The sequence below is a fragment of the Micropterus dolomieu genome, linkage group LG13, assembly GCF_021292245.1.
Source record: "Micropterus dolomieu isolate WLL.071019.BEF.003 ecotype Adirondacks linkage group LG13, ASM2129224v1, whole genome shotgun sequence".
NCBI lineage: Eukaryota > Metazoa > Chordata > Actinopteri > Centrarchiformes > Centrarchidae > Micropterus > Micropterus dolomieu.
In genome coordinates, this window is record NC_060162.1 from 9,690,400 (window position 1) to 9,762,488 (window position 72,089).

General features: G+C 41.4%; 1 protein-coding gene across 1 annotated transcript; it reads left to right on the forward strand.

The window, feature by feature from the left end:
- The first annotated feature begins 5,638 nt into the window (after window positions 1–5,638).
- LOC123982204 (protein INSYN2B) lies at window positions 5,639–29,695 on the forward strand. Its single transcript, XM_046067621.1, has 4 exons — window positions 5,639–6,427; window positions 7,844–8,598; window positions 11,239–11,313; window positions 29,506–29,695. The coding sequence occupies exons 1-4, from the start codon at window positions 5,639–5,641 to the stop codon at window positions 29,693–29,695; spliced, it is 1,809 nt and encodes a 602-aa protein (XP_045923577.1).
- Window positions 29,696–72,089: the final 42,394 nt, after the last annotated feature.

Below are 72,089 nucleotides of genomic sequence, written 5' to 3' on the forward strand. Positions count from 1 at the left end.
ATCATTTCTGGCACTCCACCCCTAAAAGTTAGAAGTAATCCAGCCATCCTTCAAGGAAACTGAAACACGTAGGGTGGCCGCACTGTCCTCTTTAGTAATGAGCTGGCCAGTGACAGGACATTTGTGTCTTCGTGTTTGTGTGACAGTGAAAGTGATGTTTAACCTTGAAATATTGGCATGCTGTGCTGTTAAATTAATAAGAGCATTTAGCGAGCTGTGAATTCTAGAAGTCTGTCTCGCTATGGAACAGTCCTAAATTTCATCTTGTGTCGGGCTCAGACCTGGCACGTCGCACATATTTGTTGTTGATTGTTGATCTTTGTTGTTGTATATTTTTATGTTGTCAGTATATATATTTATATGTACACAATATTCTCTTCCGTTACGTTACTTCTGCACGGCACAGACCCAGAATAATGCACATGTATATATATCTGCAACGTTGTTCTTCAATTCCATATTTCCACATTAATTTATGTTGACTGTATGTTTGTCTAAGTGTAGTACCTTATCACCACAGCAAATTCCTTGTATGTGTAAAACACTACTTGGCAATAAAGCTCCTTCTGATTCTGATTCTGAGATACCGAGCATCATAGTTTTCACATTGCAAATGTAAAAGTTAAATATCATCGGACGTTTTATTTTTTGTATTAATTCTGAAGATATTTTTAGATGTCTGACTGAAAATCAGAGGTTCTAGTAATTCACGAAGAGATAGGATAAATGGTGTATGAGGTGAAAAGGAAATTGGAGAACCATCAGGCAAGAAACCCCTTAGATAAAAACAGACACACTAAACTAACTAGTAATCTCTTAAACCTGCAATAACTGCTCTTTATTGTCACTTAGGGCCAGTGAAAACAAGCTGTAAACACAACACTGACATATCACACTGTGAAGCACATAGTGGGCTTTTTTCTTCCAGCAGTTACAGAGCAACATTATCTTTCATTTGGAGTTTCTGGCCACCTGATGAATGTAAGCCCAATATTCACTCTCTTATCTCTGTTTTGGTCTCTACCAACTACTGAGGGTTATATCTGGCTCTTTAGCTGTTTATTGCTTCACCGTGTTCACAAGCTATTCACTAACTGTGTCAGTCTTTTCTATTGATGGTGACTACAGCTGCAAAACTAAAATCCCACTGCGCATGAAAGAGAGAAGCTAGCGGCTACTGTAGCTCACTAAAAGCCAGTGGTGACTACTAGATTGTTTTTCCTCATAGAAAATGAAATGTTATTATTTCTGTGTACAGTCTTTTGTAACAAGGTTGGCATCTTGAGGCCAAGTGCACCTTATGAAACTTCCAGTCTTTCTGTTTGTATATGCTGATCATTTAATACTTCCATGGAGCGAGTGCCTGGTGAAATATGACTTGCTGTGATGGCTGACTGTAACTGGCCAAATTGGATGCCAGTACACAGTCATAAACAAACAAACCAGCACTTACATCTTGCTGCTATTACACAAGTGTCTGACAGGAATACAATGGCTGATTTCACTGTGTTGCCTCAGATATATAATGAATTAAGAACATTACATTTGGTTTGTGTAATTTAATTTGCTGTTAAGTATGATCAGGCTTAAGATTTCAATAGTCAGAGGCAGCTAACTCAGTAACACTGTTTCCAGCTCTGCTCTTTAAGTGCTTTACTTCATTTTTTTCTTCCTCTTCCTTCCCTCTTTCCTTTACTTATTTCTATTAACAATTTGCTAAAGCCTGGTTGTGGTTGATTTCTGCTTCAGCATTGCTTATGTATGCATGAGGATCTGTGTACATACAAGTCTTTGTTCCCATAAAGTCCTTTATGGGTTTACATCTACATTTTTATAATATGCTTGCAGGTTTTATTGTATCAAATAAAAGGAAACAACCCCCTGTTTGAGACATTGCCGTGCTGCGCTGTGCTGCACGCAATGCTTATCTAACAAAATATTCATCTACAGGCAACTCTAAAGGAGTTGTTCCCTGAATTTGAGATCTCTTTGGACAAGAATGCAAACACCAGAAAGGCTCCTGCACTTCTGCATCTGTTCTGTAAGCTGACTGTGTTGTAAATTCCTCTGACAGAGTACAGGTATAACTCTTATCCTTCCTTTTGCTCACAGGACCAATAACTGATCATAGCTTTTCTTAGTTCCTCTCCAGTTCCCCCTTAAATGCCCTGACACGCTGATGCTCCTGATTTACCACTTCACTGAACCCTAACCATGACATTTCCTCTGCTGCCAGGGGTTGTTCCCTCCTGCTTGGCTCCCTGTCCCCCTACCTCTGCCTGTCTGTCTCCCTCCGCCTCTTCTCCCTCCTACTTATTCAGATTCCTACTCCTCTCAGTTTGCTATGTGTCTCATAACATCTCTAAATATAACCAAGCATGTCTACCTCCTCACCTTCCTCTTCCTCTCTCTGACTCCTCTTCATCTCAGTCCTGTCTGACAAATTTAAGCGTGCCTAGACAATCCGATCTGACATGCCTTTACATAACAATTCAATCCACAGCACCTTCCACCTCCTCAGCACGGTGAGACCCAAAGGTGTGTTATTGGCACAGATGCAATTCTCATCATCCCTGAAAGACTCAGAATATTATTAGATCTGTGCAACCGTAGTCTTGGCTTCGTGTATTTTTAATGCATCAGATATGTTTCTCAGTGTCAGCACAGCTTAGCACAGGGAGATCAGATGTGACCTTAGCATTATCATCACGCACACACACACACACACACACACACACACACACACACACACACACACAGCCATAAAGCCACATGCACAGGAAAGAGGATGGAAGCCTATATTCACAGTAAAGTAGGTAGGCAGCTAGCAAGAAGGATGTAAATCTCAAATAATAACCGCAAAGAGTTACGGCCCTTGCTGGCATTATGCCGTTGCACACCTTCCTCCTCCTGCCTGGTGATTTATCACTTGTCTGCCAATAAAGCTCAACATGAAAATGCCACATGTGGGAAAGAGCTGGCCTCAGCCACAGCAATGAGCCCATACAGCATTAAGAGGGTCTGGATTCATTAAACTGTCAGCGTAAATTTTGATCTGAGGGTAGTTTGCAGACAGAAAGGGAGGGGGACAACAACCGGCAGCAGGAGAGATTGCGCTGGTGCAAATGTTGGTGGAGGAAGCAAGGCAGATATGAGTGACAGGGGGGGAAAGAAAAAATGAGAGGGGCCAGATGGAAGAAAGATAGAAAGAAGGTAGGATCAGGATGACGCCCCATACAATGAGTAAATGTAAAGGCCCTGCGACGTCAGGCATCTCTGTCAGGGTGAATGTTGTAGTAGAGCGCATTTTACAGAGATGGGAAAGAACACTAACGACCGGAGTGAAATCGGATATTAATGAAAAAATAGTGGAAGTAGAGTGGAAACATGATTTTATCCAGGGAGATTTCAGATAGAAAATCATCAAGGTCAAATGGACAGTTTAGATCAAAGCAGGGTAGTAGTATGCTACATTGTGAATCAGCTCATCTGTATACACTGCATTAATGAGAAAGTAACATGAGAAGGAATCCAATGGTTTGTTTCTAAAGCCATTAATATATCATACTGTGTATGGTTGATATTTCCCCTGAAGTCTCACGTCTGCTTTGACTTTAATCATAATTTATCCTAATAACCATGTTTTTAAAGGGGTGGACGGTGGGGGGCGGGGTTGTGACAAAGATCCTCCTCTTCAGAGCTGGAGGAAGAATGGGAGGAAAACAGTGGACGTAAATAAAAGTGGCAGTCCCTCGGGTATCTCTCTCCCTAAATAACCTGGGAGCTGTGAAGAAGTCACTAATTACCCCTCCCACAGAAGAGAGGGGAACAGAGTAACGGCCAGTCACACTCGCACACAAAATTAGCCCAGGCCTGTCAGTGTCAGAGGCAATCACAAGGAGATAACAAGGCGTAGATCCTTAGATCGTGTAAGACAAACGACAGCATCACGCCTGACTGCCAGTGGCACAGACTGGAAATGGAAGTGATATATATATATATATGTATCAAGGCCATAGATCATCAAAAACAGGCCACAGAATCAGAGTGACGAGAACGTACTACTAAATACAGTGAGGCAGACAGACTGTCACACAGTGACCAGATGAATCAGAAAGGATGTCACCATGGCAGACCATCAAGCACTGATAACAGGGCCACAGACTGTTAAACATGAAGGAAAAGAAAAATCTGTAAGACACATGCATATGAGGAATACGATAACAGTCACACTGTGCGCCCATAAGCAGGAATAATACTACTGAATACTACCACAATACTGCTGCTGCGGCTACCACCACTACCACAATAGAGCTGCTTTTAACAATAATGTTAGTATGCCTAATAGCTACATGCAATCATACAAAAGACAGTCATTAAATATTAAAACGAGAACCACAGAGAGAAGACTATTACATACAAATAAACCATAAGTATCCCCTTCAGATAATGTGAATAGGCCTTAATTACAATCTCTTTTCACTTGTTTTAGGCACAGACTGTATGGTGGATATTCTTCTATTGCTGGTGATATACCTAGTGTTTCTCCTATACCCTGTTTTTCTTTCGTAGCCTATATCCTTTGATTACTTTTTCTGAATTGATGTCTTCTCTATCCATTCTGTGGTGACCCTAGCTCTCATGCATTTTTAAAATAGCTGCCTATCTTATATCTACCTCATTATCCTGAGGAACAAGTACATTGTGTTTCAATGGAAATGCAATAATATGGAAACAATTACAATCTCTTTTCTTTCTCTCTTTGTCATTCTGCTCTCTTTAGGAGCTCACGCTGTCTTCAGCCATGAGAGAATGAGTCACTGAGAGAAGAGCTGAGAAAAGAAAGAGAGAGTGATAAAAGCAAAAGGAAGGGAGCAAGGACAAAAACAGCGGAAACAGATTGGCCATTATGGGAAAGTATGCCAGTCTATCCCATACGTTGGTCATCCAATCTCCTGAGGGCCCAGGACAAAAAGCAGGTGAAAAAGGAGGGCCTGCCAAGTAGACAAGCCAATGTGATGGACACAGAAAGCATGGACAGGCTGCATTCCCTTCCTCCCTGCTTGTTTACCGGTAACCTCTCTGGCCTCATCAAGAGTTCATCTCCCTGGAAAGTTAAAGAGAAATGCGAATAAGTGAGCAAAATTGAGCAATGAGCAAAGTGCACAACCATAGAAGACATGGAACAGTATGGAAACTTATCACATACTCATTTTAAAGAATACCTGATGCTGCATATATTTATTTTTGTACAAAGGTAAGAGTTGAGACCCATAAGGATTTTTGGGTTACCAATTATCAGTGATCGATACTTAATTTTTACTTGCTGTGCTTAATATTACTACACCTTGACCTGTGAATATGGTAATCCATCCTTTCTAGAGGACAGTTTTAGCTGTAAATGAAGAACTTGGTGTGTAGATTTGAGATAACCTGAGCAGCTGCACATAATCTTATTGTGTTCTGTGATAAAACTGGAACTCAGTCAATCAATTGTACAGCTCTCCCACTGTTATATTGAATATATAGTAAAGGGGAGATCACTTTCCTTGTTGACGCACTAACACAACTAGGCCTTGACAACATCAAACTGCCTGCAGAGCCTGTGGATGTTGGGGGAGCAAAAGAGACAAGAGAAATGGTGAGCAAAGAGCCCAACCACTTACTCACAGGCCGAACCAACGGCAAGAGCACCTTGGCGGACAAGTTGCCTGGGACAATGACTGTGCGCTCTGTGCTGCTCAATCGAGACTCCCCAGATATTGAGAGCCGCCTCAAGCGGCGCCGTAACCGCACACACCAGGTCCGCTTTAAAGACTTGGAGGATGGCAGCAGCAGCAGTGGCAACAGTGGAACAGGAGAAAACAATAGCCATCAGAGGCCTGCCACAGATTGTGGCAGCCCACATCCTCTTCGCAAACACAACAGCAGGTCCCCCCAGCCATGGACTGAAAAGGATGGGGCACGGACTGAGGGTCTACCTGGCCAAACGTCTGTGGTGGGGGCTGTGCGTGGGGACATGGCAAGTACTATAGAGGTGGTGGCCGCTTTCTTAGCCAGGGCCCCTCCTCATCCATTGACGCCGGGTCCTACACGTAGATGCTGGGCACCACCACAGACTAACTCCCTAACCTTGCCAATGACACGCAAGCCCAGTACGAGCACCAGCACAGCCATCCAGACCTCCCCATGCCTGAAAAAGCCCCAGTCCCTCTCTTCCACACACACACGTAGCCACAGCCTGGGGGACTCAGTGGGCATGGATGGGGATGACGAACACGACTCTCAAGATGAGTACCTTACGCACAACCATGTGTTGTTGCCGGGGTCCAAAGACCAGAATGGTCCTCCTGTACCTGGGGATCGAACTGTGGTAGAAAGGAGGTCTAAAGCCTCCAGGACAGACATTAAATCAGCTGTTAGTGTGGTAAAAAACTCAAGGCACAGCTGTCCTCCTTCAGTCCTTCTTACCACTGAGCCATGTCACTGTTCCTCTGTATCCTGTCGAGATGGCCCCAAGCGTCAAGGAAGCAGTACTCCCTCAGTGGTCAGGAGGAGAAAACGGCTGAACAGGACAACAAGTGATCCTGGAAAGGAAGTGCACTACTGCAATACTCTCACTCAGACTGAAAGCCCTAGGCCATCCCTGCAACCCTCAAATGCCAGACTCTGTACTACCCAAGTTCAAACTGAGAGCCCTTCCACACCTCTAAATTCAAAATATTGCACGGCCCAAAGTCAAACTGAGAGTCAACATCAGCCTCCACCTTTGAGTGACAAACAATGCACAACTCAAATTCAAATCATGAACTCTCGTCCAACCCTACCTCCAAATGCTGAGCAGTGCACCACTCAAATACAAACAGACTCGCCCTGTCACTCTCCTCCAAATCATCAACTTTGCACTACCCAGACACAAAATTGCAGCCCCTGTGCTTCCCCACCTCTGACAGAATCATCAATGCAAATTCAATCTGAGAGTCCTGTATCCCCAACTACAACTCAAGACCCTCCCACCACCCAAATAACTACTGTGCCTTACTGTTCCTCTCCCCCACCTACAAGTGCACCAACACAGACCCCTGAACACTGCGCTAAGCCACCTTGCTCCTCTCCAGCAGAGCCAGCTTGCACCGCTTCACCTCCACCCATAGCACTGTCCATTCCTTGCTGCACTTCTGCACCTACTATCGTCCAACACCCTATCCCCTATTATACTGTTGTGTCGCCACCAACAACCCCCAGCACAGCTGTTGTCTGCTCCAGTCCTCTCTCAACTGTCCACACCCAAAACTGCACCTCCCCAATCTCAAACATAGTATCATCAGCTCCCCTGACCTGTTCCACCCCGACCCCAACTATAACTCCCACTGTAACTCTCTCTGACCCCACCAGTTATCCAACCACTGCCCCTAATGTAACACATCAACCCCCAACCAATACATCAATCGCGACACCTCCTACAAATCCAACACCCTGTACATTTGTAACTCAAACTGCCTTGTCTTGCACCTCCATATCGTATTACTCTACTACACATCCGATTGGTCCCAATGCCCCTCACCCAAATTCTGCTTCACCTTCTTATGCCACTCTCATACAAACTGTATCTCATTGCAACATCCCATGTCAAGCTCGGCAAAATACCTCTTCTGCCAACACAGGCACAACCCCCTACTCCTCCCCAGTCCCCAAACTAAAATCATGCACTTCTCCACCTCCACTTGTGAAAACATATGTGTCCACTCTTCCAAATGCACAACTATGTGCAACACCAACTAAAGCTGTTCCTCTGTACTCTTCCACATTTCGTGCTGCGCCACCATACACCCCTCCCTCTCAGGCCCCTTACAATGCTCAGGATAAGAGGGGCATTCGACTTCCACCTCCTCCCCCACCACCTCCACCTTACACACCACGCAAAAATGGAAGTGATCCACCAGGTCCTGCAAGCCGAACACCCATGCTCAGGGCAGACAGTAAAAGCAGCAAGAAAGATAAAGACAGGGACAATGAGAAAAAGGAAGATATAAAATGTACAGACTCGCCCAACCTCTGTAAGAGAGCCAGCTCTCTGAAGCACAGAGCTCATACTCCGCCAGTTGCTGGGATGAAGGAAGAGAAGCAGTCCTCCTCCTCCTCTCCTGCCAAGGCCTGTTTTAAGTCCAGCTGTCTCAGCTCAGCCCAGGCTCAGCTTGGGGCACTGCACAAAATGCTCTGCTCAGGCGCCAACGCTAGGCCTAACACCCCTAACAGCCAAAACCCTTTCCCTCCAAACCAGCAGGGTTGCTCTGGAGCCAGGGGCTGCACTGCTTCTGGGGAGCGGCCTACTGCTGGGCCCTTGACTGCCACCCAGGCTGACACACTAAGACAGGTCCAGGAAATTCTGGGAGGGTTGGTGTCTGGGGCCAGGTGTAAACTGGATCCATCCAGGGTAACAGAAAAGCTCCTGAGCCCCAACGGACCCCTGCACGATATTCGTAGCCTGCAGAACCAGCTCCACAGCCTGGAGGGAGTTCTGGAGACCAGCCAGAACACCATTAAGGTCCTGTTGGATGTCATTCAAGACCTTGAGAAGAAGGAAGCCGAGAGAGACGGGTGAGGCAATTTTTGATTATGGGCGTCAGTTTACATTGTAATATTGAAAACGTAATGCCTGCATACTCACTCCAACAACACAAACCTATTTTAATCTAAATGTTTTGAGCTCAATCAGACCTTTGTCAGGTCATAATACATACTGCATTACATAATAGTAAGCTTACCTTATTACTGTAACATTATCAACATCCAATTGCTGACATAAGTTGCTCTGATGATTTTTCACACTTGCATTTAATTTGTCCTTGGCTGATCTAAGTCCACATTTAATGTGATTTCACCCTTCAAAGTGCTGCGGTATTCTAATAAGTATTTTCAAGACATGGATCTGTTGCTCAAACTGGACTTCATGGATCGTGTTTCATGTCTCACCGGTACCTGAATCAACAGGCCCCCACCAACTCAGCCTTTTGCATTGGATTATTTTCAAAGTACATTGTGTCTCACACAATTCACAAATGTGTTTTTGGAGATAGTATTTGTTATATAAATCCCCAAAACATTTGCGAATCCTTCTGTGTGCATTCATTAATACTGAGACTGATCTGAGTCCATACTGATAAGCCTTCCATCTCCTGGATCTACTCAAACCAGTCTCACCAGTACCTGAAACAACACACCCACACCAATGCAGCCCCTTATGATCTTATCCTTTTGTTTGGTGCTAATCTTGAGTCGGGGATAACCCTGCTATGGAGTGGGGTTTAGTATGAGGCTTCAGGCTTGCATTTGTTAGCCTAAGTGTTTAACTTCAGTCAGACTACTTTCGAAGACAACTACATTTTACATTTGAAAGGCTACAAATGTACCCCAGGTGTATAATTTAAGAATTTCACATCGCAGGGTAGATGACCTAGGATCACAGTATTATTCTTTGCACCACATGTCCAAGGTGGTGTTCAAAGGTAGCGTTAACAGTAGTGCGAAATGTTGCATAGCCCAAGGTTAAATCAAGGGTTTTGAAAGGGGTTTAAATGCAGTGTGAAAGCCCTGGGCCAAAAGAGGACCTATCCACCATTTGAAGTTGTAAATGTGAAATGACTGGAAGCCGCAGGATAATGGAGCTGTAAACCCAGGGCTAACAGGGGTTCTCAGCCCAGGGCCAAGTGTAGTGTGAAACGCTATCTGGTAATCTGTAGCCAACTTTAATATTCAGTCTGTTTACACTTATTGAATATATAAAAATGTTTTGATAGATAGATACATAAATAGTTAGGAATAAGACAGGGAGAGAAGACCAAACAATAAACACATAAATTACAAGTGCCTGGTATTTTGGAGACCTGGAAAGTAAATGTCAGCATGTAGCCTAAGTGCCTGCTATTTTATTCCCAGACAGTTAATTTCTCAAGTGAGGATCTGGTTCTATCCATGCAAAAACAAATAAGGGACAGACATGATGTGATCATAGCTTTGCACTAAAAGAGAGTCTCCTCTCTCCTGGAATGGAGTAGACAAGTGGGTTGTTGTAGGCAGATTATTCTTCAAAAAGGGAATATCCACAACCCAGCGGTAACAACCTCACTGCATCATGTGCTGTGAATATTACAGATAGATAGTTGTTGTGCCTAAGCTTTGCTGTGATGCAGCTCATCTATTTATAGCCAATCCCGGCATTGTCAGCATTGTAAATACTTTGGCAACAAAGCTGTGTGGACAGAAAACTATGTAAATTTGGTGAGAATGAGAAGGCCAAAGAGACAGAAGTGGTTAAAACAGCAGGGTGAGCAAAAGACAGAGAAAAAGAAATACCAGACTGAATGCAAGACAGAAGGCAGCAGAGCATCTGTTGTTATTTTTATGAAGTCTCATGTCAGTCATGCAACTCTCAATCTCAACCTCAACTCTGAAGAAAGAGTTTATGTCATGTCAGACCACAGGGAGCGGTTGTGGAGCTTGTTTTTTACCCATTTCGCAGCAGCCCATTCCTCATGCATGTATGCAGCAGACAGGGATTGATAGAAATCTGCATTTGGCTGTCATCATGTTGGTGGTTTCAGATGCGCCATGCCTCTTAGTGTAAACCCTTTACTATTATCATCAAGTCTTTAATTAATCTGCTTCCTACATTGTAAGCTTCTTAGTAATTTCTCCTGCCTTATCACACCAAAATAGTAAATGATGTGGGGATGAGAGAACTCTTGAAACGATAGACGTGGATGGATGTGTGTCTATGAATCCATGGAAAGGCTTGACTGATATCTGAGCAGCGTAATCCAAATCACACTGTTAACACTAATGCCAGCACTATACTTTGCAGACATTTGAACATGTGACTGCACGGCCCTCTGTCTCATAAACTGACTTGCGTGTTCTAGTATAAGAATTCAGTGATGGGGCTAAGTCTAATGCACGCAGACTTGACTTTTACCTCATAAGCATTATTTTATGCCTGGAGTGATATAGTGACTCATAGTTTACGTAACAGCCTGAGCCTGTTGGAAGGGGTATCGTTCATTAAATAATTATCAGGGGTGATTTCAGAGAGGAGATTGGTGTATTTGCCGGGGTGTGTGTGCCAGATATCCGGTTCAACAAGGGAAACGATAACCTGAATTTGTCTTTGTGGGCTCACACAAACGCACACACAACATCACTCTTTTACCCCTGATATGTCATCTCTGTGCTTCTCAACAGAAGACATTCCTACAGGACCGGACAGGACATTGAGAACTGTGGGACCTGCAGGGACTGTGCCTGCATCATCTACAGGTATGTGGATGGATGTGTCCTCCTGTGAGAGTGAATTTCTACATATTTATCGCTTCTTTTACATGCGAGCACTGCGAGCACAGTGCGTGTCTCGGTGCACAGTTATGTGCATCACGCTGTCATTTCCAATCACATCAGTTTTGAGACTTCAGTTTCATGGCATGGTAGGATTGTCATTCTGCTCTGTGTGACAGCACAGCCAGATGCAGCACTTTGAGTATGGCCACTCATAGCGCAAATACCACTTCAGGTTTGATCACTGAACACAGTTATAAGAGATTTATTAAGACTTATCACACACGTACTCTCATGCCCTAGCTCTCAGATTTAATGAGGTGAACAACAACACAGACTTAAGTTGTGCACCCGTGTGCCCACTTGGTTTCATCCCTTCTCCTCTACGCTTTTCATTTTCTACTCTCCTTATCTCTCTTTTACACACACAGATGCACATGGTATCAAATTCACAAACACACACACACGTACACACATGCATAGTTACTGCATAATCATTCCACTCCAAGATTTGAATTGAAATCAATCAATTACCAAACGGGATTTCACACTTTACAGGAGGGTGAAGAAAGGCAAACAGAAAAGTGTGGATTGCTATGAAATTAAAATCCCTGTTTCTTAGTTGTAAATGTCAAAATTGCAAAAGAAAATAAGGGTTATTAGTAGAAGAAGCAAATCTTGCAAAGGAGAATAAATAGTGGCGAGAGAGGAGGGATGACATTCAGAGAGTTTATATACACATATATTATCTGATTATCACTGGATTAACCCTAACACATGAAATATTTATCCAATTTTTTAAAACATTTTTCTTTTCGATTTTCTTTTCTTTTTTCCTTCTCTTTTTTTTTTTTTTTTTTTTACTTATATAAGATACTATGTCCGTTTATATACTATATTCATATTACATTTATATAATACAAAATTTCTATACGGTAACATTTTTATGTATTTAATCATTGTATTTAAATTTATCGTATTACAGCATACTTCACTCCAGTAGATTGCTTTATATTGTATTGTTACAAATATTACACCAATGCTCATAAGAAAACATTTATGTACACTAAATTTTTAGCATCTAATTTTGATTTATTGTTTATTCTACTTATTCTTTTATGGTATCTGCAAATAAGGGACACTTGTGCATGCATTCCTGCTCTATACTATTAAAGATTGTACGATTCTCCTCTCCTCCACCTTTAGTTTTTCCAACCGGTTGAGGCAGATGGCTGCCCACCTTGGTCTAGGTTCTGCTCAAGGGTCCTGCCTGTTCTGTCACTGTTGGCAAGTGCTTGCTCTTTGTGGGAATTGTTGGATTTCTGTTAATAATGTTATAAAGTAATGTACAGTCTAGACCCGCTCTATATGTGAAGTGCCCTGAGATAACTTCTGCTCTGATTTGGGGCTATATCAATAAAATAAAATTTTGAAGACAATCTGGTTTCCCCAATTACCACTGAACATTTCTTATATGGATACAATTGTTAAACCAATCTTTAATTGGTTTGATTAAATAATTTAACGATGGTATGGCAGTTGAAACCATAAAAGCATTATGAACTGCAAAACAATGGTGATTTGGGGATTTTCAAAAGAATACCTATAAATAGGTACCTACTGATTTTCAACATTATAGTACAACAAAATAAAGGTAGATATTGGTAATTATAATTTTATTATTAATGATTATTATATTCAATCAAGCAAATGTTTACCTTAAAATTTTGGTAACAATACAAATCTTACCACAACTTTCTTAGCAAAATGAGGAGCTTGGTAAGGCAGCCATCTTGAATTTGGTAAATAAGGGCCCTGTACTTCCTGCATTACACTGAGAATCCACTAGAGGGCAGTTTACACGTGCCAGATTGAATGCAATATGTTTGTCAGGTAATTATTGATCTTGCTGATATGTGTATCAAATAGTATAAAAATTGTGTTACGGGTTATGGCAGTTCTCTGATTATTACTTTTATAACTTTCATTTAAACACCTTAGAGGCGTTACGTTAGTCAAATTATATCCTAAAACTGAGAAAGCATAACCCAATTAACAGGCTAGCTTTCACCATCAATCTTTCTAATTGTGGACTGGAGCAGTGAAATATTGTGTGCATACACTTTAGACTTTAGATTGCATTCAGTAATTTGATTGTGCATAGTCACCTACGCACTCCTTTATTATTTATTATTCTGTAGTGCTAATAAGGTGTTTCCTGTAGCTACAAAACCATCCTTGACATTAACCTGATTATCAAACAAATTATGCTATTCCTGAAGTTTAAATTATTGTAAAGCACATAAATGATTCAATCAAACCAGCATCCTAATATGGTTATTTATAGTGTGTATGCAAACCTCCTCAATCAAGAAACATGGAGAAGAAAAAGAAAGACAGTGGGGGAGGACAAGAAGAAAGACAGTTGAGGATAAGAGAGCAGAAAGCAAAAAGATCTGTGAGAAAAGATCTGAGTTTTAGAAATGGAACAAGATAGAAAGAGCACAGGGAGAAGAAGCCCATGAAGAAAATGATTCATTCAGAAACTCAATACAGCTTCATCTTGAAAGATTAGAATATTACAGTGAGGGTGGCAGCTCAAGAATTTCAGTATGAAGCAATGATAGTTCTTTATCTTGAAGAAAGGGAATAAGATATACAGACGAGGACTATAATGAGAGATTGTTGATTGGAGAGTGACGTGAGAGAGTAAGTTATCGTTCTGGTATGTTGTACTTATATTACACTCCTCAGTCGACATCCAAAGCCACTGTTTTTACGGTCAGATGGGAACTTATCACTCAATCAACCTGTCAAGTCGACATGCTTCTTTCATGTGCGACAAGAGGATTTCCCTGCTTTGAAAAGGGAGGAGATTTTCTTTTCTTTGAGGCTCAAGCTGAGCTGAGTCTAAAAAAGGGAATCTGGCCACGATAGAGAAAAAGGTGTTGGAGGAGAGAGAGAAGATAAAGTGAAGCCTGAAAAGGAGTGAGTGATGGAAAAGCCATAAAATCTGACAGGACAGATTCTATCAATTTAAATGCCTCTTGAAGAAGTCAGCCCTCAAAGAAAAGCCCAACTCAGCACCACACAGTATCAATCTAGCTGGAAAGCTCAGACAGGAACTTATTTGGAAAACTGAGAATAAGTTGCATGAAGGAATATTTGTCCTCGCCCAATAAACCACAAAAAAATTGATCTGCAGTAAAGCAAATGTCACAGAACTGTAAACAATCAAAATTGTTACACAAACAGTAGATCAAAAGAGTATGTGTTATGTGAAAGAGGTTCCTGAGTGTTGAACCCACAGATATTATCGCTTGACTCTGCAGTTCACCTCAGCGCTACAGAGCGTTTTGGTTAAATCTCACAGCTCTCATTTTCATTGTTTTCGGCCGCACCCAGCAGCTGTATAGACATATACACATATAGACACAGATTAGTTTTTAAATCATGCACTATGGTCAATGCAATTCTGAATAATTTCCCACTATTAAAACCTCCTGTTTGCACTATTAAGCAACAGTTACACAGCTTTTATTTAGACTTGGTTTAAACTTTTGTTTTTTTAGTTATGTTTCACTAATTGATTAATTCAGTTACATAGTTAGAATATTGTATTATTTCCTATATTTTGTTTGCAGAAATTTTACATAGATGTATGAGGGCTATGAATGGCAGCAGAAAACAATTTAAGCCCCAAAATGATAAACCAACTGTACACTACATGCCCATCGGCATGTACAGTGGAATGTGTAGCAGATAAAGAGACAGATATGTCCCTCAGGAGTTGGTGGAGAGCTAAAAGAGAGTAAATATTGGACTTGTGGCCAAAAACCCAAAACCAAATAAATCTTACTGTTCCTTGTGTCGATAGAGGTGTCAATAGGAAACTGTTTGCTAACAAGTTCCATATATATATATATATATATATATATATATAGTTCTTCATCAGGTGACGTTAATTTTGTGGGGTTTTTCTGCTTGTTGTGCTGCCAAGTGGCCAAAACATTTATTAATGTGGCTTTAAATTCCAGTGGAAATCATATTTTTAGCAGAACTGCAAATATGTCATGATAGAGTTTACAAATCCTGTGTATTTAGTTTGAACGTGTGTGAGTATTATAACTTGAATTTAGTCCTGGAATAAGCACGGTAGGTTATACAATGTATGATAGAATATTTTGAGATAGTTATTTGTTTTGTTCATTTAAAAACCTAAAGGAGACAATCAAAGGTTTTTGCTTTAAAATAGGTAAATGGCAGGAAATGACAAATAGTTCAGTAAAATATAGACAAATAAAAGTCAAACAAAAACAATAGCAATATGTTAAGTACAAACTATTATGATACACTGTGCGTTTAAGTGTGCCTTTGTGTGTTTGCACACAGAGCTTTGTTCTGCAGTCGCTCAGGATGTCTTTCGGGCCAAAGCTTATATAAAAATGCTAATGACACTTAAAGCATACAAATGATACTAGTGGCTACAGAGTGTAACATTTTGAACATTTTGTCCTCAACCAAGACAAAAGTAAGCCCTTCATTTGTTCTGGCTTTTAAGGGTCTCACATTACAGGAGGAATAATTTATGATGTATCTGATGTTATTTATCCAACACCAGTGGCACATTAACTGCATGTCAATATGTGAATCTGATTGTGTGGCCGAGTAGGACTGTTAATTAGTGAGTGGAGTTTTGATAATGGCAAACGGGCTGCATGATACAAAGTAGGGAGGTCTAGGAAGGAATTGTTGTGCTTAATCCCTGTGGAGTGTGCGGAGACGGCAGGCTAATCAGATCTGTACTCTCCTGCTTTATCAGTACTGCTGCTCTGTCTAATGCTCGATCACGCATTTCACTGAAGGAGCTCGATAGGCTGCTAGTCTGAGATGGATTAATGACTCTCTGGACCGTAAGTTTTTGGTTAAACTGTCCACTAAGAGATCTTTTTTCAAAATCCGTCATCGCCTTCACTGAACAACTGATTATTGAGAAAAAGGTTTTCTGAGGAAGCATTCTTGCTCTTTCTCTCATCCCTTCTGGCGGACTGTTATTTGTGGGGATGCCATTCACGCTCGTTTGATATCAGTACTGCGGCCTCATTACACACGTATTGTTTTCTCTCTATTCCTCATTTACAGTCTGTGTGGACTCTTTTAAGCATCCTATTTGTCAATGAATGCCTCTTCACATCAGTGATCATGCATATGCATGCCAGGCGCGGTGGTGGTGGTGGTGCCAGGGTGGAGGATTCCTCTACTGAGTCTCCAAGACTCGTAGGATGAAGGATATAGACTGATCCATTGGGATTGCTTGAGACGAACAGTTTGTGACAGCGCCTACAGTAACAACTCATCACTCGCCATTGTCACCACACACCCATCATGAATCAATGCTTCCTGACGCACATCTCCACTGACACACAATCGCATGATGGGACTAGATACTCGCACGCTGTCCCTCGATTGCGATAGACCAGAGAGTGAGTTGGTGGAGACTCTGGAGACTTGGCACAGGGAAGGAAATCGGGATGACTCTTCATGCATCTCAATAACTCCAACTTTTTTTCTCTCGTTCATTCTCAGCATCTTTTATATTATTTTTTATTTATTTATTTATTTATTTTTACAAATGCCTAACTCTAGTGTCAGTGAAATATTCATCCACATTAAAAATGAATGACAGCATCTTTAAAAGATTTTAAAAAGTAATAATAGTGTTAAAAGACACCCAGAGACATCGCACTGTTGGCTTGGTGCGGGTGAAGGATGGCTGCCAGACACATTTCTCCAATAGATCCCCGTGATGGAGCAGTGCCGCATGTCTTGCATGCTTAAACAGGCAGTATAATGTAGCCTGATAAGTTTCAGAAAAAATTAATTGATTGCGTTACAATAATTCGAAACAGCTTGTGGGGAAATAACATGAATACAAGTTTTTTTGTGCATCTGAGAGAAGGGAAAATTGAGGATTTGTACTCTAATGTGCAGGATCTAGTAAGAACAATGTATAGTGTCTTTGCTGTCACTCAAGGCAGCGTTAAGAGCTGTGGGCTGTGGTGCATGAAGCCCTCATTCACACTACTCCTGCCCTCTATAATGCGCTTCTGTCTACTTCCCCGTCTCCAGAGTGCTACTTCTCAGCTTGGGCTCACGTTTCCTTTCACTGCCTTTGATTCACTTTTCTCACTTGGCCACAGAAGGACATAGCGTTCCAATTTAAATACTCTCTACATGGTGCCAACTCTGACCCAGAGCTACTGACAGCTTCTCGTTGTCCTGGTTTTATCCAGAGGAATACTGTACTCTATAGACATCAGAAAGAGGCGCCTTTTCCAGTAGATTGCTTGTGTCACTTCCTCTGCTGTCATACCCCCATTTCTCAGTTTTTCTCTGCTTTCAATATATTTCACACTTAAGTGGGGATGAGGAGGAGTGGTGCAAACTCACAGCTCCGGATTGGGTATAGGACAAGCAGGAAAGAGGGGTGAGAGCAGCGTCAGAGAGGAGGTGAGTAGGAAAGATTGTCTAGGCAGCTACAGTTTTGCTTTCCCTTCCACAGCCAAATGAACCAGAACCCGAGGTGTTTCTGTGCACAGTTTATTCAGGGAACCCTACATCTGCACTTTACATACAGTGTGCAAATGAGCTTGTCCAAAATACATCAGTGCCTGAGTGTGTGCACATTTAGCTTAGCTCTTCTGAAATACAGTGATGTGTGAGCAAATTATAGATGAACTTCTCATGTTCACGGTCACAAGGATATTTCGGAACCTGTATCCAGCCTCCAGTCGTTCATTAAACATTGACAATTCTCTTCCATTATCATAACAAGGAGTGAAAAGACCTGACTGAATAGAATTCTTGGGAAAATATAGCGGTTAAGAGAAAGGAGGATGGGGAAAGTGCATCTGTGTGTGTGTTTAAAAGACAGTGAAGACATAATATGAATTTTAAATGCAACTTAAAAAAAACATTAAAGTGTCTGTAATGTATAGGTGTTTAAAAGGGGTGTATTGATTTGTTTCCTAGCAGCATTTATTAAAGAACTGAAAGTGCTACGTGACATATCGGGAGGTTGTGGGCGTGAATGGTGGGCATACAAAGTGCAGCAGTTTGACACTGGAGACCAGGATTCAAATCCTGGTGGGGTTGGGTTTATGCAACAGAAGGACTCTTGTAAAAGTTGGGGAAAGATTGTGGTTTTGGTAAACATTAAGTACACACATAAAGTCTTTTGACATTTTCTGTATTTAACCAAAACTGCTATCTTTCCCTTACCTCAATCTTGGTACCCACCCCTATTGTCTGGTCAATTTAGCCTCTCGGAGCAACAGCCAATGTTTTGGGGCTTCCGGTGTAGCCAGTGAATATCTGGATAACGGACATCTGGGCGAAGACTTCCTCTTCTGCGCGCCGGTCGTTGTTTACAGTCCAATGAGCAATTTCGGAACTGATCAGCTCTTGTCTGACAACAGTTTGAATGCAGGTACATTTTATAAAAAGCTGATAAAAAATGCTGATTGGTCAATAATACTTAGACTACAAACGGAAACCAGAATGCTTCTGATACCAAAATCTTGTCCCTCTTGTCCCTTGACAAAGTGCTGTCAGTACCTAAATATTAATATAATAAGTACATAAATCAGCATAAAGAGCAATTGAAGCAGTTTGTCTTCAGTTGACTTGTGGCTCAAGCTTTCCAGTTCATCTTGGGTTGAGATTCTGATGCTTACTGTATAAATTCTTTGATACTTTGCAGATAAGTTTTTTTTAACAATGTTTCCTCATTAAGTCATTTTGTTAATAGAAAAAGTAATCTGGGTGGCATTATGTTTACTTAAAACATACATAAACATAATTTATAGGAGACAGGGTTTCATTTCCTTTAAATCCCTTGTGCATGGGCTCGCAATCCTGCATGGGAAAGGTGGACCATATAATATAAAGAGGTACAAAGTACCATATATAGGTGATTATAGAATGCATTGAATGGATTTTGTTGAAATGAAAATATTTATGATTTAAAGAATATTAAGAATAAACTGTATATATCTTTTACACTAAATAATTCAAAACTAGCTTATCAACCAGTAAGTAATGCACTTATTTAATCAAATTCCCTTCAGCCAAGCAACATCAGGATAATCTTCTAACTGCAGAGCCTGGATTTGCTTTTCCCTGATATTTCAAATCACCACGTTGTCCACATCTGTCAGGAAATTGATCCGAACATGAACAGATTTCTTACTTGCTGTGTTTCTTAAACCCAAAATAGAGAGAGAGAAAAAGCTGATAAATAGAAACTGAAAGACAACAAGAGTGGAAAATAAGAGCTGGTGTATTTTCAGTTTAACTGAATATGAGAGGTTTTCGTTTCTCTAAAGAAAGATTTGTCAGATTCTTGATTCTGACCTTTTGCTAACAACCCTGTCAGAGCTTTCAGACCTGTCACTGTGAGTGTGTGTGTGCACGCGCGCACCGCTTCCCCCGTGGATGAGGCTGATAATGGAGAAGTTGTGTGTGTGAAATGTGTAAAGGGCAAGGCAGGCAGTTCTTCTGCAGTAATCCATCTTTACTTCAGGGCTGAGCCACAGAGCAACAGGCATCTCACAGGGGAGAAGAAGAAAATACACTGTTGGCATCACTCTCATTCATATTAAACTACACAGAGGAAATGCTCAGCCAGCAGGGGCACGAGATTTTCACAGCAAGAAAATAGAAATGAAGAGTATTATTTGTTCCATATATTAGTTTTTTCTCTGGCACCGTTGACAGCGCAACAGTTACAAAAACAACAGTAGTATTTGAAATGTAAGAGTCTCAGACCATTCACTGGAGATGTGAAACCATAAAATTGTTATGTGTCCTAACAAATCTGCATCCATCCACTGGTGAGTTTGTTTGGGTGAAGAAATGACAGATATAGGGCTGGGTGTGAAACAGAGGGAGCAGGAGCGAGAGACACACATTGAGAACAGGGAGAGTGAGATCCCTTGTTCATGCTGTTTGGCAATAATCACAGAGCCAGAGCCCGTGCCAACAGTGAGTGCCAGATGGTGCCCATCACCGATGTGCCACGTCTTTGAAACGGGGAGGAGAGAGGAAGATCAAGAGTGGCATGTGGAACAAGGAAGCACTGCCTAATGTTGATGATGTGTCATATAAATACTAATCAAGCTAGAATCACACCCACAGCTAAATTAGATCCCTAAAGCTCTTCCACTGGCACCCACTCTCAGTCTTCTTCCTGCTTTGGCACTGCCCTTATTTTAAAATCAGAGATCATCGATAGACTGAATGCTAATGGTGGCCATAAAGTGTATTTATGGCCACCACTTTATATTGAGGTTAAAAGTGGTAACTAATTGCCTTATTAATGGTTAATAAATAATTTTTTAATGTGTCATAGATAGGTTATAAGCATTTTTAGGTTGTAAGAAATCCCTGGCTAATGCTTTATCTCAAGCATGAAGGTGGACAATTGCTCTAAATTAATTTGTTTGTACAACATTGCCCTTTACTGATGCTCTACTAGAATGGGTTTTATTGTTAATCTGTAAGGCATTGGTAAATGACTTATTTTATTATTTTTAAAAAGGTTGACTTATAAGAAAGTGGTACCATATTTATGTGTAACAAAACTCAATACATTTATACAGTATTTACTCTAATTTGACCCCCCAAAGAATCCAAGGTCCACTTACTAGCATTTCCTGGTGCTTTCAGTCACATCACAGTCTTCATCAGCAGATAGCGTTTATGTGTGTTAACACATGCATTTTATTACGCATGCATAATTTACATACAGATGTCAATCACCCAATCTATAAATTTCCTCCCTTTTTTCTTTATCCAATTATCTGTGAGTCTTTTTGGAAAAACTTAAAGAAAGTTTATTATCTCCAGACACACAACACATATCTTGGCAGAGGCAACAAAACAAACCACTGTTATTCTGTTAAATACGTCTGTCATATTTACTTGACCTCTTCAGTCATCCAAAAAAATCCCATTTAGTTATTTTTTTAAAAGAATTGAGATAAACAATGGTGTTTATCAGCTCTCTATTTTCTGCATCTATGCACATATCTTCCAAGATCCTCCCCCACGACTCACCTTAGCCCTAAATCTTCATTACCCCTTGAGACCGTTGTCATCCATCCCACCTCCAAATGCTAGAGGTGAAACAAAAAACACCCCCTCTTCACACAAAGACAACAATGAAGAAAGCTTCAATGTGTTAGTGTGTGTTTATGACTTGGTGCGGCAGAGATAAAGATGGATGGATCCTAACTGCTTTTTTTCAGGTGGCAAACTGCCACCCTGCTGTCACACCCTCACCTCAATAGCCACTCATCCATCAGAGCCTTCCGCTCCAGCAGCTATCACTCAATACCTCAGTGGTGCTGAGGACAAACAGTTACTGAGTGAAACCAGCCATCACCTTTTGCCTTTTAATTCACCTTAGCTGACTTACTGAACAGTTACTTTATCATTGTACATGACTCGTGACTTTTGAACAAATTATAACTACACTACAAAAGTACTTTTGTATCTACCCACCACTGAGCATTGGCTAGATATTCATTGTGGGCGGGTTCTGTGGAAAAATCTTGGCTTAAATGTTAGGACAGACTGGGTAAGCACACCTCATCACATATGTTGCACTAAATTTGGCCCACAACAGCCCCGGGTGGCCGAACAGTAAATTCTGGTCCAATTTCCTCAATGCCAGAACTATTATCAACACAGATCTGCATCTGAGTTTAACTGTACTGAAGCTGTGCTTATGCTCTGACTTAAAGTTCTGACTGAATTGCAATAGCATGTTCAGTGGTTCATGGTCCACATTAACAGGGAAGGTTATCCATGCTAGCGCAAACTTTTCTGCTCAGCGGTTTAGAAACAACCCCATACAGGCAAATGCAGACCAAACTCTGCAGTTCCCCTCAGCTGTGCAAGGGTTTTTTGCAAGTTTTGGTTCACTCTCACTGTTCTAATAGCATGTGTTCGGCGGCTGCAGACAATTGTTTTTTCAATTACTTTTTGTTGGAAATACTTTGTAACAAAATTGTTGGCAGACAGACAAAGAGTTACCAACTAGCTGGTGAAAACTTTTAGCTGCCAGAGATTTCCCATAGGAGTGAGAGGAGACCAAAACCAGAGCTAAAAGAGAGTGAATATTGAATTTACATTTGCCACGTTGACATAAACACATTTCCAAATAAATGAAGCAGCTACAGTATATGCTAATACGTTCATCATATCGGATTAAATTAATAGCTTGTTTACAGTTTACACATATTTGCATTTAAGCGGATAGTAAGATGGGAAGATCAATAATAGTCTCACTGTTGGATTAAAATCTGCCGACCAACATCTTTGAAGACCACAGGTTTAATTCCTACAATTCACAAGGGGTTCTGAACCTTTTTATTAATGAACGTAGTTTTTTCACTTAATGCTAAGATAAGCAGCTGCTGGCTCATATTTACAGACATGAGAGTGGTATTGAACTTCTCATCTAACTCTGCCAGAAAGCAAATAAGTGTATCTCCCAAAATGTCAAACCCTTACTTTAAAAGTTTGATAAGTTAAGTTGCTGCCACCAAGTGGCCAAAAAGTAAGAAATCAGTTACTGTCCTTTTCTCTTTTGTCTCTTATTTCCTAGTTTCTTTAACTGACTCTTTGACGTATTTGTGTTGTCATAGGTCTGCGTCTCACCTTCCACTATTTCTATTCTTCTACTACATTTATTAATCAGGCGGCTCACAGCAGCTACTGACACAGGCAGTTAGCTGATAGCTGCATGCACGCACTGAGAACTCCCAGAGTAAACCAGTAATGAGTGCGAATTCACAGTGAACAGCTTTTTTCCCACAGAGCAGATCCTGGATGCTCAGGACTGCCAGCCTCGCTTTTGGCTGCTGGTTTGGTGTATGCAAGCTTGTCTCATTTATACACTTTGTACAGCATCTTCCCATGGTACAATGAGCTCTACAGAGTAAACAAAACACTGAGAGTTAGACTACAATAGCGGGTCAAGTCTTAAGCTGGTACAGGCTAGTCTTAAGCTGGTACAGACTACCTCTGATGGGACTATAAGCTCCTGGCCTACATATGCTTTTGTTTCCTCATCCCTAGCTTATGCTTCCTCAGTAATCAATCTTAACCTCGCTTGCTCTTTATTTACAAAGCTATTTAATGCAGAGGATTTTCTCTGATCTTAAACCTGCCAGGTTCTTCATCTGGTCCCTTCAATGAACAACAATTTTGTGTTATTTATTCATGCACATGGAGAGAAATACAAACAAGGTGAGAGTCTAGTCTGCCCTTTCTCTCACAATGGCTGTGCTGTTGATTTTAGAAAAACAAAGCACTGTGGAAAGTGCCAGAGGTCACTAATAAGGTCACATTTGTAAAAGCTTTGTGGATAATTGTTATGAAAATGTAAATATTAGGCATTCATTATCACACAATGGAAAAAGAGAATGCAAGAGATGCAAGCAAGAGGACAGAGATCCAGGGAGACAGTAACATTAAAGCTGCACAAGGTTACATTATTTAAAGTCATCCATAACAGGTTTCCCTTTGTTTATTCTGAATTGCTGCCAAGCACTTCAGCACTTATTATGAAGCCAAATGTATTGACCTTGAAAACAAGTATCCTAGCACATAAAGTTTCAGTACTATATATTGTTCTGTCTTATGCTGAGAGGTGTTGTCGTGTAATGTGATCCGACTACCAGTGATGTGCATTTAAGCTTTTAGCATCCTATGATTAGCATAAATTATATTGCATAGTCAAACCCGACGTGGATAGCATAAATCATATGATGATGTGTCCCTGAGGTATTAGTCATGTTTACAGTCTGAGTGTCTTTCTTTTCTTGCTCTGTCACACGGTCTCCTCCTAGCGATACATACTGAAATAAAGCCTCACCATTCTCAGCCTGTTGCAGACATCAATTTCCATTGGTTCTTTCCGGAGTCTACTATCTTGTTAGTGAAGCCTGTTCTATACCTTCAGTTTCTTTTGATGAGGTTTTCTCCAAACCTTTGTGAGCTTGATGAATGAAGGTGTGGATATGCAAGATTAATGATTTCGAAATAAAAATCTGATTGCTCTGCAGTCACGCTGGAACTTGTATCTTGTTGATGTATCTTTTGGAGCACAAATCACTCATATTTTGTTTTTTTGTATTTTGTTTTAAGCCTGTCATCCTGAGGTACTGATTTATTATATTACTTCCAGGTATCAGACATAGTTCAAAACCTGTAAATGACTCGCTGTCTTGAGACATTTTTTAGCCATGCTAGCAGCGTGGCTCTATGGATGACACAAGCATTCATGGTTCCCAGAGGATGAGTATGGTGATCGTCAGACTTCTCCTCTAGTGCCACCATGAGGTTAACATTTGTGGTTTTGATAGAAATATTTCAACAACAATTGAAAGGTCAGGAGAGTTAGTTATTTGGTTATCCCTTAATCTTTCATGTAGTGCCATCATCAGGTCAAAATTAAAACATTTTCAAATTAAGGCAATTTGAGCTGCACTTACTGCTGAGTTCAGCACACTGCTGTGCTGCATCGACTGCTGCTTTTTCTTAACATAGTGAAAAGCTGTTGTGGTGTGGCACAAGCCATTGGAAATAATGGGTTTCAGAGTACAGTGGTGCTGTTGACCAAATACCTGCAAACTAATAACACTCCAATCTGCTTTACTTTGTGTTTAGTGCTAATTTCTATAATTAATAATCAGTCCCACTAGGATTTCACGGGCCTTTTTAGTAATTGTTGCGGGGTTTGTTGAATTTGTGTTAATAGTTGCGATCTTGACATCACAAAATCCTGGAGGGACTGAATAATTCTTGCTGAACATGATGAACATTGTCATTGTGATGCTGACGTTAGCATTTAGCTAAAAACATTGCTGTGTACAGCCTACAGAGCTGCTAGCATGGTTGTAGACTCTTGCTGAGGTGCCCTTTACTCTTTGTTATGAGCTTGCCTGTGATTTTACTTTTTATTTAATCATTTCTCTGTTTCATTCAGGTTTTATTGCCTGGCCAAATCCCTGACCTGCAAAATATACAACTGCCCTTACTGTCCAATATTGCTAAATGATGCACACACAGTTTCTGCTTGTCACAGACTCCACCTGACAGACTTGAATGACTTCTGAAGTACTGATCAAACATCTACTTTTCCTATATTTTGATGGCATTATATACCTTAGCTTTTGTTCAAGAGCAACAAAAATTATGTTTGCACTGTAGCTAAATCTACTGATAAGTACTAGAATTCACACACAGTGAAAATATGAAGAGTGCATTGACAAATACTCAAACAACACTGAGGCAGTGCATTTATTCTTAAGCATTCAGTGTGATGCTGCTTGTAAGCTTATTGCAATGGATGAGCTGAACAAAATCACACCAGTTGGATAGATTACCATGAAATGTTATATACTGTTACAGTCTTTTAAATTACGCACATATTTGTTAACATCACACTCCAAAATCAATGCAATGTGAATGTTAATGTAAGTATCGAAGGAGGATTTTATAAGCCAGACCACTGTTTGGGACGCTCTGTGACAGCCAAGCAGCTGGTGGGACCATCTTAGAATAATAGTCCGAGAAGAGTGCAATACCTCAGGGTACAGCCTGTTCTCTCCTGAGAAGTAATAGGAAGGTTGTTGTTGTTGTGTTTGTGTGTGTTTGTGTCTGTGTGTGTATGGGTGGATGTTGAGTGGTTACAGTAGATGGAGGTGTTTCCATGTGCCCGCATGCACACATACACATTCATCTGTGGTATTGTGCGTTGGCATATGCTTGCATTTGTGGGTGTGGTACCTCATGACAGACAAACAGCGCTCTCTACGGAGAGGTCTACTGCTCATGTAATTCCTGCTGAAATGAAATGTTCTATTCTTTAAAAAAAAAAGATATTCAGCTTATAGGAGAGAAAATTGCAAAGATATTTCGAGTTGATTGCCTTTGCACTGCTATATTTCTGCTGAAGTCTCTCCTCCACCACTCAGCAAAAGCACAGAGGAGGAGGAATGATGATCTCCTGCTAGTGCTGTTGTATGAATGTTTTATAGATAGAAGGATGAAAAAGAGATGAAGCCCTGCTCAACCTCTGTGCTTATATTATTTTAAAATACTGTTTTAAAATATTGTTTTCAGCTTGTCAGATTTTTTGCCTGTATCCAATCTGACAGCACTTAATATCCTCATTTACACAAAGTGCAGTGCGGTGCAAGTATCCTGCTCTTTCTTCTGAGAGCCAGCACGCTATACTGTGTGTAAGTTCATCTGACTGTAGTAAAAGCTATATTACCATACACAGCAATATGATATATATAATTTATATAGCCAGTAATAATGTTAATAATATTTCAAATGTTATTGTTAGTTTTCTCTAATTGTTTTAAATGGGAGTTTTGAATAACCTTGAATTCCAAACAAATGATCTGGTAACTACAAATCTGCTGATTCAAAGTCCCCTCTAGAGATGCGCTGGGGTAGTGCTCTTGGGCAAGGTCACCATCTCCCAAAATGAATGATTAAAAAAGAGGAGACTCATACAGTGAAGGATGGAATGACGTGCAAAGTAAGGTCATACATTGGGAATGGATAGTGTATTACTGACACAAGCTTTACAGAAAGAAATATTGTAATAAACTTTGGCGTCACTTTGATCCTCCCACTGAAACTCTGAGGTTATAGACTCGGAGTTGTAATACAATTAGATTACATACATCCCACACCTGGTGGGACTCCACAATCAGTGACATCATCAACAAATTGCAAGGGTACACCAGAGATCATCACAGAAATAGTGTTGTAGTCTTTTTCCCTATTGATAAAAAGATTTTTAGATTGTTTAGCTTGGGTCCCTAACTATGCATTATTTGTAATGGCTAAATGAATACAGTCCATTTCTATGTTGCCCTTTTTGTTTTCGATTAAACTGGGTTATTGAGACATCTTAACATTTTGGGGATGTACTCTTAAAGTTACACTCTTCATGGTTTATATCTTTGTGTATTAGTGTTTATGTATTCTTGTCACTTTATTGTGTAAACACAATGTAAACACACCTACTGTCTCTGCACTGGAGGGAACTAATGTGAAAACACATTTCTTTCCACTTTAGTTACACTAGAGTTAAAATGACCTTGCAACTGCCACCTATACACTCAGGTCAGCACACTAGCAGCATCATTCTCTCTCATGCTCCCACTTCTATAACCTATATTATGGTTTACATCATCCTTAAAACACGCCTAATTTACCCACAGGTGCGACCTGAGGTAGGATGCAGCCTATAGCCGAAAAAGCTGAGATGTGAGCAGAGGACAGAAGAGGAGCAGCTGAAAGAAATTTGTTAGGTTCCCCAGCTTCCTGCCTGGCACAGTTTGTGGGCTCAGTGTGCAGATAATTAAGGTTGAGGGTGGACTGCTCCCTACAGCGCCAATGTGCCTTCATGACACGGAGCTGTGGACCAGGGCTATTCATTTTCACATAGAGGGAACACAGCAGACGCAAGGCAAGAGCCACTGGGGAGCTCTATAGGGAGCTGAGCTGTATGGTGGCACAAATAAGGAGACTGTGAAGATGGTGGAATGGAGTACTTTATTTACTCTATTCATTTCAGGGTGGAAAAGCGGCACAGACAAATTCCATTGCTTACTTTTCCTATTGACTAGCACCTCATTTTACGCAGCTTTGGAGGTTTGTTTCAGGCTGTGAAGCAGTCCCAGCTACCACAAAAAGGTTTAGTTGAGGTGGCTGTTTTTCCTACCTGCTGTAAATATTGCGGAGGGAAGAAATCCTCTCCACTGCTCTTTGCACCCACTCACTTTTTAACTGTTTACTCTGTCCGTACCCGTTGCCTGCACTGTGCTCCCGTCTGGAGTTTGATGTTTCATTTGCTTTTTTGTGCATTAGAATACTAGTGGGCATCCAGAGTGAAGTGGTTGAGTGACTGAGGGAGTGGGAGTTATGAAGCCAGATGGATATGAATGCGAGAGTCCTCATTGTTCTTGCCTGAAAACTCCAGGCCCTGCTGCTGCTGCTGAGCTCAGTTCTTCTTGCTTCCTCTGCAGCACTCCTCGTATCCTCAACCGAGGGAGTCCTCTTTATTTCCAGCATCTGTGCTTTGATGAGAAACACCATCTAACTAGGCCACTGCATAATAAGCAAGAATAGCAGCAAAGTAAAATGAATAAAAAAAGAAAGGGGGAATCAGTTCATGGGGGGAAAGCTTACCCAACATGTAACTGCTGACAAAAGTAATTCAGCAAGCAAATATTGTCCTTATTCCTTTATTGCAGATGCATTCATTTATTATTGCTTACCTTTACCTATAGCTTCTGCAGAGGTGCATCAGAGTTCAAATCTCATTTCGGCAGTGAAGCCCCTGAGCTGTGCTGTCATGTGACTGACAATGCACCTTGCTGACTTTTAGTTTGGTGTGTGTGTCAACTGCAGTCCCACGATCCCTCCTGGTGCTGCAACATTTCTGTGATACTCAGCATTTTAGCGCTTGATTCACTTTGTCAACAGCTTCGTTATTGTCTACTGGCAGGTGTGGGAGTCTTCACTGCTTCTCTTTGATGTTTTTCACACTAGTTCTTCCTTGTATCTGGTGCTGTGCATTCTATGTCTTTATTCATGCAATGTTTAATGTGGCTATAATTGTTGTTTTTTTGTTATAAAAATGTGACAATGTGCTCATAGTGATGAGCCTACAGAGAACTATCACATGAAGCAGCAGGCAGCTGTTTTCAGTGAAAAAGCTTTAAAAACCCACTGTACACTACCTGCTCATCAAACAGCAGACAGGCACAGTTAGTAAATAGATGGCAAACATCTGGCTGGCTAAAGAGCCAGATATTTCTCTAAAGAGTTGGTACAGACCAAGAACAGAGAGTGAATATTGGGCTTACATTCTTCAGGTGGTCAGGAACATTACTCCAAATGAATGATAATGTTGCCCCATAACTGCTGGATGTGTAAATTATCAACTGTTTACTAAGAAGAACAATTTCAAAGGTGATGATATTTCAATGTTGTGTTCACAACAAAAATCTGTTATTGCAGGATTAAACACACATAACATATAACCAACACTTTTCTGCGTTGTCTTTCTCTTTCTAGTGTAGAGCATGACTTTCGTCTGCAGGAAGGGCAGGTGGTACGCACATGGAAGGTGGGCGACCCTCCTGAGGGCTCACCACAGCCCGCCACTCCCCAGCCCACCACACCCAACCAACAAGACTCCCCTCAACTGGTGCGACCCCCTGCCACCACCAAGAAGAACAGGAAGAAATGTTTCTGGTTCCTCTGAGTGCTAGAGGATAGAGCGAAAGACATTTTGATACTTTAGTGCACTGCATACCCTTCTTTGAAAAACAACAGAAGATAAACTGTGGAGATTTGATTCAAAAACAAGTGTGGAATGAACTGGAGAATTAAAATGCAAACATAAAACTGTAGGAGGACAAAGAGTTACAGAGGTTATAATTTTAGCTGTTGCTTTTGGAGTTGATGAGAATGGTTTGACTGGGGCACACATGTTGTTACTGCTCTTAAAATGCCTCTTCAGCACTTACAGGTTTGATACCGGTGCAGGGAAGTAAAAGTGCTGAAGTCAAATAAAAGCAAAAGTTCAGTCCACAAGATGACTCACAGTTAGGAAGCAATTAGGAGATATAAAGAGAATATATAGCGGGTGGAAAGGGGCAAGGGGCACAGTACAAGAGGCAATACAGCAGAGTGGATGGAGAATATTTATAAAAGATGAAAAGAAAAGAGTTTATAGGCAAAGAGAGAAAAAGATTGAGTGGAAGGATTCATCTTCATTAATGGACTAATGAGGGTCAGAACACCAGCTTTTATAACCAGAGACATTTAAAAATAATTATTATGACCTGTATTTAAAACTTTTAATATACTGTAATTGATGACAAACTATTACATATGTCTACATGCACATACAGCACACACACACACAAAGCACATGCATAAACAAATGAACACCACATATTTACATAAAAAGCATATAAATTCAATGAGTGAGTTGAGTTCTGTACATATCAGAGCTATTCTGCTTGGATGCTATATTTCAGATATGGATGACTGCTCTATAAAAGTATTTTACCACAGCTGATTGTGTTTGTTTTCATTATGGGTTCAACAGTTTTAGCTATTATTAGTGGAAGAGGTATAGAGTTGATATTTTTATAATCTGTAGCAAATGCCAGTGCGAAAACAATCTGAAAACAATGTGGCTATGTGAAGGGGATGATGAACCTACAGTGAATTATCACCTGAATCTGCAGCTCCCCTCAGCTTTACGGAGCTTTATAGTGAGTTTCAGCTCATTGTTTTGATTGGTTCACTCTTACCACTCTAATAGAGCCACAGCAGGCAGCTGTTTAAAAAAAAAAGCTCTAAAAATCCACTGCACACAGCCTACTTGGCACCAAGCTGCAAACAGACAAACTTTAGTTCAGCATTTACAAGCTAAAGATCCAGATATTTAAGAGTTGTTGGTGACCAAATACAGAACAAAAAGCAGAGTGAATAATGGACTTACATTCTTCAAGTGGCCACAAACAGGACTCCAAATTAAGGCTAATCAGTTGGTTGTGTAAACACAACGTTTTGCTAACAGGTTTGCCATTACTTAAATAGTGATGTCAGTATTGTATTTACAGCTAAACACTAAAAGTACCAATACAGTACACTCTATTACAAGTAAAGTCCTGCATTGAAAATCCTACATAGGTACAAGTACAGAGGTATAATCAGCAAAATGTACTTAAAATATCAAAAGTAAAAGTACTCGTTCTGCAGAAAAATGGCCCGTGTTAGTGATATAATCTTTTACAGTACATTATTTGACAGTTCACACTGATGCATCAGCATTTTACTGCTGTAGGTGGTTGAAGTGGAGATAGTTTTAACTAGTCCAGATGTTCCCAACTTAGGGTTTGCTAGCACTCTGAAGGGTCACAAGAAAAATCGGAGGGGTCATAAGATGATGGAAGTACAAAAGAATGAAAAGAGAAAAAGTTCTGCTACACCAATTTGTATTCAAATTTGGACTTTCTTGTCACATAGTGGACATTCATAACCTCTGTGGGCCTTGGACAGTTTAAATGATCATTTAACTAAAACCATGAGAGAAGTGTTGAGGGAATCTCTCGTTGGTGAAACTGCTCTGCTCTGAAATATGACAAGAGGTTGCAAGTAGAAATAACTATTCTGTAATTGGTCATAAGTCAAAAACTTGGGGACCACTAGTACAATCTATACCAATGAATTGGATTTTAAAAGGTCATCATGTGTTTTATATGTAACATCTTAATATGAAAGTAACTAGTAACGACCGAGGTGTAGTGGAACAAAAAGAACAAATATTTAGTAGGAGGAGCATTAAGTAGTACAAGAGTAAGTACTTCAAAATTGTACCTAAGTAGAGTACTAACAAATGTACTTAGTTGCTCTCCTGGATTGGCTATTATTATAAGCCATTTTATTGGTCACTTTTAGGACACAAGGATAGGTAAATAATTATGAATCTCTGGCAAAACAGAAAACACATTACACATATCAGAGATGTCATAAACTAATGCAATGAACGGACGCCTCTCTGTCCTCAGATGGTGGCTCACGCAGCCCACTTTCCTGGACACTCCAGGGCAAGTCTCAGGGAATTAAGCCTCAGCTGTTTGATGGCTGTGAGAAGCCCCAAATATTACTACTTAGTAATTCATGACACACATAAGCTGCTTCTATGAGGCTCTGAGGTGGTATGAGATCCTGGCCTAATTTATTCCCAACTTCAGAAAGTGTTAGCTCTCAGTTTGTTTGGCTGCTTGTTTGGATTTGTACAACTACTGCCAGCTTCTACTTTGCCTCAAACAATGTAGTTAGAAACAGACTGTTTATGTTTTTATTGGGAAGAGTTTTTGGAGGGAACACGCATTCGTGTCAGGCAGGAGTCCACAATCCCTTTCTCTACTGGACTTGTAACTGCCATTTGCTGGACTCTCAAGACATGAGTACACTACAAACATGCATATATACACATGAGCACACACACACACACACACACACACACGTCAACCTAAGCTTGTTCTATGGCCGACTTAACCTTCTGCACTGAGGTGTAGAAGTTGAAAAGCTTTTGCTGCACGTATGACTGCTTCAAAATAAACAACACATTTAAACACAAAACCTGTCGTACACACACTCACAGTCTCACGACTACACAATTCCACTTCTCACACACACACACACAATTACACAGCTAACATATTGTTCTCAGACCAACACAATGCATTATCTCCCCCGCAGTCGTTCCTCTCTCCCTCACAACCAAGCACACGCTTCCTCCTAGTAGCTCTGTGTGTGCCGCGCAATGCTGAGAGGAGTGTCGAGATGTCTGTCATTAATCTGCTACAGCACAGCCTGTAATCCTGATGACAGAGCAGAGCGGGCTTACAGAGAGCAGAGAGGATCTGAGCCCAGCCTGGAGTGGGGAACAAAGGAGCCGGAGAAGACTGGCTTTGAATCCATAAAGAGAAAGGAAGTGTGTGTGTGTGTGTGTGTGTAGGGATTCTGGGGAGAGGTAGGTAACTATTTTGTCAGCAATGCTGCAGTGCTATTCAAGAACGCTGGCACATACAAAAGGGAGAAAAGCTTTACATGGAAAGCAACCCGGACCGCTGGTGTATCACACTGACACATCAGGTAAATGTGCTCTGGTCCAGACTGGTCATTATGGAGCTCTAGTGAAAATACATAGAGGCCTGCAGAGAAAGAGAGAGAACAAGACAATTTTTGAGGCCTCTTCAAAGAAACATCAAGGGTCAAAGTTGGCTCACGCAACCCAGTGCAACATCAGTCGAGGCTCGGCTGGAAAATGAAGGAGAAAAAAAATAACCATGTCTCGAGGCATCAACAAGCATGCATAATGGGCATGTGAAAACAACTACAACTGCCTCTGCATGCTGAGAGGAAGCTGCAAAGCTAATACTGCATGAGTCATTGAGCTTAGGCTGCTATTGAGATATTATGTTTCACTTTACCACATTACAACTAAAGAGGTCATTTCACAGTCAGTCAGACCAAGAAGTCAGAGGTGCCGGAGACACAACCTGTCAGCGAGTCCAGCAGCGAAATAATATTATTTGAAGGCTAATGCAATAAATGATGCAACATAAACTGTGTCTTTTCTCAATGACTTAATAATGATGCTGATAAACAAGCCCGAAAGTTGCAATGATACTTGAAAGAATTTTCTTGTCTTTGAACTGAGATAGGAGCCTCATTAGTGACCAAATAAAAGAAAAATATGGATTGAATGTGGACCAGGGGATCCAAATTAAAAATACACCCACACGCGTGCACACACACAAAGACACAATGCCTGGGCGCATCCTCTGGCTTGGCTCTGTAGATTTCAGAGGAATCACACACACACAATATCCCAGTCATATCTGCATGTGTAGCACTGCAGCACTGTGAGAGTGTGTGTGTCACAGGGACATGATAAATAATGAATTAAAAAGTACCCATTTCCAGACGACCTGCCAAGTTTCTGAGTCAACTGCGATAGCTGCAGATTGGTTTAATAAAATATGAGCTAAATTCTCCCCTGCCACTGCTGTCACTGATGCAAAAATGGGCAATGAAATGTAAATACATCACGGCTGGGCTGAGGACACAGAAACACTGTAGACCTGCGACACCAGGGTGCTCCATATAAGGCAGGAAACACGATCAGATATACATGGCACGCATGATAAGCAATAAAACTTCATTCTAGAGGAGTTCTCTGGCAGGCTGGAAAGGAAAACATTCCAGTGTGCAGAATTTGTCAGTAAACTGCATAAGTTTTGATTAGTTTTGGACATTTTGCCTTCGCAGAAAACTTCAAAGTAGACACACACGGCAAAGATTTTAAGAAAGAGTGGGATGATACTTGACAAGGGCCCAGACTGAACCAGAGATGTTGGAGGAGGTTCAGAAAAATCAGAACTTCCCAGATGTACATAGTTGGAGCTACAGAGGAACAAAGTTTTGACTGTGTGCTCATTCCTTCACTTGTAATGATGATGTTATATGTCTTTGTTATGATATGTGAGCAGCATCATGGTCTGTTACGAATTTATCATTTTTTCTTCCCTCTTTTGAAAACTGAGCAGTCGTTAAATTAATGTATCCATTATTCTATTGCAAGATATCCAGTGTTCTTCATGTTATAAGTAAATTTAAAAGAAAGAACCCGGTCTACACTATACGCTGTTGAGATTTGAAAGGTACGGTAGCCCTAAGCGCCATTTTTTATTTTCTCGTGATCTCGAGATCACAAACCTTAGCTAAATAGAGCGGTCGGCCGGTGCGTTTCTTTAGGATAATTTAAACAAACTTTTTAGTGTGAGTGGATAGCTCAGTTGGAGAACGTGGGACTTGTACTCCAGGGATTATGAGATTGACTCCACCTTCAAACAATTTTTTTTTTCTGTCTTTTGTGTGTTTTTTCAGTATCCTCTTCAACAAAGTTGTTATGAAGAGATTGCGGGGAATCCAATCACACATTTCCCGACGGCTATTTCAAAGGTTCCAAAATAGCCATCAGGAAATGTGTAAATTATCCCGTTCACGGGACAACAACAGTTGTTATCCTGACATCATGAGATAATTATCCCGTTATCACAGGAAGGAGTAAAAAAAATGTTTGAATTGATGGCTGCTTAGGGCTTCCGTAGAAAGATGTGCAGAAATATTGACTTCTTCACTGTTGTGAATTCCTCACTTAAAGGAACTGGGCAGATCATATTATGTTTATAGACGATTACGCCAATGACGTACACTAGTTACATAAGTTACGCAGAAATAGCGGAGCTGTCTCGAGACATCAGAGTTTCGTTCCATTACGGCGGTTGCCTGAAAACAGTCAGAGACAATGTAATTCACACTCTATATTTATACAGCGGACGTTATAGTGGATTAACCTCTGCTTAAACCATCTGTAGTTGGTAGAGGTGTGCTGAATGTTGTGTGTTTACCTGTTGTTCCTGCTCCATGTGTTTGCATGGCTAGCTAGCTAGATTTTAGTACACGAAGCTTCTACAGATTATTTCAGCGATTCATCGATGCATCAATGCATCGTTTAAGAAGTACTTTGGCTTGGTGGCGCCCACCCCCCTCCCGGTAACGGTATCAACTGTGTACGTTGATAGACATTTATTAGTCCTTTCGGAAATTAATTTTGTGTCATACAGCAAACATCAGATAACTGCTTAACCAACACAAACATCACCCAAGTGCTATAAAAGTCATAATAAGGTGTTAACTCATGACTGTGACTTTACGTTCCAGGCAGCTGAGGATTGCGGCTTACTTTTGTTAGCCTTCAGCTCAACAATCAATCATGAATTCAGTTAAATGCTAAAGTTACTGTTACCTTGTCTGTGGTTCACTGGCAGAACACTGGGTGCTTTCTGATCAGTTGCCGTCGTGCTGTTACGGTAATGTTAAGTTTCGTTTTACTGTGGACAGACTGTAACATTACAGAGTTGTTGTTTTCTTTTAGCTTGAAATAATCCCATACTTTGGACACATTCTTTTTTGTCCCTCACTATATTCTCTCTCTTCCTCCACTTTGCAAACAGGGCCATCATATCACGTCGTGTTCACACAGCGCAAGTGCGATGTAGAACAGTAATAAATGTCCGAGCGAAAGTGTGCTATATAGTTATATGGATTAAACAAATCGTCGATGCAAAGAATTTGCGTCGATGTTTTTTAGTAATCGAATGAATTGGTTTAATCAATGAATCGTTTCAGCCCTAGTTTTCATACTTCTAGCTGATGTAAGCCACACTGTATGTTGTTGTACAGAATTGGGAAAATCTTTATTTAATTTGATCAGTATGATGATAATTGTTCTTATATTTCTGTAAGTGATTAACAGTTTACTTCTCCAAAGATGTAATAACGATTTATGTGGTGTGATGGTTATGGAGCATTTCTCTGTATTTTATTGCAGAATCAGTTGCCATTACAACTCATGTACAGCGTGACTGCCTGTAATAAGTTAACTCCGTGCAATGATCAGTAAAGAAGTTTGAACCACCACTAGTGACTCTGTGCTCTCTAGCAGGAACCCTGTAGCGGCTAATATCATTCATCATCCAGCTGTTTACAAGGAGTTAATTTCAACATTCACAGAACTATTGAATAAACAGATTAAATATAGATAAAACAAACATGTCTCTTTCAGAGTGGGTTTAAGTCAACACACTGTTGTTTCAGTTAATCACTGACCCAATACACAAGAAGAAGATCTGACAGTTCACAAGCAAAAGAAATTAAACAACAATTAAATGCACAGTAGTTTTGTGAACTTCTTACCATGGTATGTCATGCAGAAAAACTCATGATACTGAACAATGAGAGTTTATAAAGTAAGAAGAAAATTTGAACAGAGAATAAACAAGAGTTCATGCCTATGCTGCCTGCAGGGCAGTCAATGTGCTCAGGAATACGTTTGACAATTATTTTCAAGGGAATGTGTCACTGTTTGAGAGGAGTTCTCTGAACATCAAAGTCAGTCTCTCTGAAGACATGTTAGATAACTTCAAAGTCCTGTGACTGCTTTGCCAAGAGGTGCTTTTCTTTTGTTTTCAGTTTGTTTTCCACTCCATTGTGGAGTAGACGATAAAGTCTGTGAGTGCATATTGCATCATGGACCTGTTCTTTGTAATTTACAATTCAAGGACACATTGGACATTGAACATGATTTTAAACACCAAAATATTCTAACAGGTTGGTATCCAAGCAAGAAGCTTGGAGAACCTATTTTCATGCTGATTTCTTCCTTTTCTTGTTCAGAAATTGCCATAAATTGGTACCTGATGGCAGAACAGACAGCATTATTGTAACAGTTTGAAACTTCGATTTTTTGTGGTTGCTTTGTGCATGTAAGTGTTTCTGAAACATTTTTCCTTTAGGCTCTAAATTTTCTGATCCACAACAAAGAGCTGTTCCAAGAATTTCGGATTTGATTTTCTGTGAGATTCTGGGTCATATGGAAGTCCTTGGCCACTTGTAGTGGAACAGAATTGTTATTAAGTCTTCTGTAAGAAGTTAGCTCAGAAATGGTCATAACCTGTTCCTGCTTTGGCTAACATTACCTGATAAAAGGTTCTCTAGACTGTCCTTCTTGTGAACAAAGATTGTATATAAGTGATATTATGTTATGTGCAAGCAATCGAAAAGCAGGGAAACAGCTAGCCTGGCTTTGTCTAAAAGTAAAAAAATCCGTCTAACCGCACATCTAAAGCTAAAAAACTAACACATTATATTTCACCTCAGAGGAGACTTCAGAAAGTCACTAAAGAAAAAGAGCAGCACACAGCCCCTCCCGACTTGTAACTTGTCATTTTGACACTTTTTTGTTTGTTTTGTTTTTGTTCACACCGTTTTATACAGATTAAACAAATGAGATATGCTGATTGGCAGGGGCGTTGCTAGACATAAAGCTCTGCTGGGGCATAGGCCCCCACATCCCTCATGTAAATTTTTGATTTATTTTTGATTGAAGTGTATGAAATGTGTTAGTATGAGCTTCACCAGCTTCTATTGCTTAGCCCATTAATATTGGTCATGTCAGAAAGGGATTTGACCAGAGCATAAGCACACACACCTATTTTATGTATGCATAAAAAAAAGAACAATCCTCAAAGTCTGTTAAGACTGCTGCTGGCTATACATCTCTGGCTGTGCTAGAACTGGATTTGGATCAAGTGTGCTCTTACTGGCTTATGATCCAGCATCTACTCTACTGACAAATGTAAGTATAGCCCCTTTAAATAATAGATATCAATACTTGTTAGATATTAATGTTATCAGCTGCATCAGGCCCCTACAAACTGGCTCCCAGGTTTCCTTTAACATTTTCTAAGCTAAAATACTATTTATACTAGGTAGGGCGGTATGGCAAAAAATGTTATCACGATAAAAAATTTCATACCATACAATATCGATAATTATCAGGATAAATGTCAAATCATGATTTCTATTGAGTTTAAAGGCAGATTTTTGCTCCTTAGTGAAAGCTGAACAAACCAGATAGTTATTTGTGTAAACTATTCTTTATGGTCAGAGCTTGAAAATCACTTACTAAATGGTGGATCACTTCACAAATATGAGGTAGAACATTCATAATTATGTTAAAATCTTTTTTCAACAAATATGCATGAGTGAAATTAAGTTTTCTTTTTTGAGTCCCTTTTTGCTCAATAAAATAAATATCTTAATAGAAAAAGTAAGTGCTAATTCGTTCTTGATTCAAAAGAATGAGATCAAATAATTATTGAATATTTATTGAACATTTGTTATATTGTTATTGAGGAAAATTACACTGTGATAATTATTGTTAGGCTATTGTTTATTGTCCAGCCCTAATTTATACTATGACTTGACTGAATAAGTGATGTTTATTATTTACTGAGAGATGTGCATCCATATTGCCCCATCTGCTCCACAACATTTTAATAGTCAATGTAAATCCAATGCTTTCCATCTTGCATTAGAGTCAGAGTTATAACTACACCTTCACTGAGAGACAGATAATCACTTTCTTGTTTGAAAATGATGTGTGCCTATGAGGAGTGCCATCACATCTGTGTGCTGTCTGGACTGGTCCCACGAATGTTGCTGCTGGAATGCAATAAAGTCCAGCTGTGGACGTAGCACCACTCAGCCGGATGTGCGAGTTTCATTTCGTATGAGCGCATTTTCATGAGTGACATAGTTATGATTTCCATGCTGCAGCTTATAAACACCGTTGCCCATCGGCGAGTATCAAAGGTAATAAATAGTTGTATTTCAATCTAATATTGTTCAGTCACAGTCTGGCAAGCAACCAAGACAAAAACAGACCTAGTTGCGCTGCTCAGCTGGGTTAGCAGCACAGAGGCTGACTCATATGACTACACATGAACCTGCTCACATCGGACTTTTAGAGGAGAGAACACAAGTTCACCTGACTGCTGTTCCCGAAAGTCACTCTCATTGAGTTTTCATATTTCTCATTTTCTCTTCTTGTGCCCAGAGGGATTGTCCCTCTTTGTCCTCTCATCAACGTTGTAAACACTCGCTTTCAACATTGACTCGTTTTTTGACAGGTTTCATATCATTAACAACTTGCATTTAATTTTGAAAGTGTAACCAGACGTAGCCTGTATATTATTGCTAACTTGACCGGACGTTGCAAATGTTGCCAATTGTTGCTAACTTGACCACGTCAAGTCCAAAAACGACGCCAAGGGGTCAAACTTACTGGGGCACAGCACATGGATACAGGGGCATGCGCCCCAGTAAAAAGGGTCTGGCGACGCCTATGTTCATTGGTAAACTTCAGAGGTGGGTGGCAGATTTGACCTTCCGACAGGGCCAGGCTAGCTGTTTTTCCTTGTTTTTGGGCCTTATGCTAAGCACAGCTTAACCAGCTACCGTGCAGACATGACATTAGTATCTACCTTCTTGTTGTGGTGGCAGCCCGGCTGACGGTGAGTGTCCTGGTTTTACTCCTATTTATCAGTTATTCTGCTTTTTACCTGGTTTTCTGTTCCCTGCCTGCCTCCCTGTGTTTTCTCCAGTGTGTGTGCTCTCTCTCCCTCTGCTCCTGAGCCCAGCCAACGACCCGCACCTGCACCTCATCAGCCACCTCGTCAGCCTGCCGCACCTGCCAGTAGTCAACCTCATCCCTGCCAGTATTTCAACCCCGGTTCTCCACACCACTCTTGCTTGATCGTCATTGCTCCATACCCGGTGCCACCTCCACATTCAGGCTCTCATGTTTCTTGTTTTTTCTCACATTTTCCCTGTGCTTTGTCTCTGTTATCTCTAACCCTGTCTCTCTGTCTGTTTCCCTCCCAGGTACACTCACCCTTGTCCTCCGTTCAGTCAGCTGGGCTCATCCACCGGCCATCCATGTTGGCGGACCGACCGGCTTCAGCCCCGCCGGTGGTCCAGCCGACCCCTGCTCCTCGCACCAAGGCCCTCAGCCCAGCAGCCTCGTCCCTGACTCCCCCGCTGCTGGCCCGGCACAGCTCTGCCCTCGGGCCGTCCGCCAGACCTCCCGGGCTCCATGGCTCCCCTGAGCCGAACCCCCTGGTCCCTCTGCTCCGCCCTCGGGGACGTCCGCCCGAACCCCCTGGTCCCCCAGCTCTGCCCTCGGGGACCCAGTCTGGTCTTAGGTCTTTAGTTCAGCCCTGCCCGTTCCCCTAACCCTTCCCAGTCCTGAAGCCCTCCCTGAATTCCCTGTTTTGTTTTTGGATCCTGGACCCCCACCAGCCGGACCCCAGTGCGACTTCCTCCCTCCGACATTGGTCTGCCGAGCCCCGCCTCGTCCAGTGGGAAGGCCGCCGGGAGGCGTCCGTTGAGGAGGGGGCCCTGTTGTGGTGGCAGCCCAGCTGACGGTGAGTGTCCTGGTTTTTCTCCTATTTATCAGTTATTCTGCTTTTTCCTTGGTTTTCTGTTCCCTGCCTGCCTCCCTGTTTTCTCCCCTGTGTGTGCTCTCTCCCTCTGCTCCTGAGCCCAGCCAATGACCCGCACCTCATCAGCCACCTCGACAGCCTGCCACACCTGCCAGTGGTCAACCTCATCCCTGCCTGTATTTCAACCCCGGTTCTCCACACCACTCTTGCTTGATCGTCGTTGCTCCATACCCGGTGCCACCTCCACGTTCAGGCTCTCATGTTTCTTTTTCTCACATTTTCCCTGTGCTTTGTCTGTTATCTCTAACCCTGCCTCTCTGTCTGTTTCCTTCCCAGGAACACTCACCCTCGTCCTCCGTTCAGTTGGCTGGGCTCATCCACCGGCCCTCTCCACCGCACCTCGCTTCCTCGGCGCCCCAGTGTTCCCCGGCTCCCTGGCCCCCAGTCTCCTTGGTTCCCCATGCCTGTGTTTCCCTGACATCCACCTCTACCCCTTTTTCCCTCAATAAACCTCCTTCGCTCAGAGTGCTGCGTTTGGGTCCTCTGCCCCCACACCACCCCGCGTAACACTTCTCGTCTAACTCAGAACAAAAGTATTTCCCAAAATGTTACATTACTATAATACATAGGAATAGGTCATAGTTTTGAGAAATATTTACAGTAATATCTGAAACCAAGTTTTCACGGGAATTAAATATTTGATATCATTACCCATCTGGATTTACATACAGTAAACGTTGAGTTTTTTCAAATTGGACCCGCTGCTGCCTTATCAGAAATAATCGGCTTTTGTGCTGACTTATTTCCCATAGCATCAAATGGCAACCAGAAGCTGATGCCTACACCTCCTAATTAATCGGGGATTCTCAAACATGCAATATATATCACATTAGAACGTCATCTACCAGCCACACACATACTAGGTCTCTAGTGACATTTATGACTAATGCTGTGGCATTAATTGGAATTACTGTCCCTGAAGATCAGCGTCAATGGTATTATATAACTATCTAGATGTTTGGGCCTGGAGCCCATTCAAGCAAATTACAGTCAAAGTATGTACGCTATACTATGAACCAGATCAATGAAGAGGGAGGACAGCACTTGGTTTGATACAATGCAAGAAAGGCAACATTTCTTCTGAAATAATGCACAAAGATTGAGCTAAAATTAACATATTGGGACATGTTGCATCACATATTCTGGTATTCCTATCAACTCCAGCCATTTGCATTTCTGTGTAATATAGTATTGTGGTGTATGAAACATGCAATAATGAGCTACTTTGGCACTGGATGAGAAGTTAAGATTGGCTATTAAAAACATTAAAAGACAGTAGTAAATATGGAAATTATTAGTAGTAAATATTAGTTTTAGTAAATATGGAGTTATGGAAAAAGAGTTTTGAGTTGGAAGTAGAAGCATGAATCTTTTATTAAACATTTTTGTCTAACATAACACAATATTTAAATGATGTGAATTTAAATAAATGGAAATATAAATTATTTTGTGGTTGCTGTTGTTAAAGAACCTCTACCTTCATTGTGATGAACAGGCACTGGTCTTGTTCTGTGTTAATTAATGTGCTTTAAGGTGCTGGTAGGTGATTTTTTTCCAACTTTGAACAGAGCCAGAGTAGCTGTTTCCCCCTGTTTCCAGTTCTTGAGCTAAGCTAAGCTAACCGTCTGCTGGCTGTAACTTAATATTTAGCATACAGAGGGAGTGGGGAGAGTGATGTCAATCATCTCAGCTAACTTTCCTCTAGAAAGCAAATAAGTGTATTGGAACTATTCCTTTAAAATACTGTATTGTTAATCAAAGTGAATTGAAGTCAACAACTCACACATATTTGCATTGTTATGGCCCGTCCAATACATATATGCTGCAGGTGATTCCACAATTCACTAACTGCAATTATCACCTATCACCTCTCAAGTTTCTAGACTTTCCCATCTGTGTAGAATTGCAACATTAAAATATAAGAATATCTTGATGTCTTCTTATACACCATGAAGGATTTGTTCTTATTGCTTCAGATTGACCCAGTTAAAGCAGCAAATTTTTAAATGCTTCACAATGCACAGACTGCGGGTGCCGAGGGGAAAGGAAATTGGCCAAAAAAAGGAATTTAAAAAATCCATTGCCTCCAGGCAAATATTATTTCCCCCCAAAATAGTTAATACATCCTCTGGGTTCAGGCCCAGGATAAGACTTTTTATTGCAAACACAGAGGGTGTATATACTATAAGTTCAGACAGTGACTACTACATGACTGAGAATGTCATTATGTATGTGGTTCAAATTATAGCAGAGTTGTCACATTGAGAAAGCAAGTAACTCCAAAGATGTTTTAATGCTGTTTTTCACTTCTTGTCGTTGGTCTGAATCAAAAGGTTTTGTCCAGGAGCAATAAGCATCACATGTTGATGTAAGAAAGAAACATAAATGTGCTGAGCATTATACTGCAAAACCAAATTCTCTGTGTACCGATGTGTGTACTTCAATACTGAGTACACTGTGAAACAGAGCAGAACCTAAATATGGAGAAAAAAGCTATCTGTCCATTTGACCTTTTTATGTTAATGTTAATGTATTCTAATCAGTAGAGTTGATGGTAATGGATAGATGGAGGTACTTAAGTAAACGTAGCAACACAAGAGTCTAATAATACTCCAATACAAGTAAAAGTCCTGCATTCAAAAAATTACTTAAGTTAAAGTATGGAAGTACTTGTAACTAAAGTTGAAAGAAATGTGATTTCCCATTAGTTTCTCAGTAATAGCTGTGCGTATACCTTGTGTTCTGTAAAAAAATAAAAATAAAAACAACAAATCACATATAGGATTTTTGCATCTTGTTACTTCACTTGGATGTTTGACCTTCACTGTGAATAATGCATGTGCAGAGATTATTATTATTATGCAGAGACATATTTATCTGCTGATGGTATGTATGGTAATATGGAAGTCAATCGTGGTCTAATATGCAGCTTAGAATCAGCAGGAGTTGACTGGCATTTATTGAAGGAACAATGACAGCACACTAAGCTCCAGTGATTTTATTTTTGACGCTTGGCCATGCTTGGTCTTTCTCAAGGCAAGTTCAATAGAAGTGTCAGATACAGCCTCAGTGACATCATCAATATGTTACAAGAGTACACTTGAGTTGTTCACAATCACTGAACATTAGAAAAACTTTCAAGGTTACATCAACATGTTGAAAAATGAATAAAAAAGTCTCAATAACAAAGTAATGTGGACAAATTTAAGGGTTACAAAGAAATTGACTCAAAACTAAAAATGCATACACTGTAAACCCAAAAAAGTTCAGAATATTCAAAATGTTTCTAGAAACTGATTACCTCAAACTTAGTATTGGTGTTACGACCCGTGAGGTCTGGGTGCTCTAGTTGTTGTTGCTGTGGGTGTCTGTCTCTCCCCCGCAGGTGTGTATGCGTGCCTGCTGAGTGACGCTGGGTGGAGCTCACAGCTGGGGCCGATCAAGGCCAATTAGTGGGCCGAGCCAGTTGAGTGCTTGTGGGGGTGGTCGCCTCACTCCTTGCTCGTCATCGGCTCATCCACTCCCTCATCTGTCGGTGGTCATTCACATTAGTCTGGGTAACGTACTGTGTGACTTACTGTGTGGTTTACAGTGTGTTTTGCTGTGTGGCTTGAAGGACGTGACCGGCGGTGTGCCACTTGCAACTTCTCTACGCTCGGTAGGGCCGGAGGCTCCATGGAGGCAGCTGTCAGCTCGGCGTCCCCGGGTAGTGGAAGCCGGTGTGGTGAGCGGCGGGTGCCCTCCATGCGTGCTTCCCTAGCGCGGTGGCGGTGGGGACTGTGTGGTCCGCTGGGTGGTACTTGTTATGTGTGTATTTAGATACCTCATATAATTTACATTTATATTCATCTCTTGTGTATGCAGAGATCGCTTTTTGTTTCGCCCTCTTCTTTAAGAATAAATGCGTTTACTTGAGACGTTTTGAGTTGTCCTTGGTTTTTCCACCCGGGTTAATCGTCCCCCACCCCTAGATAAGCTGGGGATGTAACAAAGTGGGGGCTCGTCCGGGATATTTTCTGGAAAACCAGGGTACTTGATCCATGTTTGTTGTATGTATGGTGATTCAGCTGCTGTGTTTGGTTTAGCTTGCTGTGGTTGGTAATATAATGATTGATGTTACCCTATATGAATAACCACTTGACTGCTTCCTCAGCTTAGCTCAGGGTAGTGTCCAGCTGGGCTGAAGCAGCCTTTCCATCGGGCACTAATTTATTGTTTTACCTTTTATTATTTTTGGGAGTAAAATCCTGGGCGGAGACGGCGTTCTCCGAAGGGGGCTGGCGTTTCAGGGTTTCGGCCGCTGATGTACTGCCTGTAAGTCGCCTTGAGCCCAGCACGCTCCTGAAGATGGGTAGGTAAGTTTGGCGAGGCAGGTGCTGAGGAAGTTTGCTCTGTGGGGGGGGGCTGTCTGCCTGTCGGAGGGTCAATATCAAGCATTAACATTATCTTATCCAGCATATTGTGTGTATTTTACGTGTTGTGGCCATGGCAGCCTTTGAGTTAAGTAAGTTTGTGTCTAGTTCAGATTTGAATCAGTTGGATAGATGCAAGAAAACTGAGCTCCATGCCATTGCCACCCATTACCACATTGCTGTGTCCACTTCCCTAGTGAAGGCTGAGCTAAAAGCTTTAGTTCTGGATGGACTTATCAGTAAGGGAGTCATCACCTTTCCAGGAACAGCGCGCCATCTTGACCGAGAGCTGAGTGTGGGGGGGGACCGGGTTGGCGATGGGACTCCTGCTGGTCGACAGGGGGTACCACCAGAGAAGCCGGTAACTATGCCCCAATTTGTTCCATTCTCAATTGAGTCATCCCCTGGCTCTAAGCAGGATGGCCGGGTGAAAGTTCGTTTGCTGCGGCTTCAGATGGAGAGGGAGAGAGATTTCCAACTCCGCCGGGAGCTGGAACTGAAGAGGCTGGCAGCAGAGACAGAAATGAGCAAGGAGCCGGAGCTAAAGAGGTTAGAGGCAGAGACAACATTTAAAATGAGACAGCTGGAGTTACAGGTTAATGTTGACGCTACTCGCCCCGTTACTTCTGCCAGTGTGTTGTCTTCACAATCTGCCGGTGGTCATGATGTGGGCAAATATATTGCCCTGGTTCCTTTTTTTCCGCGAGGCTGAGGTCGAGGCTTACTTTGGTGCATTTGAGCGCGTTGCTGGAGCTCTGTGCTGGCCTAAAGAGGTGTGGGCCATCCTACTCCAGTGCAAACTTACCGGTAAGGCCCAGGAAGCATGCGCAGCACTGTTGGTGGAGGACGGGCTGAGTTACGACCGCGTTAAGAATGCGATCCTGAGGGCTTATGAGTTGGTGCCGGAGGCATACAGACAGCGTTTTCGCGGACTTCGGAAGACCCCCGGTCAATCGTTTACGGTTTTTGCTCGCGAAAAGGGAGTTCTTTTTGATAGTGTGCAGCGTGTAAAGCAGATGATGTGGCCTCTGTGCGTTAGCTAATCCTGCTTGAGGACTTTAAGAACTGTCTGCCAGAGCGTACTGCTGTGTATCTGGGTGAACAAAAAATTACTACTTTACAGCAGGCTGCCATCTTTGCAGACGAGTTTGCCCTACTGCACAAGGCCACCTTCAACAAGCATGATGTTACTTCATGGGTAGGGTTTCAAAAGACTGAACAGCCAGAACATAATCCCCCTAACAGTCGTTCCAATGTGTCCCCCGAGCAAAAGGCCAACAGAGTCTGTGTTTTTTGTATTTTTTTTGCCGCAAGCCTGGACACTTGATTGCTGAGTGCAGGGCTTGGAAGAGGGAGCAACCTAGCCCAAGTCAAAAGCAACCAAAGGGTGTGGGGTTGATTAGAACATCTCCCCGACCCCAGGGGCTAGAGCTTGAGAGGCATGAGACAGCTGACACCTGTTTTAAACCTTTTATCTTTGACGGTTGTCTCTCTGACAGGGAAAGCAGCAGACCAGCGACGGGTGAGAATACTGCGGGACACAGCCTGTTCACAGTCACTGATCCTGTCTGGCATTCTCCCCATGGGCGACCGGGCTGATGTGAGTGCCATAGTGAGGGGTATCGAAATGGGGTTCGTACCAGCCCCACTGCACCAGATCTATGTCCATTCCGATCTGGTAACTGGCTTCTTTACGGTGGGTGTACAGGCAGGGTTTTCCGATAGAGGGCATTGAGGTAATCATGGGGAATGATATTGCTGGGGGCAAGGTGTTTCCTGTCCCTAAGGTGGTCAACAATCCTATTCCTGAATCTGAGCAGGATGAGTTGGTGAAAACCCATCCTCACATTTTTGTGATTTTCCGCTCCCCTCTTATGTTTGATGTGGAGGTTGTAGCCTTGAGCCAGGAGGGCCCAGCGCATCAAACGCTGGTTACTATTGTACATGCGAGCTAGGAAGACAAGAGGGTTATGATCTGTGTAAACTGTGACTGGTTAGGAACTTAAACCCACATACACTTCAAAGTGTTGTAGAGCCAGGAGCATGGCTAATGTCTCCTTCTCTATGGTAGAATAGTTCAACTGGTGTTTCTTGAAATTAGCTGAGAAATAACACACAGGTTTACACACGTCTCCGCCCCCCCCTTGCAGCATCACCGCCCCTGCCCCAGTGGAACTAGCATCTACTTCCAGATGGAAACGTTGGGGGGGAAACTGGGCGCCGCCAGCACAGGGGCACTGCAGAGAAGAGACTTGGCAGCCTCAAAGGTCTGATCACAAACATCATCCCACACAAAAGGTACCAAAGGACTACACAGTCTGGTGAGTGGAGCAACCACCACTGAAAAGTTTTGGCAAAAACATCTATAGTATCTCTAACTTACAAACATGTACAAACACCAGAATCAGCACTTATGAAGTCCCCTTAAAGCAGTTGGCGAGGTTACTCCACCTTAACATTTAACTTAAATGTGTTACTTCTTGTAGGCTTAACCCTGCGATGCTCCAGAACTCCCTTTGCCACTTGTTTGAGCTATGGTGTATGCACAGTCTTATCTGATAGAAGCTAGAGTTCGATGAAACTTGAGTTGAAGGTCGAGTTCTCACTGTAGTTCCCCTCCAGTTTAAATCACGAACACAAGGCGTTCCTTTGGTTACAGGCATTTATTCCGACATTCACATCGTCAAGCACGCCGTGAGAACTAGACAAAATAAAATACACAAATCATAAAATGAGTCAAATAAAATACAAAGCATTCTCATAGAGAATAATCATTAAATAAATCTTTCACAAACACAAAATAGCTGACAAACCCATCCCTTTGCAGGCTAGAAGCTGTTAAGCTTGCAGATAATTAGCTTACTTCAGATGATGCCATTACGTTATTATCACTTGAAACTCTGCTAATATATTAGCTGTAGTTAGCCTATCCACCAATATAAACACAATGTAAAACTATACAAAGAACCCTGCATACCTCGTTGGCCGCATTAACTCAAGGGGAGTAAAAAGGAACCGTCTAGCTTGATCTTCGTACTTAATAAAATCACTACACATCTCTAAACAGCAACGGAGCTGAAGCCATCATCCTCCGTCGGTTGGATCAGGCGTTCTCCCTCCCTCTAATGCTAATAGAGTGCCACTAATAATGACCCGACCCCAGTGTGACACAAGAATATTAGTTCCGCTATAATATGCGTTACATGTTTCTTAATTATATTCAACTTACCAAATAAAAATGTGGTTTTTAAACAGAAATTATTCTTACATTAATTGACATTATGAACTGAAACTGTACAACTGAAACTGTACAACCAGATGACAGCTACAGTGTGGGACTTGTTGTTTTAAAAAAATCTTTATTAGCTATCTTATATTAAAATTATGCATAGTCACTATTTCCACAAAACGCAGTAAATGAAGTAGTAAAAGTAAATTGCGGCGGGAGCTACATCTCTTGCTGACTGGTTGGAGACTGACCTAGCAACGCCATGTGAGGATCACACGTGTGGTAGGCTTGCTAATTCTAAATTCACGGCTACCGTAGCCCAGCAATTGTCCTACTTACCCACACCTCAACGGCAGGATATAATCAATTTACTCCATACTCACCCCACAATCTTAGGTGATGTGCCCTCCCGCATCACAGTACTGGCGCACGACATTGACGTGGGCGATGCGAGACCCATGAGAGACAAGACCTCATGACTAAAATCAGCTGCACGTCAGCAGATGTAAAACAAGCTTATGACAACTTACGCCAGTGTATTGTCCCTGATGGAGAGACTCGCCGTCGAGTAGACACTTGTGATGCTGTCTCCAGACAGATTTTGGGACATGCTGAGAATCGCCTTGAAGAGAAAGACAAAGGGCAAGATCTTAAGGAAAAGGTATACTTGATTGAGACTGGTTCAGTGTTCTCATCAGCAGCATCCCAGAAGTCCAGATCAAGCAAAGGATCGAGATATTCAAGCGTGTCCTCCACAAGGAAACAAGAAGCTGCAGCTGAGCTGGCTGCAACTCAAGCCACTTTAAAGGTCTTACAAGAAATGGAACATGAGAAACAGGAGCTTGAAACCCTTGAAGCTGAGAACAGACAGAGACTTGCAGTGCAAGAAGCGGAAAATGCTGCAAGAAAAAATGCATTAGAAGAGAAACGCAAACAGAGCGTTTAGAGACGGTTAAGAAGATGAATGCAGCAAAGGCACGACTGCAAGTCTATGAGCAAGAATTGAGCTCAGACGAAGATATATCAGAGTTACTTCATGGCTGCAAGCCTATGCAGGAGAAATCTGCGCCTAACCTAAGACGTCTTCCAGTGTACCACGAGGCAGTATCACAATCTGCCACAAGAGGGCAACCTGCTACCAACATACATCAAGAGGATATCACTACAGCTCTTGCCAAGGCAATAGCAGATTCTAGTAGTGCAAGCCGTCTACCTGTACCGGAGCCTTCTGTTTTCTTTGGAGACCCATTAAAGTACAAGGACTGGAAAATGTCCTTTCAGGCATTAATAGACAGGAAGAACATTCCAGTGAATGAGAAAGTATATTACCTCCGCAAATACGTTGGTGATCCTGCAAAGAAAGCCATTGAGAGTTACTTTCTGTTGGGTACAGATGCAGCTTATCACGCAGCATGGGACATCCTGGAAGAAAGGTATGGAAGTTCCTTTGTGTGTGCTAAAGCCTTCAGGGATAAGCTAACCGCATGGCCAAAGATAGGTCCTAAGGACTGCATTGAACTAAGAATTCTCAGACTTCCTTCAAGGCTGTCAAGTAGCAATGTCTCACATTAAGAGTCTTGACATCCTAAACGACTGTGGTGAAAACCAGAGATTGCTGACCAAGCTACCTGATTGGTTAACAGCTAGATGGAACAGAAAGGTCATCGAGATGGAAGAAGCAACCAAGACATTCCCTAGCTTCAGTCAGTTTGTTGAGTTTATTACAAAGGAAGCTAAGATAGCTTGTAATCCAGTGACTTCTCTTCACGCTCTGAAGTCTGGTGATGGTGACAAGGTGAAGACGCCAAAGACTAGAAGTGTTGGGGCAAAGGTTCTGGTAGTCAGCTCTGAAGAGAACCAAGACAGTAAAGGGTGTGTTTGCTGTGAGAAATTGAACCACGGCATTCACACATGTCGAAGGTTCATGGACAAGTCAGTCGCAGAACGAGTTAAGTTTGTGCAAATGAAAAGATTGTGTTTTGGCTGTTTGAAACCCGGACACCATTCAAAAAAGTGTCTGCGATGCATGTAAACGGAAGCACCCCACCTGTTTACATGAAGACCGTGTCAAAGAGGACAAAAGGACAGAGCAGCGAGATGACGAACGAAAGGAGAGTGGGAAACACTCAAAGGAAAGAGAGAGGACAGAGTCTAAACGGACCAATGACATATCAAAGGAAGCAACATCTAACAGAGTGGTGCAAGACAGGAACACCAACTACACATCTACAGTTATTCCAGTGTGGCTGTCCACAACAAGTAACCCAGAGAATGAGATTCTCATTTATGCACTTTTGGACAGCCAAAGCGACGCCACGTTTGTCTTGCAAGAGAAGGCAGAAACTCTGAACACACAGAAGGAGCCTGTGCAATTAAAGCTGTCCACGTTGTCATCCAAGAGTAAAGTTATTCCAAGTCAGAGGTTAACTGGGCTGCAGGTCAGGGGTTTTTACTCATCAAAGAAAATCTCTCTCCCAGTGACCTACTTCAGGGAGTTTATTCCTGCCAACCTAAGTCATATTCCTTCTCCAAAAACAGCAAGAGCATGGCCTCACCTAGAGCACCTTGCCGAAGAGATCGCTCCTTTAATCGAATGTGACATTGGTCTGCTCATAGGTTACAATTGTTCTCAAGCCCTGCTACCTAGAGAAGTGGTATCAGGCAAAGACAGTGAGCCATTTGCTCAGAGAACAGACCTTGGCTGGAGCATAGTTGGCTGTGTCAATCCCTGTGTTGACTATGGAGATGCAATTGGAAGCAGCCACAGGATTATTGTGAGACAAGTGACACCTTATCTTCAGTCGCCTGATAACTTAAACAATGAAGTTCGATACATATGCAGAACACAATTTAAAGAATTAGTCACTCCACCAGATGTGATAAGGGTGCTCAAATCAGACTTTAACGAAAGAACTGTAGAGGATGCTCACTTCTCTCAAGTGGATCTGCACTTCATATCAATAATGGAGAAAGGAATCAAAATAAAGACAGACGGTCACTGCAAAATGCCTTTGCCATTTAAGGAAGGCAGGCCAAATCTGCACGGGGTGTATCATGCCCAGAAACCAGGAAAGATACGAGTCGTGTTCGACTGTTCTGCGAAGTTCCAAGGCGTGTCATTAAATGACCATCTGCTTACTGGGCCAGAATTGACAAACACTTTGATAGGTGTTCTCTGTCGGTTTCGCAAAGGTCCCGTAGCGATTATGTGTAATATTGAATGCATGTTCCATCAATTTCACGTGAGAGCAGAAGACCAGGACTATTTGAGATTTCTCTGGTGGGACCATGGAGACCTTCAATCCCAGCCATCAGTTTATAGGATGAGAGTACACTTGTTTGGGGCAGCTTCGTCGCCTGGCTGTGCAAACTATGGCCTCAAACACATTGCTGCTCAAGGACAGGGTCGGTTCAACGAAGCATCCATCCGCTTCATCGAAAGAAATTTCTATGTGGATGACGGACTGGCAAGTGTGTCAACAGTAGATGAAGCCATTCAGTTGGTCAGCGAAGCAAGACAGATCTGCAGTGCTGGCAAGCTTCGAATACACAAGTTCATTTCCAACCGGCAGGAGCGGTGCTTGCTTCAATTCCCAAGGAAGAGTGCGCTGAAACTGTAAGAAACCAAGACTTAGCCCTGGGTGTGCCGCAGATTGAGAGAGCGCTAGGTATTAAGTGGTGTCACTTCAGATAAATTCCAATTCAGAGTGATTGTAAATGAATGGCCACTCTCTAGAAGACGAGTCTTATCGACCGTAGCCTCCATCTACGACCCACTTGGCTTTGTGGCACCTTTCATTCTGGTCGGGAAGCAAATTCTGCAGCAAATGTGCAGAGACAAGAGCAGATGGGATGAACCACTATCATAAGATCTTCAACCACGATGGGAGTCTTGGCTCTTGGACCTACAGAACCTTGCTGATATTGAGATTAAGCGATGTTACCTACCAGAAGGTTTCAAGGAAGTCCAAGGATACGAACTACATCACTTCTCAGATGCAAGTGTCACAGGGTATGGAGAGTGCACTTACCTGAGAGCAATCAGTGCATCAAGACAAATCCACTGTTCTTTAGTCATGGGCAAGGCAAGAGTGGCCCCGACAAAGGTAACTACAGTGCCAAGACTTGAGCTGTCAGCAGCTGTTGTTGCTGTACGTACAAGTGACCTACTCAGAAAAGAGTTGTAAATAGAAAGTATCCAGGAATACTTTTGGACGGACTCGAGGGTCGTCCTTGGATATGTCAAAAACGACGCTAGACGATTTCATGTATTTGTGGAGAACCGCATTCAGCGCATCAAAGAAAGTACCAATCCCAGTCAGTGGAGATACGTGACCTCTGAAGAAAATCCTGCAGACCACGCTTCAAAGAAGCCTCAAAGCAAAAGAGCTCACTGCTTCCAATTGGTTTACTGGTCCAGACTTTCTTTGGCGTGACAAGCTTCCCAGTGGTGATGTTACGGTGGGAGACATTGCAATTGAAGACGCAGAAATTCGTACAGCTTTTGTCTACAAGACCTTGACAACTGAAGATTCACTGCTTGATCGCTTCCAAAAGTTCTCCAGCTGGACGAGGTTAGTCAAAGCCATAGCCAGACTCATGCGACGTGTAAAGGAGCTTAAGGGTTTGGTATCAAGAACCAGTGTAGCCACGAGTCTCGAAGAGAGAAAGGATGCAGAACTTTCTCTGAAGAAATCCAAGGTCTTCAACACAAGCTGGAGATAACAAAGGAAAAGGCCAACAGACTGCACAAACTGAATCCTTTTGTGGATGAGCAAGGCCTCCTCAAGGTGGGAGGTCGATTGGAGCATGCTGCTTTGCACCCACACATCAAGCATCCAGCAGTCTTGTCAAAGACAAGCCACATATCAAGGTTACTAATCAAGCACTATCATCAACAAGTGCGACACCAAGGGCGTGGCATAACAATGAATGAGCTGCGATCAAACGGCATCTGGATAGTTGGCTGCAGTCATGCTGTGTCTTCCTACATCCACAAGTGTGTCAAGTGTAGAAGCTTCAGAAGGTGCACCGAAGAACAAAAAATGGCAGACTTACCACGTGAACGAATGGAGACAACTCCCCCCTTTTCTTATTGTGGTATGGACTGTTTTGGACCGTTCTATGTCAAAGAGGGGCGACGGGAGCTAAAGCGCTATGGTCTGTTATTTACCTGTCTGTGCTCTCGTGCTGTGCACATAGAACTGCTTGATATGACCACCAATGCCTTTCTCAATGCTCTTCGGGCTTTCATTGCTCTTCGTGGAAATGTTCGACAACTTCGATCTGACCAGGGCACTAACTTCGCTTGTGCAAGACTTGAATTACTGGAAACTGTAAAGGAGATGGATCAAGAGGGTCTAAAAAAACTGGGCTGTGAGTTTGTCTTGAACACTCCATCAGCAAGCCATATGGGTGGAGCCTGGGAAAGGCAAATCAGGACGATCAGAAGTGTGCTGACAGCCATTCTGGATAAGTCATCCCAAAGACTTGATTGTTCGTCCTTGCGAACTTACCTTTATGAAGTCATGGCAATCATAAACAGCAGACCTTTAACAGCACACTTACTCAATGACCCAGCTGGGCCACAGCCTCTTACACCTAATCACATCTTGACAATGAAGTCTTCAATAGTCTTGCCACCACCTGGGCAGTTTGTGAAGGAAGACCTGTATCTTCGTAAAAGATGGCGTCGTGTGCAATATTTAGCCAACGAGTTCTGGTCTAGGTGGAAGAAGGAGTATCTGTTGAACTTGCAACAGAGACAAAAATGGCACAAGACGCGCAGAAATGCAAGGATCAATGATATAGTGATCGTGCAAGATGACACTGCGACACGAAATAAATGGAGGCTTGCTAAGGTTACGGAGGTGTACCCTGGTGAAGATGGATGTGTGAGGAAGCTGCAATTGCTGATCAGTGACTCAGGACTAGATAACCAAGGAAAGAGACTCACCAAGCAAGTGTACCTGGAGAGACCTATCCACAAGACTGTTACCCTGCTTGAGGCTGAGTAATGCAGCTTCTCTGTCTGTACCTCTCCTTGCACTGGGTCTTGTAAATATTTTTTTAGTTAAATCCTACATTTAAGTTAATTAGAGAAATCACCAGTGATTTGGTGGGAGTGTAGCTGTCATCATCACAGTTTAAGTTCAGTTCATAATGTCAATTAGTGTAAGAATAATTTCTGTTTAAAAACCACATTTTTATTTGGTAAGTTGAATATAATTAAGAAACATGTAACGCATATTATAGCGGAACTAATATTCTTGTGTCACATTGGGGTCGGGTCATTATTAGTGGCATTCTATTAGCATTAGAGGGAGAACGCCTGACCGATCCGACGGAGGATGATGGCTGATGTAGCTCCGTTGCTGTTTAGAGATGTGTAGTGATTTTATTAAGTAAGAAGATCAAGCTGGACGGTTCCTTTTTACTCCCCTTGAGTTAATGCAGCCAACGAGGTATGCAGGGTTCTTTGTATAGTTTTACGTTGTGTTTATATTGGTGGATAGGCTAACTACAGCTAATATGTTAGCAGAGTTTCAAGTGATAATAACGTGATAGCATCATCTGAAGTAAGCTAATTATCTGCAAGCTTAACAGCTTCTAGCCTGCAAAGGGATGGGTTTGTAAGCTATTTTGTGTTTGTGAAAGATTTATTTAATGATTATTCTCTATGAGAATGCTTTGTATTTTATTTGACTCATTTTATGATTTGTGTATTTTATTTTGTCTAGTTCTCACGGCGTGCTTGACGATGTGAATGTCAGAATAAATGCCTGTAACCAAAGGAACGCCTTGTGTTTGTGACTTAAACTGGAGGGGAGCTACAGTGCTCTATAAATAAATTTTGATTGATTGATTGATTGATCCTACTGGTTTCTTCCCAGGGTCACAATTCTCCCAATTTCTGTTTCCACCCAGATGACTAGCATGCATGTTTCACAGAACTGTGAGAGTTTCGACAACTCTCATTTTACAGACATCAGCTTTGTATTGAGTCCTGCCCCCTTCTCTGTCTCTGATTGGCTAACCCCAAAACTTTAATCAACATAAAGATCAGTTCAGGTGGAACTATTTAGTGAGCCTGCAGCAACGTCTTCACAACTGCATGGGTTGCCCAAGAGGCCAAAACAGTTCTATTCCTGAGGATAAAATTTGGTCCATTTTGATCCTTATCAGTGGTGATTGTAAAATGAGCTGCTTTTTGAAAATCCACACCAAACATGGCGATATTGTCTTGGAAAGCATTTCAAACATGTCTGCCAAATTTTGTGCAGTGTGGACCAAGTGAACAACTGTGGTGACAATTTCCAATGATTTCAAAGGCCATATTTGAGATGGTTTTGAGTCCAATTAACACTGTTCTTTCTTATTCTTTTTTCCCCTAATAGTCAGTATGCACCGTACTTGCCACATGATGCCAGGCCAACAAAACAGTCAGCCAAGTATTTCTATATTTACAATCGTCTATAACGGTCCAAAACTGTGGACGTCAATCACTTTTAACTTTCAAAATATTTATCTGTGCAACAAATGGCCCTTCATAGCTTTAAACCCCCTTTTTTCACTGCTTGCTGTTAAATTCAATAAATGCTTTCAGGTCCCCTTATCCCAATATTCCCAGTGGATATAGGGATTCTATCAGCAATCTTTTTTTTATAATAGGCCTCTTTTAGTGATCACTGCCTCACTTCTTCCACCCTAAAATACCATTACACTGTAGGATATCACTCTGTGACAGTTGGTGCACCTGCTTACTTCTCTATCATTATGAGAATTCCTACTTTTACTAAAATGCCTTTTGGCTCTTAACCCCACTGGAAAGTATGATTTTGAATATAAGTCTAAACTTTGTATTCTGGCCCCTAGAAGGAATAATAAAATTGGGACTTTGATCTCAAATTGCATGTCAAATGCACATTTTCTTACAAAGTCAACAGTCAATAATGTGATTTAATACTACAATAGGGTTGTTTTTATGTGTATTTACATGAGCTTTTAAATCAATGAACATACTAATAAATTAACAAAAGCTGGTGAAATTGTTGCAATTAAAAGTTTGCGGTGCAGCCAAACAAACATTTATGCAGAAGGCCATGTTTGTCCCACCTGGGCAGCCTGAATGCACAGAGGTCTGTAATGATGTGCTTCCTACGTCTGATTTCCCATGTCTGGCCATAAACAAGAACAAGAAATGTTTGAACCTGTTGCATCCAGCTGTTGGTTACATGTGTTTGTGAAGAAAGTGCTCCGCATGGGAGTTCTTACAGTTGAGATAAACAAGAGTTTCAGGCTGTTTTAAATACAATGCATGTCTCATGGCTAAATGTAATTCTGGTCAACTGAGGCTTTCAGTGTAACATCTGATCTCTGACTCCTCTGCAGTAGATTTCTCCCTGTGTGACTGTTGAACACCGGTATAGACAGAGAAGGAGAAAGAAAGTTTTGTTTTCTCAGTTAATGACAACAAGTGATGGTTTAATAGAAAATTATTCCTATGGTGAACTCTATTGCTACATTGGAACTATCAGTGTTTGTCCACGTAAATGTAGTGATAACAAACTTACATCAAGTAACAACATTACCAAATATAAGTACAGATGACTTTCTAGTGCATATTTTTTCCACTCTGAAGACATACTTCGTTAAGCCCACAAGGATTGCAATTGGACAGACACTAAGCCAGACCTAACCCCTGACCATATCTATTTGTTTTTGTTTGTTGATATTCTGTTTCTTTGGTGCTTTGAGAGGGAAATAACCACAGATGTTAACAGTTAGTGGATAAATTGGTTTGTTGCAACTCACCGTAATTTAAGTCACTTGAGTTATAGGAAACAAACTAATCACCACTAGGGATTCATACCCTTTACACTCATAATATTTACAGTCCTCATAGCTGCAATGTTCCTTGTGAACCACTAAAAGACTTAAAGTCGCTGAAAATCAGTTTTCTCAATCAGCTACTCATTATGAGGACTGGGGTCCAACATGAACACAAAGTTTTCTGGCAAACAGTTTTGGTAATTTCACATGACAAGTTTCCATATTTGAGCTTTTGTCCTTGCTTTCTGAAGTGGGCTGGGCTCAGCTGGAAAAAGGTGATCCTGTACTTAGCACACCAATATTAATAATAATAATAATAATAATGCATTACATTTATATAGCGCTTTATCATGCAAATCATGCAAATCTTGATGTTTGGGGTTGTTTTCTTATGTTGCTAGGCTACTTCCAATCAATTCTGATTGAGCCACATCCACCCAGTCTTGATGAAGCAAATTAGCTGAGTTTTTGTTTGTTAAAGGATAATTTTGGTATTTTTTAACCTATTGTAGCCGTCAAAATTACATCCACAAAAGTGCTTCTTTTTGCCAGCGACAGGCTCAGACTGTTAAACCAGGTGTCAGCAGGTGACAACATCATGGAAAGGATCTCTACACCCTTTGTTTTTAACAAGAAACTGAAGTCTCGTTCAAGGACATTTCTTGCTCTTGTGAGAGGCGAGTTGTTGCACGAAACGCCAGTGGAAACGAGGGAGAGGAGTTTGTTGTGTACGTAGAGGAACTGCTAGCAAGACTTTATTTCTCTTCAACTATGACATTTGCACCATCATTTTCCTGCAATGACTCACCTCTCACGAGATTTCAGAGTGAGAATTGTCCTTGAGCGAGACTTCAGTTTCATGTTAAAAACAAAGGGTGTCACCTGGAGTCAGTCGTAAGAATCCTTTCCATGATGTTATTAGACGCCTCTTATGTGAATTTTCAATGTTAATGTTCTGTTCTAGCATTATTTGTGTCAATGAAGTTGAGAAAAAGTTCACTTCTTATACCGCCTTTATCCTTCATTTAGAGGCCCGTGTGGTGATAAAAATTTGATTTAAATTCAACTTCCTGTCTTTTATTAGGAACACAAAGAAACTTGGAACACAAGGCAGATGGAAGTGGCTTATGTCTCCTTGGTAGCACACTGAGCTGCAACTAGGATGGCAGCCAGAAACAAACACACACAGATATGCACACAGACACTCACACACAAAATATATTTGCACTCACACACACACACACACACACACACAAGCACACAAACGCAGTCAATATTTCACCCCTTGCATCTGCCAATTACGAACTGGATGCATTTGTGGAGAAAACATACACAAGTCTAAACTTAGCAGTGTTCCATACACATACTGTGAGTCAGTAGTGCAAAACACAACGGCGGAGGACCCCCCAGGTGAAATCCCAGAATATCAACTGGATGATTCAACTCTTTAGAGTCGTTAGGCTTTCTCTCTTTTTTCCATATCTTTTGTAAACACCCTGTGAAAAACCTTCACTCAGATATCCTCCCTTTCTCAGTTGAAATAATCCTCTCTGTGACAGCACATATTCATTGTGCATGGATGACAACAGTGGATAACAGAGTCCATTGAGAAAACCTCAGCATCTGATTCCCATCTAGCAAACAGCTTGAGGGTGGCATGGCCTCGAGGCTTCCTTCTGTCCCTCTGTCCGGGTTTGGAGACAGTCTTTTGATTTGCGGAGGAAGGCTGCCACATGCTAAGAAAAACTCATGCTACGCTAGGTGTACATTTCTTTCATTCTTGGACCAGGGGGAAATTTGATAAGCACCAAATTGTGAGTCTCTGTGCGACCCTGGTGTGCTCACTATCCATGTCAGACCCTTCCCTGAGCCTTGTTTTCTACACCTTTAAGAATGCAGTACATTAGATGAAAAACTTTGGGCAGGAAACACAATGTTTGAGCTGTCATGCCCTCTCCACTGCCTCAAAGCTGTTTGCTACCTTTGTTCTTTCCCATCTGCAGTGAAACACACAGCAGTTCAAACTTTGCTGAATTCTTGTTTATACTGTGAGTGTGCAATATCTTACCCCACTGTGAGAATACATTTGCAGGAAATAATCCAATCATTTTCCATTTCTGTGGTACGTTTTATTGTTATCTTTTGTTTCCTTGTACACAAAACCCAGAATTAAATTTTTTTCCCCTTCCATGATGATGTCTGGCTTTATTAAAATGATTTTATGAAACTCAGCTGGGACAGGAACACTGCTGAAACAGCTTAAAAATATGGTGATGTGCTCATTGTGATCTTAAAGTTGCGCAGTTGGAGGATCTGGTAAAGAGAGACATTGACAGTGAGTGCAGTGCGTCACAAAGACAGAGAGGGAGAGAGAATACTGAGGGGTGAAAAGAGTGCAACATAGGAGGAGAGAGGGAGTCGATAGGGTCCAAACAAACGGCTTTCATTAATTCCATTTGTTTCTGTAAAAGGGTGTGATTGTGTGACCTTTGTAGGATGCAACCCAGCTCCATCATTTTTACTCATTATGCACGAGCCGATAAGATCCAGGCTGACACCAGTCTCCTTAGGGTGCGATTAAACAATAAATGAATCCTCTGAAACTTTGTAAACCTACTATCTGTGTCTTGGTAAGTGAAGAGTAAAAATAAACCGCAGGAAGCGGGGAAAAAAGACTGGAAAGTTAATAAGACTTCAGGGCATTTCAAGAACCCATAAGCTGCCATTAGCCTCAATAGTCTGAGCTTCAATTAAGGCAAAAGCAGTCCTGTTTGGCAACAAAAAAGATTATATTCAGCATTAACCTGGGCAACAATCCTGCTGTTTTTACTAAGGAAAGATAGTCATGGCAGCACATATTATTAAGACAAAGATTTAATGAAACTCAACAGAGCAGTCCCTTCTAAAAACTTTAATGACGCCACTTAGTTCTGTGACTCTGATTGACAAGTCTTAGGACCAATTGAACTTGGTGAATAGGAGCCAAGTATGTCTGAGAAAAGGTTGACATTCATGATATATCCCTTTCATGTCTGAATGGTGCAATGCCTCTTTAAAGATATTTTTCATCTCACTTCATTAATTCAAGCACGACAGTTAATTAGGCAATGGATTTTTATATTAGAGACTTTCATGCTGCTGCAGCATGATGCACAAATATTCTGCTATCACTGGTGAATTTTAATCAGCTACAATGCAGCTGTTTTAATACAACTGGAAAACTGTAAGGATAGCCTCTATGCAATGTTTATAGAATCGTTGCATCACACCTCATGGCAAATCCACATACAGAGTTTCCCAATGGGAATATGATGATGATGTGGAAGATGTGGAGTATCAGTATAGCAGTCTCTTGGTGGTACCACATGATGTGTGTATGGAGTCACTACTTGCAGTTAGATGTAAATGATATTGGGATTAAAGAAAATTTTCAGTAAAATAAGTCAGTCTTGGGGTGCCCCCGTGGCTAAGGGGGCTAAGACCACAACATTCCCGGTTTGAGTTGTTCCCTCTCACCTTTCCGGTTATTTCTCTACTGGCGCTGTCTGATAAAGACAATTAGTAGTTATTTATTTATGACTTGTGTTGTACGAAATTATAATGCCAAGGATAACCTTCAAAAGTTAGAAGAATTTAACCATCACCTGATAAGTCCACTTCAGCAAGCCAGGTTTACTGATTGAAAATGAGACAGCTGGAACATGAAGAGGCCTGATACTCTTTAAAGTCATATTATGCTTTTTGGCTTTTCGCTCTCCTTTATTGAGTTATATATCTTTTTTGTGCATGTAATAGTTTTGCAAAGTGAAAAAGCCCAAAGTCCACCCCAAAGGGAGTTCCTATCTCCCACAGAAAACATTGCTCTGAACTGCCTGAAAACTGCTCGTAAATCAATAAATCAATCTTTGGATACGTAAAAAACCCTAAACAATCCCCTGTTTGTAACTTTCAGTCTTCCGAAGTGCCCTCTTTGGTTTCCTTGTTCTTTTGCACCTCCTCCAACTTCTTGTCCTTCTCCTTCAACTTCTCGTTCATGGCTGCCATAAGTGCTGTGCAAAAAACACAGCAAAATGCGCGTCATAATAGCTGTTAGTCCATCATGCCCTCAAAAACACACTGAGCTGCAGTACACATCCGCCTGGTGCCTCCACTCTCCCATCCAAACACTAGCTACCCTCCAGGCAGTCAATGGACATAATAAAACTTTATGCATGAAAGATACTTTTGTTACAGATTAATAACTCACTACTCTGAAACTCTTGCTCTAGTCTAGTTGAACCGAAGCTGTGTTTACACAGGGTTAAAAGAGGAGCTGCAGCAATGTGCGGAATAACAAAAAATATGGTGTTTTTTGAAAATGAAACCATGTAAACCTTTTCTGGTACAACCCCTAAATAAGATTTTGAACCTGACAATGAACATATATATACATATGAACTCTATATATATAATATGAACTCTTTAATCATTCTACCCATTACTCTATTGAGGCTACTTTGTTGGCTGTTGTTGTGTAACATATTAGTTCAAAGTTTTGGGAAGATATTGTTTGCTTTTGTGCCAAGTGATAGATGAGAAGATTGATATGCTAGTGGTGAATAGTGGTTAGGTTAGCTTAGCTTAGCATAAAGACTGTAAACAGGGCATAACAGCTAGTCTGACTCTGTCCAAAGGTAACAAAATTTGCCAAAGCAGACTAATTAGCATATTTTATTTGTTATGTGTTTTTTTTTATCCATACAAAATCCGCAGTGTAAAACTGACAATTTGTGGTTTAAAGGGCTGTTACTAACCAACATGTAACTCCCCATAAAACCACAACTTGATGCATTTAAAAAAAAAAAGATATAGTCTGTTAAAGGTGCAGTAAGCCATTCTTGAAAAGTCAAAACCATAACAAAAATAATGATATAGAGTGAACAACGACACAAGTAATGTAACCAGCGTTTTAACTTAAGTTGTGGATTAGCATACTGTTGTTACAGTTGCTGCTGGGAAGCTAAGATGAAGCTAACATGCAGAGAGAAAGAGACCCAGAGTCCCAGAGCCAGCTCCAAACAGCAATATTCACAACTCTCCTGCTACTATAGCTAGGGTGACCATATTTTTTTTTCATAAAGAGGACCCACACAGTGGGTGGAAGGTTGGGGCTGGGAGGGAATTTAAGTAATTGGTGGCACCGTGGCAATGTGTATGGGTGGGTGGTAGGCCTGTTATTGAACGTTAGGGCCTACATGTGCAGTGAGGCAATTTGGACGATTTAGAAATCCCCAAAAATGCATGTCTGGGAAACAGAGGACGTAAGATCACTATAGCTAACATCACAACAACAGCATGTCTTAGTAAACTAGAAAGTAAGCTGAACTCATGCAACCTTAATTTAACATTACCTGATACACAAATCATGGTTGGAATAGTGTTTGTTTCCCATTTACAGATCCAGGACTGTGTACACACAGAGGATTTTTTTTCCCACGCACACACAGAACGGGCAGCTAGCTAAAAACATATTTTAGTTTAGAATTGCTTACTCCTACCTTTAATTAATGAGCTGTAGAAGTGCTGGTAGGGGGATTATTTACCTCTGCTCAGATTCCTCTGCTTCCATTCTTTGCGCTAAGCTAGGCAACCGACCTGTCAGTGCTAGCTTAATATTTAGCATAAAGGTATGAGAGTGGTGTCAGTGGTATCAGTGTTTTCATCTAAGCCTCGACAAGAACACAAAAAAGCGTATTTCACAGAATATCCTGAGTCTTTCCAGCTCTTTGTTACAGAATACTTTACTCCAATCAATTTCTTTTGAACGTGGTCTTTGTCTCTCTGAGCTGTTGCTGTGAATTAAAACTAAGGAGAGGAAGCAATGTTCCTAAACGGCCCCTTGGGGCTGCCACCCTGTGAGGGGTATAGGAGGCCATGCCACAGCCCTCCTCCAGGTGTCTGGGTACCAGCTTGAAATACATTAACTTTCACATTAGAGCCTAATAAGGCAGAGCAGCAGCGGCTTCTGCACCCTGCCAGTATCTTTCATGTGCCCAATTACTGACAGATCCCCAAAATCATATTCACCTTTTACCACCTTTAATTAGTTCTTTATCACTACTGCTTTTCCTGGATGTCAACTCCGGGCCCAATATACTCCTGTCAGCATGCTGCGAGACGACTGCATTAATCAGAAGCTGAGATCCCCAAAAGATGCATAAGCATTTACAATTTGTCTCACACACTGGATTCCAGGGGCTTCTGTCACTGTGGGTTATCTACACTCAGCATTGTCATCACGGGCACAAGTGCAGTAGATACTGTGGAGTTGAATGGAAAGAAATAGACAGCGAGAGAGCAAGCACTGAATAGCAAAAGAACTGAATGTCAAATAATGTCAGTGAAAGGTTTTTTGTTGTGCAAAAGATGGAGCATTATGTTTGCTTAAATGACATTCTTTGGTACAGCAAAGTAAAATTATCTCATAATTTAACCTGCTGTGGTGTCTTTTTTCTTCACTTGGCATAGATTTGATTTGACATGTTAGATTAACAAAATATCAAAATCTCCCACTTTGAACTGTTAACAGCACATCACTTAACACTGCTGCAGAGTATGTGTATTAGTGAGAATCCTGACAGCCGATATGGATTTATGGGGAGGGGGAACCAGAACATAGGTCTGACAAGTTTTTAATTCCACATTAGCGTCTTCCTGGTGGAGCCAAACAGGCTTACCATTAGACATTCATTATATTGATCGTGCAGCAGCGTCGAGTCTCGTAGGAAAATGAGGTTTCTCTCCTTTTTGTCTGTCAGCTAATTATTGAAAACAAGATTTGCTTCTGATTAAGGGAGCAGATCGTTGTCGCTGCAGACACATTGACATGCACAAAACACCTGAGGTTAGTGGAGGGAGGTGGGTGGATATGGTTGGGGCAAGGTCTTTCCACCTTAAGCCTATTAAAGAAACAGATGCCAGATTTTACAAGGTTTGCTATAACAAGATGGATTAAATAGCACCATGTGTCTGGATTTTAGGCGCTGAATTTGTGCAAACATTTATGTAACAATATGGCTGTGTTTGCGTTTCCAGTTTAAACCCATTGACAAAGAGGTTGTCTTTGCTTTCTGGGCCAATTTTGGTGACACTGGGAACTATGTAAGAATTGCTGACACTTTTGTCCAGCTCTATCCTTTTGCTCACTGTCTGTCGCACACAAAACAAACACTATTATCCTTTTATGTTCAGCGAATAGATCACGATGTCAAAATTAGACACTTACAACACTTGTTAATGAATGGATTGGGGGGTTTTGGTGTTCTAAAATCTGCCTCACCTCTGCTCCTTCGACCTGTCCAAATGTAAATGTCACTCCTTTCCATCAACAAGTGGCCTTTTCCAAGATCCTACCTGTAATGAGTTGTGATGAGTGTCAAAATAAAAAAGAAAAGTCATTACCGACGCCTTCAGACAGCGTGACAAAGCGTTATTATTTGACGCTAAAGGTACCATTCAGCATCCATATGAAACGCCACAGTTTGCTACATCGCAGCAACACAAAGGAGGCTAACCCAACCTGCTGATACATCATCAACTACGCTTTGTGACTTTTTCTGAAAGCGTTGGCATTGGACACCCTGAGATGAGAATGGTCTGGCACAACATGGGTCAAAGTGACCCAACGGAGTTTTTAGTTTCTATATCTTTGCTATAAATTAATTTGATCATTCAGTGTTCCAGGTAGTCAATCAGTTAGTTTGTTTTTTATCATCACAAATCATTATTTTTATTTTCCTTTCTTTTTTTTTTATCACTACCCTTCTAAAACCTTTAATGGTTTAAAAGAGTAATGCAACCCCCTTCTAATGCACAACATGGGTCATTAATGACCTGTATTTATTCCCTATGTTGCTTCATGCATGACTGAGTGCTTTCAAATAATGTATTTTATCATTTAATATTCCAGGTATTCACTAAATATCTTGTTTTTGATTACCACAAATCATTATTTTTATTTTTAGTTACTGCTCTTTTTATTTTAAATGGTAAATTGTCTGTACTTGTGTAGCGTCTTTCTAGTCTTTCCAACCACTCAAAGTGATTTTACACTACAGCAGACGTGTTCAGTTGTGAAATGTGTGACTAGTGAATAATAGTTTGCAGTAAATAAGGTTCTGAATTGCAAACATTTACAAATATCAAAAGTTCCTATAGTTCAGTATAGTATAGTGAATACAGTTGGGTCATTTTTGACCCATGTGTGTACACTTGATGTTGAAATACAAAAAAGGTTTGTTCATGCGGTATGAAAGTAAAAATAAAAATAATGATTTGTGGTAATCAAAAACAAGATATGTAATGACTACTTGAAACATTAAATGATGAAATAAAATGATTTCAAAAGGTATTGGAACAAAATAATCAGCCATGCATGAAATAACATAGGAAATTAATATGGATAATTTTTGACCCATGCTGTGCATTAGAAGGGGGTTTGCATAACTCTTTTAAACCATTAAAGGTTTAAAAGAGTAACTGCCTTCAAAAGAAATAAATAAAAGATCACTGGACAGCAAGGGTCAATGTTGCTTCAGGTTCATAACCAGAGAACAAATGTTGGATACATCGTGAAGAACTTTATGTACTCTCTATGGATGCCCAAGGCTATGTGTAATAGCATCACACTGTCCATACAAAGGTTTCCCCATCTCATATGATAAATCTGTAATGGAGGGATTTGATGCTAGTTCGCCCGGTGGAGCTTGTCTTCCCCTTTGACCCAACGCCATAAACGGCCTCCTGTCCCAGGAGGAGCAATGTAATTGCTCATTTTGTAGATACAGCACCTTGTGACCAAGTCACTACTTAATTATTTACATGTCTTCCTGGTGGGCCTTTCCTCTGAATCGTACAGCGATATTGAAATATGACAGAGAGGTTGAAAAACTCACCTCTCTTCTCCCCTGAGATGTCTTTGAAAATGCACAGAATTGATTTTCTTTTTCATTTCTTTAAGACAATAACAGTGAGTAAAGGGTATCTGAGCAGAATGTATATTGTTGTTGTATATTGTAGAGAGTGGCAGGGTAATTGTGCTGTGATGTAGTGAGGGTACAGGCCGTGGCCGCAGGTAGAATGCCAGAATGCACACTGTGGAGCTGTGGAGTAATTGATCTGCATTGCTGTCTATTCTTGGTTTCACTGCAATATTTCTGGATCACGTACTGTTCTAGAAACCCTTGATCAACATGCTGAATCATTACATGTAATTCTCCAGCTGAGTCATAAATCAAATTGGGATGGGAGAAGGAGATAATGTTTCTTTTTTCCTTTTGTTTTTCTGCACTACATTTATAAATTTTGACTCCTCGCTGTCGTCATTTCTTCCTCATTGTTATTCAAGTGCATCCTTTTAAAAGAAAAGGTGGAAAACATTGGCTGCCTAAGTTGGGCTTTTCACTTGCTACACATAAGTTATTTTGGAAGTGGAAAAAATACATTCTGGGTACAATATAGTTGCAGACATCCCCACCCAACCCCAAAAAAGAGAAAATCAATGAAATTGATAATAAATTGTGTAGGCATGCTTTGTCTTATTTTGCCTTTCTGTGCATGGACGAGGCATCCTGGCACGGCAACACTCTTAGACATCTTTGTGTGAATATGAATAATGTATTTTTCATTTACATTCACCCTCATCCTACAGTATGTTAGGGGCATTAAGAGATGGTGGGATGTACAAACACAGAGGTTAGAAATGAGATCATTCCTTTAGGACTGTATGGAAATGCAGTGCATCTGTTGTTTCTATCAGGCTATTTTCCTCTGCTGCCGGCACTAATTCCATCTATGTGAAGGTAGGATGATTTTAAATGCAAGCAAATGCAGTGCCATTGAGGAAGCTAATGAGCGAGGCAATGCAAGGTAAAGAGAGGAGGTGAGTATGAGAGACAATCCTATCACTGTTTATCAAAGTGGTCTAATCAGGTCAGTTACTCATCTCTGACGTCACCTAATCTCACACTTGTGCGTCCCTGCCGCAGACTGATGACACTTTATGAGCCATTCCTCACTGATAATATTTACCCGGGTGCATTGTTAAATGCATTATGTCATCCGGTAATATTAAATCACATACGGCCCCACCATAAACTAAGTTTGAACACTAATGTCAGGGGAGATAGAATTCAAAAATAAAGTCTAAATTGCGGAGTGTGCAGATGAATGCAATGGGACAGATAAGGAAACAGAGACTAAGCCAGATGTTTTATTCCTGGGTGTGTCTTTGGAGTCTCGCCTCGTTTTTTCCTGGTTGCTGAGCTAAGCTGTTTGAGCAAAGCATCGTGGGAACTGTCATCTCCACTGAGCAGCAGATGAAATCAGGTGGTCATCAACAACAAGGGGAGGCAAAACTGAACCAGAATTTGCCCTGAACACTGAAAACTTTTGTTCTTGTGGACAAAAACCCCGTGAATAATCTTGTGCAATAAATGCTTCATTTTCTTGTGAAATTAAGACAGCCCCACCACCACCTTGTTTTGTGCAGCCTCAGCAGAATCTTTCTAAACTGAATTATGTAGCAATTTGCTGTGTCTTTGATGTGATAAATTTGAAGCCCCACTGAAATGTACACAGACTTGAGGGTCTGTGAGCAACTATCAATGGTGTTGTGCTATACGAGTGGAGCTCCCTCCCTTCCCTCCTGAAAACAGAAAGATGAGACTGTAGCTGTTGGGCTTTTCTGAATAAAAGTGCTTCGTTCAGTGTCCGGGGGCTTCCTGATTCGGGCCGATTATACCGTTGTGGCTACAAAAATGATGACTATTCAAGAGAAGAGAAGGATGCTGACTGGTAGTAACCTCAGGAAAAGGACAGGGAAGTGAAGGCTGGGAAGCTGCGCGTGTGGTGTGAAGGGGGGGGTCAGATTTATTAAAACAAGAGGCTAAAATTAAGACCATTTATCTGGGATGATGTTTCATTCGTGAAACGTGACAGTCACACGTGTGCCCATTCCCTTCTCAGACGTAACTCTGTGCTTCCAATCCATTTCTGTTTTTAGCTTTGTGAAAAGATTGCAAGGATGGAGGTCAGGTGTTGTTTTTTCCCCTCTCTTTCATTCGGTCTGAAAAAAAGCATAAGGTTCTGTGGTATTTGTGGATCAATAGCGTTGCTCCATTGGTGAGTTCCTTGGTATGGGTGACACAACTTCGCAGTTATTTGGAATTGAATTAGGGGGGGAGGGGAGGGAGGCGGAGATGATGAAGAGTATCAATCATTCTGTCTCTTGTGTGAAGTTATTTGTGTGTCGACACAATCGGGCAATAATGAAAGTTCACTTGTTCACCACTGAGGGTTTTGAGGGTAAATTTACTTTCCCCAGGACACCAGACCTGGAACAAAGGGAGCCAACCCTCAGCAGAGGAAGCAATGTCAATACAATCTGAGCGATTTTTTACAACAGTTTGTCCTGACGATGTTTGTTATGACATAAGCCTTTGGGGGTTCACAATGCCACATTGCACGGCCCAAACACAGATTGCTATATCCGCTCAGTTTTATCACCCCTATTAACAGAAACATAGCTGCTGTTAGCAGTTTTTCCTCAACCCTAACTGATGTCTGACACAGGACCTACTGTATCGTCCTTTGCTCTATTCATTACTTGTCCGTGATCGCTTTCACAATCGTAGCACAAAAATAAAAGGCAGAATTACCTTTCCCCCCTTACATACAAATCTTCTTTCCCCACCACTTCTCCTTTGCTTCTGCAGGAGACTGATCACCCCATCCCTCCAGAAAAGATTTGATAACATTACTGTGGAACTGCCCTCTCCACTGTCTCAGTATTAGAGAGCGTGGTTGCGATGGAGAATAGTTTAAGTGAGATTGATTGAACCCAGTTGGCCCGGATTCCTAGTGTGTCAGAGTCATTAACACAGGGATTGGCTCATAACCTGTCAATCAGACAGATGGATGGACGAGGCAGTGTAGCAGAGGGTGGGACTGCGAATGAGGGAGATGTCGACTCTGATGACTAAGGGTGTTAGGGTGGCACTGCAGAACCACCCTGAGCCTCTGGTAGGCGCGGGTTCCTCATGTTCAACCAATCTGTCACCAAACATAGAGGACTAAATGTGTCCCAGCATATTTTGGGAAGCCTTCAGTTTGAGTTTGGCTTGAAAGCTGCATTAAGGCCTGTTCAACACAGCTACACCTAAGATTAACATTAGTTCTGAATTGAACCAAACATGTAAAAACCCAAGTGGCATTACAACACTAAAACCAAGTCTGGGGGACATTAGAGACGTTTGAATGTAATCAACTAAGCAGCTACTTTGAATCCACATAAATTAAACTGAAAGAGTAATAGGCACCAAAGATTTGAAACGTATGTCTCTCGGCCACTACTCCCGTACTTTGGGGGTGAATAAATAATGTTTGTGGTCAATGTATTGGAGAAGAAAAAATTAATCTCACAACCAATTGTCTTTTCAGAAACAAGGTTCCTGTTACTGTGAATAACTACCAAAGATGTTGTCCACTCACTCCTTTTGTATTGGAAAGTTTCAAAGGTGAATACTCAGCACATAAAACTAAAATCATCAGCTTAGTGAAATGACACTAGTGGTATGTGAGAAAATTATCTTTTGTTATTTGGATGAATGTTGTATGTACTATACTGTAAACTAAATGCCATGTAATCCAGGAACATCCTGGAAGTTCAACAGAATCAGGAATCAAGACACCTTAATGTGGAGTGTGAAAGTTGCCTATCTGTGATCCAGTGAGAGCTGAATGAGGTCAGGTAGGATAATATTGCGGTGGTAGGTGTGGTGGAACTTGATTTATCAAGCACAACTACTCAAGTAATTTTTAAATAATGTTGTACTTATAAAAGATCACGAGACACAAACTCAGCTCATCAGACAGATGCAGTCTGGTATCCATTACTCTAGAAAAGTACAATCACTTTGAATTTCCGTAGGGACCAATGCTGTGTGAATTTGTATCTGCGCCAATTTAGCCATAAATTTGAGAGAATGATTCACACAGTATACATTATCCCTACACATGCTATTGTCAATAATTGCACACAGCCACCCAACTTCATTATTCCATAGAAAGTATGATATCAGAAACAGCTGGCTGTTCTTCACACAGGTAACACACTTTACATAAAAGGATACAGTAATGACACCATGGCTCCCCTGAACTGAAATATTTGCATACTGATAGAACGCAGTGCAGACACCTCTAGTAAGGACTAGATGGTAAAATTATTTGAATATCAAGAGAACATTGGGAGGGAGGGGACAGAAATTAGATTATTTGATTTTCTAACATACTTTGTTTTCCACCATTCCTGTGATGTGAAGTGATGCATTAACATTTCTTTGCTGTAGTAGGGTTGACATGATGCGCTGTTGAAACCCTTTGAATGGTGATATACATGCGTGGAGGACTTCAGACAACAGTACATCTGTCTTTTCAGTAAAACATACGTTACAGCTGAGTCACGCTAGGTGTGAAAAATTCTGTATGTTCATGTAAAAAACAAACTTTTTTTTAAATGAGTTGTGATGACTTTCCACAGCCTAATTTGTGCATCAAGTAGCCTGTTGTCAAATGCATGTTGCAGGGTTGCTGTGGCTTTCCAGCGAACAACAAGAGTATGAGCTGATAAATGAGGTGTCTGACTGTCCTCGGTGTTATCTTGGTGCTGCTATGTACAGCTGACTGCTGTGTAGGCGGTGAAGGCAGGTGACAAGAAGAGAGGGAGGCAAAGGAAGGAAGAAGGGGCCTTGGAGGGGTGAAAGGGAACGACAGAGTGACAGATATACAGAGGGTGGAGAAGACAAAAAAAAGAGTGGTAGGGATGGAGGTCTATGGGTGCCTAGTTTGTCAGGCATGTGGTGTGTAATAGTGGGGTTTTTTTGTTCCACAATAGAAGGTTGATATCGTGTCTGTGATGGTGCCACACCCCTGTCAGTAGGCAGCTCAGCTGGGTTTGAAGCTAATTAGATGAACTTTGCTCCTCACTAAGGTGAAACAAAACTATGTGCACAGGTAACAACACACAGGATGGATGCGTGGACAGAGGTATGGATGGATGGGAAAGACCAAAAAAAAGTCTGTTGATATACAATAGATAAAGAAACATTCACTGTGTGTTGAATTATGTGTTTACTTACCTTGAAAGATGCGTTTTCTTTAACCACAATTTTGCAGGATTTTAATAAAGCATGGGCCACTAACTGTCATCTCATGCTTCAGCGAATAAGTTTCATTTGGTATGAAAATATTCTGAGGACCTGGCAGATTCACAGCATTTTCTGCGTTAGTGGGTAGCTGTCAAATAGATTATAATTCATGAGAAAGAAGATGTGCTACACTTTGCCTACCCCTTACTTATCATAGAAAAGCATATTAAAAAGAATGAAATTTGCGCGATTCCTGTGAATGAGCCTCTGGGCTCCATTTTCAATTATGTTTATGTCTGACTGGGGTTGCCAATCATTTATTTTGTCTGCAACATGAAAACTTATAGTGTTGTTTTCAATGCATTGTCTTAATAATAATTACGTTTTGATCGCATCATTTAGAATGTGTGAAGTTGAACACTGAGATGTCTGTTTTTGAAATGTTACCTTTGAATTAGAATTCTAAAAAAGCAGCTTTCGAGTGTAATCATGCGCAAATTTGAGG

Excerpts from the sequence above, each read along its gene's own strand:
- LOC123982204 (XM_046067621.1), top strand. The coding sequence starts at position 5,639 with ATGGTGAGCAAAGAGCCCAACCACTTACTCACAGGCCGAACCAACGGC. Across the intron at positions 6,428-7,843 it reads TTAAATCAGCTGTTAGTGTG|GCCCCTTACAATGCTCAGGA; the intron begins GTAAAAAACTCA and ends CCTCCCTCTCAG. Across the intron at positions 11,314-29,505 it reads TGTGCCTGCATCATCTACAG|TGTAGAGCATGACTTTCGTC; the intron begins GTATGTGGATGG and ends TTCTCTTTCTAG.